The 54,978-nt window shown below is 44.0% G+C and overlaps 2 protein-coding genes across 4 annotated transcripts; both read left to right on the forward strand.

Moving 5' to 3' along the window:
* Positions 1-27,562: 27,562 nt before the first annotated feature.
* Positions 27,563-51,447, forward strand: LOC119268307. 3 transcript variants are annotated; one of them, XM_037549898.1, is made up of 5 exons: positions 27,563-27,964; positions 28,906-28,957; positions 29,376-29,448; positions 43,259-43,511; positions 47,866-51,447. In XM_037549898.1, the coding sequence occupies exon 5, from the start codon at positions 48,038-48,040 to the stop codon at positions 51,107-51,109; it is 3,072 nt and encodes a 1,023-aa protein (XP_037405795.1). In that variant the 5' UTR covers positions 27,563-27,964; positions 28,906-28,957; positions 29,376-29,448; positions 43,259-43,511; positions 47,866-48,037; the 3' UTR covers positions 51,110-51,447. The 3 variants fall into 3 exon arrangements, with proteins under 3 accessions (XP_037405795.1, XP_037405794.1, XP_037405796.1); XM_037549897.1 differs by lacking the exon at positions 43,259-43,511; XM_037549899.1 differs by lacking the exon at positions 43,259-43,511 and having other exon boundaries at positions 27,563-27,895.
* Positions 31,201-33,069, forward strand: LOC119268309. Its single transcript, XM_037549900.1, has 2 exons — positions 31,201-32,303; positions 32,630-33,069. Exons 1-2 carry the CDS (start codon positions 31,220-31,222, stop codon positions 32,671-32,673), a joined length of 1,128 nt encoding a protein of 375 aa, XP_037405797.1. The 5' UTR covers positions 31,201-31,219; the 3' UTR covers positions 32,674-33,069.
* Positions 51,448-54,978: the final 3,531 nt, after the last annotated feature.

Raw genomic sequence — 54,978 nt, forward strand, 5'->3', positions numbered from 1 at the left:
CCAACTGAGCGATGTCCGAGGCTACCAGGGGCAACTCTGGGCTGGCTTACCCGACGTCTGGCTCATCCAGTGTGCCCTGAGAATGAGATATGTGCAGCTCCTATCAGGATTTGTCGGCACATCTGGGTGGCTTTGCTGGTCTTGTTTTACCATTGTCGAAATGTCTTGTAACCGGGATTCCGAGTCTGATCGGGTCTTCCCGCTAGAAGGAATATCCTTCGTTGACCGTGAGAGCTTGTGATGGGCTAAGTTGGGACACCCCTGCAGGGATTTGAACTTTCGAAAGTCGTGCCCGTGGTTATGGGCAGATGGGAATTTGTTAATGTCCGGTTGTAGAAAAACCTGAAGTTGACCTTAATTAAAATGCTTCAACCGTGTGTGTAACCGTGATGGTCTCTTTCCGGCGGAGTCCGGGAAGGGAACACGGTGTTGGAGTAATGCTTGACGTAGGTTGTTCTAGGATCACTTCTTGATCATAGTTGTTCGACCGTGCTTTTGCCTTCTCTTCTCGCTCTCATTTGCGTATGTTAGCCACCATATATGCTAGTCGCTTGCTGCAACTCCACCTCATACCTTTTACCTTACCTATAAGCTTAAATAGTCTTGATCGCGAGGGTGTGAGATTGCTGAGTCCCCGTGACTCACAAATACTTCCAAAACCAGTTTGCAGGTGCCGATGTTACCGAGCAGGTGACGCAACCAACCTCAAGGAGGAGCTCGATGAAGATCTTGTCCTTTGTGTTGTTTCGTTCTAGTTGATCAGTAGTGGAGCCCAGTCGGGACGATCGGGGATCTATGTAGCATTTGGGGTAGTCTTCTCTTATTTTGGTTCCGAAGTCGGACCTTGATTGTATTTGGATGATGTATTGCTTTATTCATGTAATTGTGTGAAGTGGCGATTGTAAGCCAACTATGTATCTCTTTCCCTTATGTAGTACATGGGTTGTGTGAAGATTACCTCACTTGCGACATTGCTTTCAATGCGGTTATGCCTCTAAGTCGTGCTTCGACACGTGGGAGATATAGCCGCATCGAGGGTGTTACAACTAGTGAAACCTATGGCCCCCGGGTCTATCTTCATCATATTAATCTTCCAATACTTAGTTATTTCCTTTGCTTTTTTACTTTGCTTTTATTTTACTTTGCATCTTTATTACAAAAATACCAAAAATATTATTCTATCATATCTTTCAGATCTCACTCTCGTAAGTGACCATGAAGGGATTGACAACCCCTTATCGCGTTGGTTGCGAGGAGTTATTTGTTTTGTGCAGGTACGAGGGATTCACGCATAGCCTCCTACCGGATTGATACCTTGGTTCTCAAAAACTGAGGGAAATACGTACGCCACTTTGCTGCATCATCCTTTCCTCTTCAAGGAAATCCAACGTAGTGCTCAAGAGGTAGCATGGCTCCTGTTCATCCAGCCTCCACCACGCACTACTCCACCGGCTACTGTTCAACCAGCCCTCTCCACGGGCTCCTGTTCAACCACCCCTCCACGGGCTACTGTTCATCCAGCCCTCCACTATCTACTGTTCATCCATCCCTCCACGGGGTCGTCCTGTTCATCTAACCCTCCACAGGGTCGTGTTCATCCAGCCCCAACTGGCTCGATCGATCGGGGTCCTGTTCATCCAGAGGCAACACCACGGGGTCCTGTTCATCCACCCCCAACGGGAACTGTTCATCCAACCCCCCCCAGCAATGCTCACTGTTCATCCAGAGGTAGCATCGATCGGCTTCAGTTAGTAGCAGTAGCGAAGGAAATCACTCGATTGGGTTCAGTTAATAGCCATCGATCGATCGCTCGGGTTCAGTAACGCGTAGCCTGCAGTGCAATCGCTCGGGTTCAGTAGGCGAACGCCTCGCTCGGGTTTAGTTAGAGCCCAACGCCTCGCACCCACGTGCATGCGTGTATGAAAGAAACGCGCATTGCTCGGCCCCGACCACCCATCGTAACCGGGAACACCCCGATATTTTCCTCGCCCTCGCTTCTACCATGGTTTTTCCGTCATGGACGGCCCAAAGAATGTCATGCAGCTGCGTCTCCGGCCCTCCTAGAACGAAAAGCCCATTTTCTATCATGATTTTTTGTCATAGAAGTAGGAGCCCACCACATCTATGATGATACCGGGTTTTGTCACAATTATCGTCATAAAAGTGTCATGAGTATGACAAAAAAAATTCGTTCGGCCCAAAATGTCACGGATGTGTCTTTTTTTGTAGTGTGTAGATGTGACCAAGACACCTCTCTGATCAATAACCAATAGCGGAACCTGGGTTCTCATATTGGCTCCTACATATTCTACAAAGATTTTTATCGGTCGAACCGTTATGACAACATATGTAATTTCCTTTGTCATCGGTATGTTAATTGCCCGAGATTCGATCGCGGTATCTTCATACCTAGTTCAATCTCATTACTGACAAGTCTCTTTACTCGTTCCATAATAAATCATCCCGCAACTAACTTATTAGTCACTTTGCTTCCAAGGCTTCTTATGATGTGTATTACCGAGAGGGCCGAGAGATACCTCTCCGATACTCGGAGTGACAAATCCTAAACTCGATCTATGCCAACCCAACAAATACCTTCGGAGATACCTGTAGAGCATCTTTATAATCACCCAGTTACGTTGTGACGTTTGATAGCACATAAGGTATTACTCCAGTATCCGGGAGTTGCATAAGCTCATAGTCGAAGAAATATGTATTTGACATGAAGAAAGCAATAGCAACAAAACTGAATGATCAATATGCTAAGCTAACGGATGGGTCTTGTCCATCACATCATTCTCCTAATGATGTGATCCTGTTATCAAATGACAACTCACGTCCATGGTTAGGAAACCTTAACCATCTTTGATCAACGAGCTAGTCAAGTAGAGGCTCACTAGGGACACATTGTTTGTCTATGTATTCACACATACATTTAGGTTTCCGATCAATACAAATCTAGCATGAATAATAAACATTTATCATGAGTAAGGAAATATACAATAACAACTTTATTATTGCCTCTAGGGCATATTTAATTCACCAAAACCACCCGGGGATTAGTTGCACTTTCAGCGACGACCCCCCTCTCCGGAGCCCCGAACGGACTCCAGATCAGCCCTCTCGATGAAGAACAGGAGGTGGCGGTGGCTCCGTATCGTAAAACATGATGAAACTTTCTCTCTGATATTTTCTCTGCAAGACGGTACTTATGGACTTGGAGGTAGGGCAAACAAAGGCTCATGGGGCCCACAAGCCTGGGTGGCGTGTCCTAGGGGGAGCGCCAGCTGAGCTTGTGGCTCTGTGGTGGCCCCCTTTGGTAGTTTTTTTAGAAGTATTTTTTATATATTTTAGAAAAATTCTCTCTAAATTTTCAGCCCAATCTGAGAACTTTTATTTTTGCACAAAAAGAACACCATGGTAGTTTTGCTGAAAACAACGTTAGTTTGGGTTAGTTTCATTCAAATCATGCAAATTAGAGTCCAAAACAAGAGCAAAAGTGTTTGGAAAAGTAGATTCGTTTGAGACGTATCAGCCATCTCCTACAATCGTAGCACACATTGACAGTAAGTGTAACACACACTACCGGATAATCTAGCTCAACACAACACAATATGAGTAGCATACATCAACAATCATTCTACCAATCCATCACAACTAGCTACCGATCCATTGTGTTCAACACTGCGATACAACCCTAGCATGCTACAAATGCATCCCCAATAGCTACCACAACATCAAAATCTCATAGATCGGCACACGATACAACCTTAGCATGCTACAAGATGCTCACAGAAACCCTACCACATGCTTGAACATCAAACCCTACCACAAGCTCTCAAATCTAACTACACCGAGTACAAAGAAGGGGTGATTGAACTCATAGATGCTATCATTACCATTCGAGGGAGACACGAAACAGGTCGGAGAAGACGAGGACACGAGTCGCCACCGTGGACCGCCGACTAGAGAAGGAGCGCTGCTTACCTGCTCGTCGATGCCAATGCACGTCAGAGGAAAAGGTCGAAAGGGGGCAGAAGTGTGGTGGGAATGTAGGTGGTGAGACGTAGGAGGCTATATAGGGCGACCGAACCGGTAGGAGGTAACCTGAAATCCTCCCGCCGATTTTTTGGAGATGCACGTGAGCTCGTGCCATCTCCTTGGGCGCACGAGCTCAGCGCCACGTTCCCCTCCACTACTTTAGTCGATCCTGGATCACTAGAAACTGCCGGTCCGGGGGTTCCTAGCGGGCTTGGCTGGGAGGTGCTTTAAAGTTCATGCTATGCAGGCCAAACAATGCACGCGGGCAACCGAAAAATCTGATTTAAAAACTGAAAAATGAGAATGGGTGGGTTGAGGGAAGTGATAACATCAAACCCACATTTCATGGCACTTCTCAAATTTGTTTAAGCTTGATGGAGGAGAGATAGATAACAATTTACTATCATAGGTCAAATCACTTGTGACTAATGACATGAACAACTTGCTTGTCGCCCCTTACACCAGAGAGGAGGTCCGCGAGGCACTATTCCAAATTGGAGATTTAAAGGCCCCTGGCCCAGACGGTCTTCACCCAATTTTCTTTAAAAGATTCTGGCACGTCCTAGGGGATGAGTTGACTAATGCATTCCTTGATGCTATCAGTAGGAAGAAGATACCGAAGGGATGGAATTCAGCAAATATTGTCTTAATACCAAAGGTGAATAGCCCACAGATGCTGACTCAGTATAGATATATAAGTCTTTGCAATGTGGTGTATAAGATTATCTCCAAGATGATTGCAAATAGGCTTAAAACAATTCTACCTAGGGTGATTTCTCCAACACAGAGTGTTTTGTCCTAGGCAGACTTATCACATATAATGTGTTGGTAGCATATGAGTGCTTTCATGTAATAAATAAGAAACCCATGGTTCTAATGGCTATTGTGCCATGAAGCTGGATACGATGAAAGCTTATGACAGAGTAGAATGGGGATTTTTGAAGGCCACGATGATTAGCATGGGATTCCATGTGCAATGGGTGGACCTAATCATGGAGTGTGTTTCCCCAGTTAGCTATAGAGGGAGATTTAATGACATTGAGACCGAGGAATTCCTCCCTACGAGGGGATTGACAAGGAGACCCACTCTCCCCATATCTCTTCTTGTTGTGTTCGGAAGGCCTTTCCGGTATGCTTGCCCATGAGGAGGAAGTTGGGGGGGGGGGTTGAAGGTATAAAAGATTACATAAATGCTCCCTCCATTTCTCATCTTTTATTTGCAGATGACTCTTTGATATTAATGGGAGCAAACGTACAAAATGCTATTACTCTAAAGAAGGTGCCGGATAAATATTGCAGTAGCTCTGGTTAAGTAGTGAGTACACCAAAATCTAGCATTTTTTCAGCCCTAATACTAGTGTTATAGTTAGAGGGGATGTTTGTAGAGAATTGAATATTTTAACAGAAGCTCTATGATACGTCTCCAACATATCTATAATTTTCTATTGTTCCATGCTGTTATATTATCAATCTTGGATGTTTTATAATCATTTTATATCATTTTTTGGTACTAACCAATTGACATAGTGCCAACTGCCAGTTGCTGTTTTTCCATGTTTTTTACATCGCATAAAATCAATATCAAACGGAGTCCAAATGCCATGAAACTTTAGGACAAATTTTATGGTCTAGAAGGAACACAACAGGCCCTGGCTGTGTCTGGGGGGTGCCACGAGGGAGGCACAACCCACCAGGGTGCACCAGGAGGCCCAAGCGTGCCCTGGTGGGTTGTGCCCACCTCGGGTTCCCCCCAGACCGCCTCTTTGCTCTATAAATACCCCAATATTCCCAAAACCCTGGGGGAGTCGACGAAATATTGATCCAGTCGCCGCAGAGTCTAGAACCACCAAATCCAATCTAGACACCATCTCGGATGGGGTTCACCACCTCCATTGGTGCCTCTCTGATGATGCATGAGTAGTTCTTTGTAAACCTTCGGGTCCGTAGTTAGTAGCTAGATGGCTTCCTCTCTCTCTCTCGTGATTCTCAATACAATGGTCTCTTGGAGATCCATACGGTGTACCTCTTTTTGCGGTGTGTTTGTTGGGATCGATGAACTTTGAGTTTATGATCAGATCTATCTTTTTATATCCATGAAAGTATTTGAGTTTCTTTGATCTCTTTTATTCATGATCTCTTATAGCCTCGTATTTCTTCTCCGATATTTGGGTTTTGTTTGGCCAACTTGATCTATTTATCTTGCAATGGGAAGAGGTGCTTTGTAGTGGGTTCGATCTTACGGTGTTTGATCCCAGTGACAAAAAGGGAACCGACACGTATGTATCGTTGATACTAAGGATAAAATGATGGGGTCTATCTCTACATAGTTAGATCTTGTCTACATCATGTCATCGTTCTTATTGCATTACTCGGTTTCTCCATGAACTTAATACACTAGATGCATGCTAGATAGCGATCGATGTGTGGAGTAATGGTAGTAGATGCAGGCAGGAGTCGGTCTACTAATCTTGGACGTGATGCCTATATAATGATCATTTCCTGGATATCGTCATGAGTATTTGAAGTTCTATCAAATGCCCAACAGTAATTTGTTCACCCACCGCTTTGCTATTTTTCTTGAGAGAAGCCACTAGTGAAATCTACGGCCCCCGGGTCTCTTTCTTATATTATTTGCCTTTGCGATCTACTTTTATTTGCATTTATTTTCAGATCTATTAATACAAAAATCCAAAAATACTTTGTTGCACTTTATTATATTTGCGATCTATTTATCCAATCTATTACAACCTTTTTCCCGTCACGCACCAATTCCTGGCACTGTTACCCGAAAGGGATTGACAACCCCTTTAACATGTCGGGTTGCGAGGATTTGTTATCTGTGTGCAGGGGCTGTTTATGTTGTGTTGCTTGATTCTCCTACTGGTTCGATAACCTTGGTTTCATATCTGAGGGAAATACCTACCGCCGATGTGCTACATCATCCCTTCCTCTTTGGGGAAATACCAATGTAGCTTCAAGCGACATCAAAAGGAATTTTTGGCGCTGTTGCCGGGGAGGATCGTCGACATATACCAGGTTCCTAATCACAAATCTCATCTCCTTGCAATTTACATTATTCTCCATTTGCCTCTCATTTTCCTCTCCCCCACTTCACAAAAATTTGTCGTTTTATTCGCCCCTCCTTTTCCATTCACCGCTTTCTCGTCAGATCTATACTTTGCTTGCAATCATGAGTGATTTCGGTATGGCACCAACGGATGATGGCCTAACTCCTAAAATTGGACGTACGGGCAATCTGGATGCCAAAACTTTTATCCTGGGGCAAGGAAACGTTGTGGGAAAAGAACGGATCCAAGAATTTTTCAATTGTGTTGGGAATCTAAGTCTTGATGATGCTCCTATACTTAAAACTACTAGATCTTATGCGGATGCTATTTCAGCACTAGTTCTGAAACTTGAAAGTAAATTTATTCGTACTCATCCTACTTTGGAAAGATTGTTTTTTGAGCTTCCTGTTATAAAGAATCCTAGGGCTAAAAAGTTGGCCACTCTCGTTCTTATGAATGAGTTTGACTACATAATACGGGAAGCTAGGGAAATCTTTGATTTTTATGGTATGAATCGTGAAAAACCTATGATAGATGAAATTCTTTACAATAGTGACTATGCTTTAAGATATTTGCTTGGGGATAATAAAATCTTTGATGAGAATCTTAAAAAGGAAGTCCCCGTTCTAGATATAATCCAACAAGTTTTCAACAACGTTAACCAACATTACTCTTGGATTGTTGCGGGGAATCAAAGAGGTTATGATGAACATCAACTTAGGAATGTTAAGGTTTCTATGGAAAATATGTTTTATGTTGTGTTTACAAAACCCCATGATTAAAGCACCCCTAAGAAGGTTACGAAGAAAGATGACAAAACTTAGATCCTTGCTTTATGCCTAGCTAAGGGCGTAAAACTATAGCGCTTGTTGGGAGGCAACCCAATGAATAAAATTTATTTTTGTTTTTTGTTTCCTTTTTTTGCGTGTTGGCACAATTATGCTACTGTTATGATTGTGTTTTTATGTTTTAATTAGTGTTTGTGCCAAGTAAAGCCTTTAGGATCTTCTTGGGTGATAGTTGTTTGATCTTGCTGAAAAAATAGAAACTTTTGCGCTCACGGAAATAATTATCATTTTTTACTAGAGAGCGATAAAATAACTATTCCACTTGCAGTAGATCAATATACAAATTTCTCAGTCCCTCCTAATTTTTCAGAATTTTTGGAGTTACAGAAGTATTCGAAATAGTCAGATTGCTACAGACTGTTCTGTTTTGACAGATTCTATTTTCTTTGTGTTGTGTGCTTATTTTGATGGCTCTATGGTTTTCTTTGATGAGTTTTTCCATAGAAAAGTTGGAATACAATAGATATAATACAAGAACAAAATATGAATTGGTTTGATACATCACTTATAGTAGTGATTTATTATTCTTATACTAACGGAAGTGACGAAGGTTTTGTTGAGTTATGTGTGATTGGAGTTTTCAAGTTTTGGGTTATCTTATGATGGATGAAGGAATAAGGAGTAGAGGAGCCTAAGCTTGGGGATGCCACGGCATCCCAAGCTATTATCCAAAAATGAGCAACCAACTAAGCTTGGGGATGCCCCCGAATGACTTCTAACAACCATTGGTATTTTACTCGAAACTATATTTTTATTCGTCACATACTATGTGTTTTTTTGGAACATCTTGTATGATATGAGTCTTTGCTTGTTTTATTTTGTGTTTAAGTCTTGATCCCTTGATGGACACACCTATTTGAGAGAGCCAAAATTATGTCATGACTTGTTAGAATTGCTCTCTATGCTTCACTTAAATTTTTATGAGCTATGGACTTGCTCTAGTGCTTCACTTATATATTTTTTGAGCACAGTGTGCTTTAATATTTTTGAAGAAATGTTCTCTTGCTTCACTTAGATTTGTTTGAGAGTTAGTAAAATTTTCAAGAAATTCTCTCTTGCTTCACTTAAATTAATTTGAGAGAAAGAAAAATTATGCTCATGATCTTCACTTATATTTGTTTGAGCTTGTCAAAAGCAACACATGAAAATTAGTCCCAAAGTGATAGATATCCAAGAAGGATATAATAAAAACTTTCATGAAGATCATTGGACAAAATAAACTTGATTCTTAGTAATAGTTTTGAGACATGATGGTGTGATATGTGAGTCATCTTGATGAGTAATTATGCTTTAGTAAGAATATTGGCGTTAAGGTTTGTGATTCCCTATGCAAGCACGAAAGTCAATAGTCATGCAATGAAATTATATCCTACTTATGGTGCATTATTCGGTGTTAGTTATGCTTAATGCTCGCTTATGAGATTATTCGTTTCTTGGTTGGTCGCTTCCCAATCTTTTGCTAGCCTTCATTTTGCACTAAGTATGATCGCTACTTGTGCATCCAAAAACCTTTAATCCAGTTTTGCCACATGAGTCCACTATATCTACCTATACGGTATTCTTTTGCCGTTCTAAGCAAATTTGCATGTGCCATCTCTAATTTTCAAAAATAAACTTCTCTTTTGTGTGTTTGTTTCGCTCGCAGAGCGGTGAGGGTGGCTAATATTTTCCATGCTATATGTGTTATTCCCAAGATGAGTGTTTATTCACTTGTCATTGCACGAGAGTAAGGCAAAGGTATTAGGGATGCCCAGTCCCGAAATGCAAAAAAAATGAATTTACTAAAGGAAATATGCCCTAGAGGCAATAATAAAGTTGTTATTTATATTTCCTTATATCATGATAAATGTTTATTATTCATGCTAGAATTGTATTAACTGAAAACTTAGTACATGTGTGAATACATAGACAAACAAAGTGTCACTAGTATGCCTCTACCTGACTAGCTCGTTGAATCAAATATGGTTAAGTTTCCTAGCCATAGACATGAGTTGTCATTTGATTAACGGGATTACATCATTAGAGAATGATGTGATTGACTTGACCCATTCCGTTAGCTTAGCATTCGATCGTTTAGTATATTGCTATTGGTTTCTTCATGACTTATACATGTTCCTATGACTATGAGATTATGCAACTCCCGAATACCAGAGGAACACTTTGTGTGCTACCAAACATCACAACGTAATTGGGTGATTATAAAGGTGCTCTATAGGTGTCTCCGATGGTACTTGTTGAGTTGGCATAGATCGAGATTAGGATTTGTCACTCCGATTGTCGGAGAGGTATCTCTGGGCCCTCTCGGTAATGCACATCACTTTAAGCCTTGCAAGCAATGCAACTAATGAGTTAGTTGCGGGATAATGTATTACGAAACAAGTAAAGAGACTTGCCGGTAACGAGATTGAACTAGGTATTGAGATACCGACGATCGAATCTCGGGCAAGTAACATACCGATGACAAAGGGAACAGCGTATGCTGTTATGCGGTTTGACCGATGATACGTCTCCAACGTATCTATAATTTTTGATTGTTCCATGCTATATTATATCATGTTTTGGACATTATTGGGCTTTATTATACACTTTTATACTATTTTTGGGACTAACCTATTAATCGGAGGCCCAACCCAGAATTGCTGTTTTTTTTGCCTATTTTAGGGTTTCGCAGAAAAAGAATATCAAACGGAGTCCAAACAGAATGAAACCTTCGGGAACGTGATTTTCGGAACGAACATGATCCAGAGGACTTGGACCCTACGTCAAGCAACCAACGAGGAAGGCATGAGGTAGGGGGCGCGCCTACCCCCCCTCCCCCAGGCGCGCCTTCCACCCTCGTGGGGCCCATGTTGCTCCACCGACGTACTCCTTCCTCCTATAATACCTACGTAGCCCCAAACTACCAGATACGGAGCCAAAACCCTAATTCCACTGCCATAACTTTCTGTATCCACAAGATCCCATCTTGGGGCCTTTTCCGGAGCTCCACCGGAGGGGCTATCAATCACGAAGGGCTTCTACATCAACACCATAGCCTCTCTGATGAAGTGTGAGTAGTTTACTTCAGACCTAGGGTCCATAGTTATTAGCTAGATGGCTTCTTCTCTTTTTTTGGATCTCAATACAAAGTTCTCCCCCTCTCTTGTAGAGATCTATTCGATGTAATCTTCTTTTGCGGTGTGTTTGTTGAGACCGATGAATTGTGGGTTTATGATCAAGTTTATTTATGAGCAACATTTGAATCTTCTCTGAATTCTTTTATGTATGATTGGTTATCTTTGCAAGTCTCTTCGAATTATCAGTTTGATTTGGCCTGCTAGATTGATCTTTCTTGCAATGGGAGAAGTGCTTAGCTTTGGGTTCAATCTTGCGGTGCCCTTCCCAGTGACAGTAGGGGCAGCAAGGCGTGTATTGTATTGTTGCCATCGAGGATAACAAGATGGGGTTTATATCATATTGCATGAGTTTATCCCTCTACATCATGTCATCTTGCTTAAAGCGTTACTCTGTTCTCTTGAACTTAATACTCTAGATGCATGCTGGATAGTGGTCGATGTGTGGAGTAATAGTAGTAGATGCAGGCAGGAGTCGGTCTACTTGTCTTGAACGTGATGCCTATATACATGATCATACCTAGATATTCTCATAACTATGCTCAATTCTGTCAATTGCTCAACGGTAATTTGTTCACCCACCGTAAAACTTATGCTCTCGAGAGAAGCCTCTAGTGAAACCTATGCCCCCCGGGTTTATTTTCCATCATATTAATCTTCCAATACTTAGTTATTTCCTTTGCTATTTTTTTTACTTGCATCTTTATTTCTCTTTATCATAAAAATACCAAAAATATTATCTTATCATATCTATCAGATCTCACTCTCGTAGATGACCGTGAAGGGATTGACAACCCCTTTATCGCGTTGGTTGCGAGGAGTTTATTTGTTTGTGTAGGTGCGAGGAACTCGTGTGTGGCCTCCTACAGGATTGATACCTTGGTTCTAAAAACTGAGGGAAATACTTACGCCGCTCTACTGCATCACCCTTTCCTCTTCAAGGGAAAACCAACGCAGTGCTCAAGAGGTAGCAACCGATAAAGATCTTCGTAGAATACGTAGGAGCCAATATGAGCTTCCAGGTTCCGCTATAGGTTATTGACCGGAGTCGAGTCTCGGTCATGTCTACATAGTTCTCAAACCCGTAGGGTCCGCACGCTTAATGTTCGGTGATGATCGGTAATATGAGTTTATGTGTTTTGATGTATCGAAGGTAGTCCGGAGTCTCGGATGAGATCGAGGACATGACGAGGAGTCTCAAAATGGTCGAGACATAAAGATCGATATATTGGACAACTATATTCAGACATCGGAAAGGTTCCGAGTGATTCGAGTATTTTTCGAAGTACCGGAGAGTTACGGGAATTCGCCGGTGAGTATATGGGCCTTATTGGGCTTTAGGGAAAAGAGAGAGGGGAGGATGCATGCCCTCCCAAGGCTTAGTCCAAATTGGACTAGGGGGAGGGGTTGCGCCCCCTCCTTCCTTCTCTTCTATTTTCCCTTTCCTTCTCTCCTACTCCTACTACATGGAAGGGGGGGATCCTACTCCCGGTGGGAGTAGGACTCCCCAGGGCGCTCCATAGTAGAGGGCCGACCCTCCCCCTCCTCCACTCCTTTATATACGTGGGAGGGGGGCACCCCATGGACACACAAGTTGATCAGTTGATCTTTTAGCCATGTGCGGTGCCTCCCTCCACCATAATCCACCTCGGTCATATCGTAGCGGTTCTTAGGCGAAGCCCTGCGTCGGTAGCATCATCATCACCACCATCACGCCGTTGTGCTGACGGAACTCTCCCTCGAAGCTCTGCTGGATCGAAGTTCGTGGGACGTCACCAAGCTGAACGTGTGCTGAACTCGGAGGTGCCGTACGTTCGGTACTTGGATTGGTCAGATCGTGAAGACGTACAACTACATCAACCGTGTTCTCATAACGCTTCTGCTTACGGTCTATGAGGGTATGTAGACGATACTCTCCCCTCTCGTTGCTATGCATCACCGTGATCTTGCGTGTGGGTAGGAAATTTTTGAAATTACTACGTTCCCCAACATTTACTTTATGTTGTCAAATAATAAATTCCTTGGAAATTGTTTGTATGGAGGGCACCCATGGATATGGTTAGCCATGGAAAGTGAAAGTATGGTGGAAAAGGAATAAACTTTATTTTCTGTCTGGGAACCGCCTATGGTATATCTATAAGCATGGAAATTATTGGGAACTCTGAGTCGTTTTCGTTGGTGGGATGGATACACCTCCCAAAATGTTTTTATCTCTAAGTTTTTCGCTTTGAGCTTTGGCACCTCTACAAATCCCTACTTCCCTCTGCGAAGGGCCTTTCTTTTACTTTATGCAATTTTTCTTTTGAATTTGAGTCTCCATCTTCTCTTACAAAAGCACCAACTAGGAGGCAATATGATCGTACTTGAGTATTGGACATAGCTAATATGCGAGTGTGTTTCATGAATGGATCAATGGTTGAGCATGATGGGCTAGGGATAGCTTATTTTAGCGTTGATATTTTGAAAGACATGGTTGCTTGTTGATATGCTTGAGTATTTAAATTATCATGTCAAAACTAGACTATTGCTTTGAACAATATAAAAGTCCAAATGTCCATGGTATAAAAAAGAAATATGATATGACATGTTAGGCAGCATTCCACATCAAAAATTCTATTTTTATCACTTCCCTACTCGAGAACGAGTAGGAGTTAAGCTTGGGGATGTTGATACGTCTCCAACGTATCTATAATTTTTGATTGTTCCATGTTGTTATATTATCAATCTTGGATGTTTTATAATCATTTTGTAGTCATTTTATATCATTTTTTGATACTAACTTGTTGACATAGTGCCAAGTGCCAATTGCTGTTTTTTCCATGTTTTTTACATCGCAGAAAATCAATATCAAACGGAGTCCAAATGCCATGAAACTTTACGGAGAATTTATATGGGACAAAAGGAACACAACGGGCCCTGGCTGCGCTTGGGGGTGCCCCGAGGGAGGCACAACCCACCAGGGCGCGCCAGGAGGCCTAGGCGCGCCCTGGTGGGTTGTGCCCACCTCGGGTGCCCCCCGGACCGCCTCTTTGCTCTATAAATACCCCAATGTTCCTAAAACCCTAGGGGAGTCAACGGAATATTGATCCAGCCGCCGTAGAGTCCAGAACCACCAGATCCAATCTAGGCACCATCTCCGATGGGGTTCACCACCTCCATTGGTGCCTCTCCGATGATGCGTGAGTAGTTCTTTGTAGACCTTCGGGTCCATAGTTAGTAGCTAGATGGCTTCCTCTCTCTCTCTCTCTTGATTCTCAATACAATAGTCTCTTGGAGATCCATATGATGTAACTCTTTTCGCGGTGTGTTTGTTGGGATCGATGAACTTTGAGTTTATGATCAGATCTATCTTTTTATATCCATGAAAGTATTTGAGTTTCTTTGATCTCTTTTATGCATGATCTCTTATAGCCTCATATTTCTTCTCTGATATTTGTGTTTTGTTTGGCCAACTTGATCTATTTATCTTGCAATGGGAAGAGGTGCTTTGTAGTGGGTTCAATCTTACGATGCTTGATCCCAGTGACAGAAAGGGAACTGATACGTATGTATCGTTGCTACTAAGGATAAAACGATGGGGTCTATCTCTACATAGATAGATCTTGTCTACATCATGTCATCGTTCTTATTGCATTACTCCGTTTCTCCATGAACTTAATACACTAGATGCATGCTGGATAGCGGGCGATGTGTGGAGTAATAGTAGTAGATGCAGGCAGGAGTTGGTCTACTAATCTTGGAGGTGATGCATATATAATGATCATTGCCTGGATATCGTCATGAGTATTTGAAGTTCTATCAATTGCCCAACAGTAATTTGTTCACCCACCGCTTTGCTATTTTTCTCGAGAGAAGCCACTAGTGAAATCTACGGCCCCCAAGTCTCTTTCTCATATTATTTGCCTTTGCGATCTATTTTTATTTGCATTTATTTTCAGATCTATTAATCCAAAAATACAAAAATACTTTGCTGCACTTTATTTTATTTGCGATCTATTTATCCAATCTATTACAACCTTTTTCCCGTCATGCACAAATATCTGGCACCGTTACCCAAAAGGGATTGACAACCACTTTAACACGTCGGGTTGCGAGGATTTGTTATCTGTGTGCAGGGGCTGTTTACGTTGTGTTGCTTGGTTCTCATACTAGTTCATTAACCTTGGTTTCATATCTGAGGGAAATACCTACCGCCACTGTGCTGCATCATCCCTTCCTCTTTGGAGAAATATCGACGTAGCTTCAAGCGACATCAGTCTATCAGACAAATACCTGGGTCTACCCACTATGGTTAGGGTTGACCATGGTGAATGTTTCCAGCACCTCATTCATAGAGTATGCTAGAGGCTAAAAGGATGGAAGGAAAAAGTGTTATCCACGCAAGGTAAAGAAATATTGTTGAAGTCAGTAGCACAAGCTATTCCTTCATATGCCATGTCAGTATTTAAACTGGCCAAAGGAATTTGCAAATCGATAACTGATGAGATGTTAAGCTTTTGGTGGGGAGATAGTGAAGATAATAAAAAGATGCATTGGTATGGATGGTGGAAGATGTGCATCCCAAAGAAGAAAGGGGGCATGGGTTTTAGAGACTTGCACAACTTTAATCTTGCTATGTTAGCAAAGCAGTGTTGGCGTCTAATCCAGAACCTTGATTCATTGTGTGCACATGTATCAAGTGCAAAATATTATGCTAATGGAAATATATTAACGACTAGCCCCAAGAAAGATTCTTCATATACTTGGCAAAGTATAGTCTTAGGGATCCAAACTTTTAAGAGGGGATGTTTGTGGGGAGTTGGAAATGGCTCAAAGGTCAAAATTTGCAAGATCCTTGGATTTCGTCTAGTGTTTCAAGGAAAGTGATCATACCAAGAGGACAAACTTTACTATCGAAGGTGGAAGAATTAATCAACCCACATATTGGTCAATGGGACGAGGAACTCATACGTTCTGTTTTTAGCTAAGTGGGTGTTAGTAGAATTCTGCAAATCCCTCTTCGAGTTTGATATTGTAGAGGACTTTGTTGCATGGAACCACACAAGGTCAGGATACTTATGAGTGCGATCTTCATATCATGTGGAGTTTGATCACCAATATGGTCAGCGAACATTACTTACTAATGGTGCTAGAAGTGTTCAAGTAAATGAAATTTGGAAGGATATGTGTAGAATCGAGAAGAGGTGTCTAGAGGGGGGGGTGATTAGACCCTTAACTAGAAAAAGTAGCCGTTTTTAATTTCTTTAAGTTAAGGTGGAGTTTTATCACAAGTTTAAACATTCACAATACATTTCAAGCAAGCATGGCAAGAGTATATGAGCAACGGAAAGTAAAGCATGTAACTTGCAAGAAAGTAAAGGGATGGGATTGGAGTGTGCAAACGCAATTGGAGACATGGAGATTTTTGGCGTGGTTCCGATAGGTGGTGCTATCGTACATCCACGTTGATGGAGACTTCAACCCACGAAGGGTAACGGTTGCGCGAGTCCATGAAGGGCTGCACCCACGAAGGGTCCATGAAGAAGCAACCTTGTCTATCCCACCATGGTCATCGCTCACAAAGGACTTGCCTCATTTGGGTAAATCTTCACGAAGTAGGAAATCTCCTTGCCCTTACAAACTCCTTGGTTCAACTTCACAATCTTGTCGGAGGCTCCCAAGTGACACCTAACCAATCTAGGAGACACCACTCTCCAAAAGGTAATAAATGGTGTGTTGATGATGAACTCCTTGCTCTTGTGCTTCAAATGATAGTCTCCCCAACACTCAACTCGCTCTCACTGATTTGGATTTGGTGGAAAGATGATTTGAGCAAAAAGCAACTTGGGGAAGACTAGAGATCAAGATTCTTGTGGTTGGATTGGAATATCTTGGTCTCAACACATGAGTAGGTGGTTCTCTCTTAGAAAATGAATGGTAGAACTGTAGGCACGTTCTGACGGCTCTCTCCACGAATGTAAGTTGGGTGGAGGGGTATATATAGCCTCCACACAAAATCTAGTCGTTACACACAATTCTCCAAACTCGGTGGGACCAAAGCAAGAAACTCGGTCAGACCGTTTTAGTTCAAAATGTGAATGTTAGGCATTTCGGTGGGACTGATATGATCAACTCGGTGGGACCGATGTGCTAGGGTTAGGGTAAAACCTCAACTCGGTTTGGCCGATTGCACAAACTCGGCGGGACCAATTTTGGTAATAAGAAAAACAGAGAGTTGGTCAAGCAAACTCGGTGGGACCGATTGCATATCTCGGTGAGACCGAAATTATTGCAACAGGTAATAGAGAGCTTGCAAGCCCATCTCGGTGAGACCAAGATCCCATTGGTGAGACCGAACTGATTAGGGTTTCTGGCAGTGGCTATGTCAAGTGAACTCGATGGCGCCAGATATATCAAATCGGTGGGGCCGAGTTTGACTTTAGGTTTGGGACATATGTGGAAATGAGAAAGTGGTTGAGGGCTTTGGAGCATATCACTAAGCATTTTGAGCAAGCAAGTCATTAAGCAACACCTCATCCCCTTTTAATAGTATTGGCTTTTCCTATGGACTCAATGTGATCTTGGATCACTAAAATGAAAATATAGAGTCTTGAGCTTTTGAGCTTTTGCCAATCTTCTGTCCTTAACAATTTGAAGGGGTTCCACATCCTCTTGTCCAAGCCACTCCATTGTTGAACTTATCTGAAATATACTAGATAGAAGTATTTGAAGGAAATATGCCCTAGAGGCAATAATAAAGTTATTATTTATTTCCTTATATCATGATAAATGTTTATTATTCATGCTAGAATTGTATTAACCGGAAACATAATACATGTGTGAATACATAGACAAACAGAGTGTCACTAGTATGCCTCTACTTGACTAGCTCGTTAATCAAAGATGGTTATGTTTCCTGACCATGAACAATGAGTTGTTATTTGATTAACGAGGTCACATCATTAGTTGAATGATCTGATTGACATGACCCATTCCATTAGCTTAGCACCTGATCGTTTAGTATGTTGCTATTGCTTTCTTCATGACTTATACATGTTCCTATGACTATGAGATTATGCAACTCCCGTTTGCCGGAGGAACACTTTGGGTGCTACCAAACGTCACAACGTAACTGGGTGATTATAAAGGAGCATTACAGGTGTCTCCAAAGGTAGATGTTGGGTTGGCGTATTTCGAGATTAGGATTTGTCACTCCGATTGTCGGAGAGGTATCTCTGGGCCCTCTCGGTAATGCACATCACATAAAGCCTTGCAAGCACTGCAACTAATATGTTAGTTGTGAGATGATGTATTACGGAACGAGTAAAGAGACTTGCCGGTAACGAGATTGAACTAGGTATTGGATACCGACGATCAAATCTCGGGCAAGTAACATACCGATGACAAAGGGAACAACGTATGTCGTTATGCGGTCTGACCGATAAAGATCTTCGTAGAATATGTAGGAGCCAATATGGGCATCCAGGTCCCGCTATTGGTTATTGACCGGAGACGTGTCTCGGTCATGTCTACATTGTTCTCGAACCCGTAGGGTCCGCACGCTTAAGGTTACGATGACAGTTATATTATGAGTTTATGCATTTTGATGTACCGAAGGTTGTTCGGAGTCCCGGATGTGATCACGGACATGACGAGGAGTCTCGAAATGGTCGAGACGTGAAGATTGATATATTGGAAGCCTATATTTGGATATCGGAAGTGTTCCGGGTGAAATCGGGATTTTACCGGAATACCGGGAGGGTTACCGGAACCCCCCGGGAACCATATGGGCCATCATGGGCCTTAGTGGAAAGGAGAAAGGGGCAGCCCAAGGGGGCTGCGCGCCTCCCCCCTTCCCCTAGTCCTATTAGGACTAGGAGAGGTGGCCGGCCACCCCTCTCCCTCTTTCCCCCTTGGGAATCCTAGTTGGAATAGGATTGGGGGGGAGTCCTACTCCCGGTAGGAGCAGGACTCCTCCTGCGCCTCTCCCTCTTGGCCGGCGCCCCCTCCCCCCTTGGCTCCTTTATATACGGAGGCAGGGGCACCTCTAAACACACAAGTTGACACAAGTTGATCCACGTGACCGATTCCTTAGCCGTGTGCGGTGCCCCCTGCCACCATATTCCTCGATAATACTGTAGCGGAGTTTAGGCGAAGCCCTGCTGCTGTAGTTCATCAAGATCGTCACCACGCCGTCGTGCTGACGAAACTCTTCCCCGACACTTTGCTGGATCGGAGTCCGGGGATCGTCATCGAGCTGAACGTGTGCTCGAACTCGGAGGTGCCGTAGTTTCGGTGCTTGATCGGTTGGATCGAGAAGACGTACGACTACTTCCTCTACGTCGTGTCATCGCTTCCGCAGTCGGTCTGCGTTGGGTACGTAGACAATACTCTCCCCTCGTTGCTATGCATCACATGATCTTGCGTGTGCGTAGGAAAATTTTTGAAATTACTACGAAACCCAACAGTGGTATCAGAGCCTAGGTTACTTATGTTGATGTTATATGCACGAGTAGAACACAAGTGAGTTGTGGACGATACAAGTCATACTGCCTACCAGCATGTCATATTTTGGTTCGGCGGTATTGTTGGACGAGACGACCCAGACCAACCTTACGCGTACGCTTACGCGAGACCGGTTCCCTCGACGTGCTTTGCACAGAGATGGCTTGCGGGCGACTGTCTCTCCAACTTTAGTTGAACCAAGTATGGCTACGCCCGGTCCTTGCGAAGGTTAAAACGGAGTCTATTTGACAAACTATCGTTGTGGTTTTGATGCGTAGGTGAGATTGGTTCTTACTTAAGCCCGTAGCAGCCACGTAAAACAAGCAACAACAAAGTAGAGGACGTCTAACTTGTTTTTGCAGGGCATGTTGTGATGTGATATGGTCAAAGCATGATGCTGAATTTTATTGTATGAGATGATCATGTTTTGTAACCGAGTTATCGGCAACTGGCAGGAGCCATATGGTTGTCGCTTTATTGTATGCAATGCAATCGCGATGTAATGCTTTACTTTATTACTAAACGGTAGTGATAGTCATGGAAGCATAAGATTGGCGAGACGACAACGATGCTACGATGGAGATCAAGGTGTCGCGCCGGTGACGATGGTGATCATGACGATGCTTCGGAGATGGAGATCACAAGCACAAGATGATGATGACCATATCATATCACTTATATTGATTGCATGTGATGTTTATCTTTTTATGCATCTTATCTTGCTTTGATTGACGGTAGCATTATAAGATGATCTCTCACTAAATTATCAAGAAGTGTTCTCCCTGAGTATGCACCGTTGCCAAAGTTCGTCGTGCCCAGACACCACGTGATGATCGGGTGTGATAAGCTCTACGTCCATCTACAACGGGTGCAAGCCAGTTTTGCACACGCAGAATACTCAGGTTAAACTTGACGAGCCTAGCATATGCAGATATGGCCTCGGAACACGGAGACCGAAAGGTCGAGCGTGAATCATATAGTAGATATGATCAACATAACGATGTTCACCATTGAAAACTACTCCATCTCACGTGATGATCGGTCATGGTTTAGTTGATTTGGATCACGTAATCACTTAGAGGATTAGAGGGATGTCTATCTAAGTGGGAGTTCTTAAATAATATAATTAATTGAACTTAAATTTATCATGAACTTAGTCCTGGTAGTATTTTGCAAATCATGTTGTAGATCAATAGCTCGCGTTGTTGCTTCCCTGTGTTTATTTTGATATGTTCCTAGAGAAAATTGTGTTGAAAAATGTTAGTAGCAATGTTGCGGATTTGATCCGTGATCTGAGGTTAAATCCTCATTGCTGCACAGAAGAATTATGTCCTTAATGCACCGCTAGGTGACGGACCTATTGCAGGAGCAAATGCAGACGTTATGAACGTTTGGCTAGCTCAATATGATGACTACTTGATAGTTTAAGTGCACCATGCTTAACGGCTTAGAATCGGGACTTCAAAGACGTTTTGAATGTCATGGACCATATGAGATGTTCCAGGAGTTGAAGCTAATATTTCAAGCAAATACCCGAGTTGAGAGATATGAAGTCTCCAACAAGTTCTATAGCTAAAAGATGGAGGAGAATCGCTCAACTAGTGAGCATGTGCTCAGATTGTCTGAGTACTACAATCGCTTGAATCAAGTGGGAGTTAATCTTCTAGATAAGATAGTGATTGACAGAATTCTCTAGTCACCATCACCAAGTTAGTAGAACTTCGTGATGAACTATGACATGCAAGGGATAACGGAAATGATTCCCAAGCTCTTCGTAATGCGGAAATTGACGAAGGTAGAAATCGAGAAAAACATCAAGTGTTGATGGTAGACAAGACCACTAGTTTCAAGAAAAGGGGCAGAAGGAAGAAGGGGAACTTCAAGAAGAACAGCAAGCAAGTTGCTGATCAAGTGAAGAAGCCCAAGTCTGATCCTAAGCCTGAGACTAAGTGTTTCTACTGCAAAGGGACTGGTCACTGGAAGCGGATCTACCCCAAGTGATTGGCGGATAAGAAGGATGGCAAAGTGAACATAAGTATATTTGATATACATGTTATTGATGTGTACTTTACTAGTGTTTATCGCAAACCCTCAGTATTTGATACTAGTTCAGTTGCTAAGATTAGTAACTCGAAACGGGAGTTGCAGAATAAACAGAGACTAGTTAAGGGTGAAGTGACGATGTGTGTTGGAAGTGGTTCCAAGATTGATATGATCATCGTCACACACTCCCTATACTTTCGGGATTAGTGTTGAACCTAAATAAGTGTTATTTGGTGTTTGCGTTGAGCATGAATATGATTTGATCATGTTTATTGTAATACGATTATTCATTTAAGTAAGAGAATAAATTGTTGTTCTGTTTACATGAATAGAACCTTATATGGTTACACACCCAATGAAAATAGTTTGTTGGATCTCGATCGTAGTGATACACATAATCATAATATTGAAACCAAAAGATGCAAAGTTAATAATGATAAGTGCAACTTGTTTGTAGCACTGCCGTTTAGGTCATATTGGTGTGAAGCGCATGAAGAAACTCCATACTGATGGAATTTTGGAATCACTTGATTATGAATCACTTGATGCTTGCGAACTGTGCCTTTTGGGCAAGATGACTAAAACTCCGTTCTCCGGAACAATGGAACGAGCTACTGACTTATTGGAAATAATACATACCGATGTATGCGATCCAATGAGTGCTGATGCTCGTGGCAAGCATCGTTGTTTTCTGACCTTCACAAGATGATTTGAGCAGATATGGGTATATCTACTTGATGAAACATAAGTCTGAAATAGTTGAAAGGTTCAAAGAATTTCAGAGTGAAGTGGAAAAATCATCGTAACAAGAAAATAAAGTTTCTGCGATCTGATCGCGGAGACAAATATTTGAGTTACGAGTTTGGTCTTCAATTAAAACAATGTGGAATAGTTTCACAGCTCACGCCACCTGGAACACCACATCGTTATGGTGTGTCCGAACGTCATAACCGCACTTTATTTGATATGGTGCGATCTATGATATCTCTTTACCACTATCGTTTTGGGGTTATGCATTAGAGACAGTTGCATTCACGTTTTAAAATAGGGCACCATCTAAATCCGTTGAGACGACACTGTATGAACTATGGTTTAGCAGTAAACCTAAGCTGTTGTTTCTTAAAGTTTGGGGCTGCGATGCTTATGTGAAAAAGTTTCATCCTGATAAGCTCGAACCCAAATCGGAGAAGTGCGTCTTCATAGAATACCCAAAGGAAATTGTTGGGTACACCTTCTATCACAGATCCGAAGGCAAGACATTCGTTGCTAAAATGGATCCTTTCCAGAGAAGGAGTTTCTCTCGAAAGAAGTGAGTGGGAGGAGAGTAGAACTTGATGAGGTAATTATACCTTCTCCCTTATTGGAAAGTAGTTCATCACAGAAATCAGTTCCAGTGATTCCTACACCAATAAGTGAGGAAGTTAATGATGATGATCATCAAACTTCAGATCAAGTTACTACCAAACCTCGTAGGTCTTCCAGAGTAAGATCCGCACCAGAGTGGTACGGTAATCATGTTCTGGAAGTCATGTTACTAGACCATGATGAACCTACGAACTATGAGGAAGTAATGATGAGCCCAGATTCCACGAAATGGCTTGAGGCCATGAAATCTGAGATATGATCCATGTATGAGAACAAAGTGTAGACTTTGATTGACTTGCCCGATGATCGGTGAGTCATTAAGAATAAATGGATCTTCAAGAGGAAGACGGACGTTGATAGTAGTGTTACTATCTACAAAGCTAGACTTGTCGAAAAAGGTTTTTGACAAAGTTCAAGGTGTTGAATACGATGAGATTTTCTTACTCGTATCGATGCTTAAAAGTCTGTCCGAATCATGTTAGCAATTGCCGCATTTTATGATTATGAAATTTGGCAGATGGATGTCAAAACTGCATTCCTGAATGGATTTCTGGAAGAAGAGTTGTATATGATGCAACCGGAAGGTTTTGTCGATCCAAAGGGAGCTAACAAAGTGTGCAAGCTCCAGCGATCCATTTATGGACTGGTGCAAGAATCTCAGAGTTGGAATATACGCTTTGATAAGTTGATCAAAGCATATAGTTTTTGTACAGACTTACGGTGAAGCCTGTATTTACAAGAAAGTGAGTGGGAGCACTACAACATTTCTGATAAGTATATGTGAATGACATATTGTTGATCGGAAATAATGTAGAATTATTCTGCAAAGCATGAAAGGATACTTGAATAAAAGTTTTTCAAAGAAAGACCTTGGTGAAGCTGCTTACACATTGAGCATCAAGATCTATATAGATAGATGAAGACGCTTGATAAGATTTTTCAATGAATACATACCTTGATAAATTTTTGAAATAGTTCAAAATGGAACAGTCAAAGAAGGAGTTCTTGCCTGTGTTGCAAGGTGTGAAGTTGAGTAAGACTCAAAGCCCGACCACGGCAGAAAATAGAAAGAGAATGAAAGTCATTCCCTATGCCTCAGTCATAGGTTCTATAAAGTATGCCATGCTGTATACCAGATCTATTGTATGCCATACCACTGAGTTTGGCAAGGGAGTACAATAGTGATCTAGGAGTAGATCACTGGAGAGCGGTCAAAATTGTCCTTAGTGGAATAAGGATATGTTTCTCGATTATGGAAAAAGGTTCGTCGTAAAAGGTTACGCCGATGCAAGTTTGACACTAATCTAGATACATATTGAAAGTGGGAGCAATTAGCTAGAGTAGCTCCGTGCAGAGCATTGTAGACATAGAATTCGCAAAATACTTACGGATCTGTATATGACATACCCGTTGACTAAGATTCTCTCACAAGCAAAACATGATCACACCTTAGTACTCCTTGGGTGTTAATCACATAGCGATGTGAACTAGATTACTGAATCTAGTAAACCCTTTGGGTGTTGGTCACATAGCGATGTGAACTATGGGTGTTAATCACATGGTGATGTGAACTATTGCTGTTAAATCACATGGCGATGTGAACTAGATTATTGACTCTAGTGCAAGTGGGAGACTGAAGGAAATATGCCCTAGAGGCAATAATAAAGTTATTATTTATTTCCTTATATCATGATAAATGTTTATTATTCATGCTAGAATTGTATTAACCGGAAACATAATACATGTGTGAATACATAGACAAACAGAGTGTCACTAGTATGCCTCTACTTGACTAGCTCGTTAATCAAAGATGGTTATGTTTCCTGACCATGAACAATGAGTTGTTATTTGATTAACGAGGTCACATCATTAGTTGAATGATCTGATTGACATGACCCATTCCATTAGCTTAGCACCTGATCGTTTAGTATGTTGCTATTACTTTCTTCATGACTTATACATGTTCCTATGACTATGAGATTATGCAACTCCCGTTTGCCGGAGGAACACTTTGGGTGCTACCAAACGTCACAACGTAACTGAGTGATTATAAAGGAGCATTACAGGTGTCTCCAAAGGTAGATGTTGGGTTGGCGTATTTCGAGATTAGGATTTGTCACTCCGATTGTCGGAGAGGTATCTCTGGGCCCTCTCGGTAATGCACATCACATAAAGCCTTGCAAGCACTGCAACTAATATGTTAGTTGTGAGATGATGTATTACGGAACGAGTAAAGAGACTTGCCGGTAACGAGATTGAACTAGGCATTGGATACCGACGATCAAATCTCGGGCAAGTAACATACCGATGACAAAGGGAACAACGTATGTCGTTATGCGGTCTGACCGATAAAGATCTTCGTAGAATATGTAGGAGCCAATATGGGCATCCAGGTCCCGCTATTGGTTATTGACCGGAGACGTGTCTCGGTCATGTCTACATTGTTCTCGAACCCGTAGGGTCCGCACGCTTAAGGTTACGATGACAGTTATATTATGAGTTTATGCATTTTGATGTACCGAAGGTTGTTCGGAGTCCCGGATGTGATCACGGACATGACGAGGAGTCTCAAAATGGTCGAGACGTAAAGATTGATATATTGGAAGCCTATATTTGGATATCGGAAGTGTTCCGGGTGAAATCGGGATTTTACCGGAATACCGGGAGGGTTACCGGACCCCCCCGGGAACCATATGGGCCATCATGGGCCTTAGTGGAAAGGAGAAAGGGGCAGCCCAAGGGGGCTGCGCGCCTCCCCCCTTCCCCTAGTCCTATTAGGACTAGGAGAGGTGGCCGGCCACCCCTCTCCCTCTTTCCCCCTTGGGAATCCTAGTTGGAATAGGATTGGGGGGGGGGAGTCCTACTCCCGGTAGGAGTAGGACTCCTCCTGCGCCTCTCCCTCTTGGCCGGCGCCCCCTCCCCCCTTGGCTCCTTTATATACGGAGGCAGGGGCACCTCTAAACACACAAGTTGACACAAGTCGATCCACGTGATCGATTCCTTAGCCGTGTGCGGTGCCCCCTGCCACCATATTCCTCGATAATACTGTAGCGGAGTTTAGGCGAAGCCCTGCTGCTGTAGTTCATCAAGATCGTCACCATGCCGTCGTGCTGACGAAACTCTTCCCCGACACTTTGCTGGATCGGAGTCCGGGGATCGTCATTGAGCTGAACGTGTGCTCGAACTCGGAGGTGCCGTAGTTTCGGTGCTTGATCGGTTGGATCGAGAAGACGTACGACTACTTCCTCTACGTCGTGTCATCGCTTCCGCAGTCGGTCTGCGTTGGGTACGTAGACAATACTCTCCCCTCGTTGCTATGCATCACATGATCTTGCGTGTGCGTAGGAAATTTTTTGAAATTACTACGAAACCCAACAGTATTAGTCCAACAAGAGATATGTTGATATTAATTACCAAAATCACACAGGGAGAATTTGTGCTTTCAATATGTGGCGTTTAAAAGTCCTTGGTAAATTCAAACGTTTTGTAAGGAAGGTACTGCGTGGAGTACTCCCATGTTACGTCGTGCTAGCTAGTCGCCATATTCCTGTCACTGCCTGGTGCCTGATGTGCAAAATTGGGTTGAAGGATATACAACATTGCTTGCTCACTTGCACTAGAACGCTGAAAGTTTGGGCTGCTTTAGGCTTGGAGTAGGTCATTATGAAGGCAGTGGTAGAAGATCGCTCGGGATTGTTACTATGGAAATTTTAGAAAGAAACCAGGCAAACTATGGGGACCTACCAATGGCAGAGCTGATTGTTGTTGCAGCATGGTATATCTGGTGGCAACGGTGCCAGTTTGTGAGGGGTGAGACTATCCATTCGCCTGATCGTACGAGCGTTTCTATCAAAGTACTGGCCACAAACTTTGCAAGAGTAGTGACTCCGAGTCAACCAGTTTGAAAGAGTGATCACATGTGGAAGAGACCGCCTCAGGATTTAGTCAAGGTCAATGTGGACGCCACATTTCATCCTGACATGCAATGGGGTGCCACAGGGGTTGTCACACGTGATGATAAGGGGGGTTTTCTGGCTACAACTAACTGGTTTTTTTACCACATGTTAACAATGTCGATTGTGCAAAATTGAGTGCTATTTGTAATAGGCTTTATCTGGCAGCAAACATTGGAGGCACCTGAGTGATTGTTGAGTCAGATATAATACATTTGCGGTATAAACCTTGAACCAACATGAGGACTACTTTGGCCCTGAAGTTATGACGGTAAGGAAATGCCATAACCTTACTAATGAGTTTGGGGAAGTTTCGTATCATCATTGCTTCCGTGAAGCAAATGAGATACAAATTATATAGCAAAGTTTTCCTTTAGTTCTAGAGCTTCTTCACTTTGAGATTCCAACCCTCCTGACTCTATTTCTCACATGCTTGTAAATGACCTATCTATTATTTGAGAAATAAAGTTGTATTATTGTAAAAAAAAAGTCAAATTCTTTTCGCATGGGTTTGATTGGGCTCTATGCGACCAACAAAGCACGCCCCAACAGTTACAGTAAGACCTTTTCTGGGGCCTGGTTGGAGGCCCGTTTTAGGGATTGGTTTCACCCTTTCCGCATTATTTTTCCTCCGGATCGATCTAGAAACTCTTGCACCCGTCTGGCCCCAATTAAAATTCGGAGAAGGGAAGCCAGAGAGAAGCAAGAAACGCAGCGGCGGCGGCGGCGGCGCAAGGAGCACGAGCTCGACGGCGCGAGGAGCTCCAACTCGGCGGCGCGAGGGGCCCTAGCTCGACCGTCGCCACTGCCGTCCCCACCTCTCCCTTCGCTCCTTCTCAGCGCGGGCAAAATGGCGGACAGAGACGGGGATTAGGGTTTACGCCGCCGCCACCTCCACCTCCGCCCAGCCCTGCTCCGTCGCCTGCCTCCTCCGCCGGGACTGCACGCATTCTCCCTGGGCGGGCTCAAGTCTGTCACGGGTAACCTCTCCATCTCCATCTCGCCCCGACGCTCGTCTGCTTCCAGTCGCTGCCGGCCCTGTCCGATCGGTAAGAATTCTTCTATGTTGTACTACCACTGTTCACCAATGTAGGACGTTTTGGCAGTTCTGAATTAGTGAACAGAGGGTGTAGCTTTGAACTCATGTGAGTGTAAATCGAGATATTGTAATTAGGGCTTAAACTAGTGTTGGGCTGATTAGAGGACCAATAGGCAGAGTTTCTTGAGATCCAGCAGTGCTAACTGTCCACCTTACCAAGACAGCACAATGAAGGGCCTCATTCTCTAGTCAAAGTCATGTGCACATGTTGGACTAGGATCGCAAACAGTGCCTGGCCATGCTCGAGTAAACATTGAAATACCAACTTTAGTGTTTTTTTCCTGAGAAATCTGCTTTGAGTTATTCCTCATTATATATTAATTGGTTCTTTCTTGAAGTCAACTAATATTTGAATTAGCTCTTGTCAAGTTTAAATGATAAGAACATGGCCTCTCTTTTGTGTTCTGAATATGAAGAATGTAAACAGGGTAGTTAAATATCTCCTAGTGAGAGTTAAAGAATTGTCTGTTTTTTGACGAGGATACTAATTTATATATTATCTTTAAGACTTTAATTATGACATCTTACCTTCCTCAGATTTCCTTCCAGACAAGCCAGACCAAGCACTACCCCATAGGTTTAGCATTACTAGCAAATGTATGTCCCTGAAACCAATGGCATATTGAATACAAGTTGCTAGTTGACACAAGTTACCTGTGAATTTTGTATTTATGCAACCAAGTATGGTAAAAGTTTTATTCAACAAATATCTTTCAAATATCTTTCAAGTCCTGGAAACAGCCTCTTACAGAAATGTAGGGAAAGGCTGCGTACTATAGACCCAAAGTGGTCGGACCCTTCCCTGGACCCTGCGCAAGCGGGAGCTACATGCACCAGGTTGCCCTTTTAACAAATATCTTTCAAATCTGATATTTGTCTCAATGGATGCAGCTACATTGCTGATACTTGCATTGACCATTTGGAGCTGCTAGCTTGTCTGAAGGTATGCCATATTCTGGATTTCTGGCTATGTGTTCCATTCTTTTGTTGGATTGCCTGTGCACCCAAGGGAATCCCTAGCATTTGCAAACTCGATCAGCATGGCTGGCAAGGAATATATCGCTTAGTGTATAATTTTGATATGGTTTAATTCGGTTACAGTTTGATACTTGGTCATCTTCATTTACGGCACCACCATTTGTTACCAGTTCCATTTTGTCTTCCATGTGAGAATTATTATGTATGGGTAAGGCTGTCTAGAAATTCCCTTCCCCAGGCCCCACCTTGTGTGGGAGCTTTCAGCACTGGGTATGCCCCTTTTTAAGCAAATCATGCAGGCTGTGTTTACATTGTTTAATTGTAAATTAGCAATATGTACAATTTCTCCCATTGTCCTCTAATTGTCTTGTCTTGTCACTCAGGCTTCTTCCTCAAGAAGAGTTACTGTACTTGGAGTTTGTGCACCTGGTACCGACTCTGATCTACGTTTCTTTGGTGAGTGGCTTCACATAACCATTGACCCCCCTTTTTTGGATGTTCACGTTTCATATTGGCATGTCATGTGAGTTACTAAATACATAAAAATAGAGGCTAGGCTTGAGCTCAGCTATTTGAGCTCAAGCTCGTTAGCCTCATGGGCTTGAGTCTAGGCTTGAGCTCGGCTAGTTTAAGGCTTGAGCCGAACTCGTGCTTATTGAGCTTGAACTTTTTTTGAAAGCCTTAGGGTGCTGTTGTCGTAGGTTGTCCAGATATGGCGATACTGATACTGGTTTGGCGACACCATGATACGTAAATATATAGAAATTAATGATTAGATGAAAATATGACAGTTTAGAAATACTAATAAGGCAATGGGAACATGGAAAATGCACCATTAATATAATCCTAGTTTTCTTCAGCCGCTGCAACTTCAGTTTGAAGCTGCCGAAGAGTAGGATCAGTCGCATTTGGGTATTATCTGATCTCCCTCTTGGATATCTTGATCAAATGTGCTTGAACTCTTGTAGTTTCCTCTGTATTCTTGTGCACAATACTTACACCTGAATCGAACATTTCCCCCACCTTATGCATCTGCCTCTATTATGTCTACACGATTCCATAATGGCCTGTTGGCTGTTGCCTAGATCATTTGCGGCACATCCTAAAATAGTGTGAGGCGCATATATGTAGATAATGAGGACCAATTTCAACAAAGCAAGGACACTCAGGGTAAAATCTCAAACTCACCATGGCTAAGAAAAGGTCACTCAGATTTGCTGGGTGGATTAGTGGTTGCTACCTTTTCTCTTCTCAAGTGTGGTGCCAGTTTTGGGGAGGGATCAACGGAGGCCGTCCTCCTCTTTCCTCGCCGCACCGGCGTTGCCCAGGCAGGGACGGAGCCAGGATTCTTACATAGGAGGGGGTGAGGTATTTTGCCTATAATGTGGGGACTGATCAGAAAAATGCGTAGGCAATAGCCTAGGCTAATGAAACCAAATCTTCATCAAGGAAAAAAAAACAGGTGGTGGCTCTGAACAATTTAGTTTTCACTAAAAATTGCCATAAAGCAAATGCAAAAGGCAATTTTCATGTCATGAATTCTCTACTGAGGATAAACAGTGCAAAAGTTTGTCTCACAGGTCATGAATTCTCTAAGTAATTTCTTCAGTATGAAGTTTCTACAGTTCTGATTAAGTAGTTCTGAAGGCTCAGATTCATCATTTCATCTAAATATGAGATAAGCCAAGGATTAACTAACAAGAGAAAAGAGAATAACCTAGCCTTTCTTTTTGCGGGAAGAGAATAACCTAGCCTTTCTTTTTGCGGGAAGAGAATAACCTAGCCTTTTATCCTTGCCTCATTGCCACCTGCACCCGCCAGCCGCCCTCCAACAGCCTAGTATCCTGGCTGTATCCCTCTGGTATTCGAATTAATTTAATTTTATGGAAATAAAAATAATCTGATACATACGGATTATGTATCCGCTGTGTGAAGGGGGCGGCCGAGGAGGGCTGCTGCGGGCTGTGCAGGCGGCTGCGGCGGGAAGAAGAGGAGGAGGAGGAAGGCGGCGGCAGCGGATTTGGGCTGCGTGCGAGTCAGGCTGAGGCGGGGAGCTGCTGCTGTTGGTGCTGCTGAACAGAGGAGGAACTGCAGCAGCTGCTGCTGCCTTGTGCTGTTCCTGGGAGCTTGCTGAGCTGCTGGTGTTTTTCGGCTGCTTCTTGGTGCAGCGGCAGAGGAAGAAAGAGTGGTTGCCTGCTGGACTGCTCGTTCTGGAACAGGAAGAGCCATGGCTGAACCAACTGGTCTTGCCGAGGCTTTGGAGAAGCTCGCTAAGATCCTCGCGGAGTCCAACTCTGGGGCCATCGTTCCTCGACAGGAAGTGGCTCAAAAGCTTGAAATGTCGCCCCTGGACATGAAGCTAGAGGGGGCAACAAATTATTTGAGCTGGTCCAGAAGGGCTTTGTGGGCTGTGGAGCAGAAGGAGCTTGATGGATATTTGTTGGGCACCGTTGTAGAACCAAGGGACACGAGTAGTGCAGAGGGCAAGAGGTGGAAGGTCATCCACTCTGTACTTATGGTGTGGTTGTTGAACTCCGTGGTGCCCTCCATTGGACGCTCTGTGGAGGGGCTATCCTCACCTGCTGAGATATGGAAGATTCTGTCCACTCAATACTCTGGCAAGGGCAATGTCATGCTCATTGCTCAGATTGAGGACAAGATTAGGTTGCTGCGTCAAGATGATGGCATGTCAGTGATGACATACGTGGCAGAACTGCAGGCTCTGTGGGCTGACCAGGATAACTGTGATCCCTTGGAACTCTATGATGCGGCTTCAATCGAGTCAGGCCATAAGTGGATGGCACGCAGGCGTGTGCTGAAATTTTTGGCTGGCCTCAAAGGTTGCTTTGATGGCAGGAAGGCTTCCCTGTTGCACCAACCTAGTCTGCCTACCATTCCTGAGGCTATTGCAGCGATGACTCAAGAGGAGGTGCGCCTATCCCTTGAGCATGCAGACATGAAGGTTGTGCCAGCTTCGACATTTGCAGTCACTGAGCGCATGGAGTGGGGAGATCCCACCAAATGTCATATCTGTGGGGAGGTAGGTCACTGGAAGAGAGAATGTCCAACTCGTGGCAGAGGCAGGGGATATAACAGAGGGGGAGCAGCCAGAGGTAGAAGTGCTCGAGGCAGAGGTGGATACTCAGAGACCTCATGGAGCCAGGCTTCTAGAGGTAGAGGTGGCTACTCAGGACACTCAGGGGGTCAGAGGGCTCACATGGCCGTTGCAGGAGACACTGGGACGTCCAAAGGCAAAGATGTAGATGCTGTTGCCTATGGAGACTTTGCTCACTGGGCCTCCACTGATGAAGGTAATCCGGAAAGAGCATCTCTTGCTACTAATGAGAGTGCTCCAGAGTGGGTTCTTGACTCTGGAGCATCTAAGCATGTTGCTAGTAACTCATGTGTGTTCGAATCTTACACTAAGCATCCTCCCTCTCACACGGGCACTATACAAACGGCTGATGGCACAAAACAACCAGTCATAGGGGTTGGTACAGTAAAGTGTACTCCGACCATTTCCCTATCGTCAGTTTTACATGTGCCAGCCTTTCCTGTCAATTTGGTCTCTTTCAGTGCACTCATTGATCAAATGGACTGTCGTGTGATCCTTGACAAGTTCGGTTGCTTGATTCAGGAGCGACAGACGAGCCAGACGGTTGGGACTGGCACCAGGCGTAGGGGGCTCTGGTACATGGACCAGGAGGTGCAGCCGGACTTGGTGTGTGCTGCGACCATGGAGGATAAGGAGAAGCAGGCGATGATCCATCATTGTAGGATGGGGCATGTATCTTTTGATAAGATGAGTAGAATATTTCCGGATGTTATGTGTGGAATAGGCAAAGGCAAGCTGACATGCGATGCTTGTGAATATGCAAAACACACACGGGCCTCATATGTGAGTAAGGGGCTCAGGAGCATATCTCCTTTTATGCTTATTCATTCGGATGTATGGACTAGCCCAGTGGTGTCAATGAATGGGAAGAAGTATTTTGCTACCTTTATTGACTGCTATTCTCGCATGACTTGGATTTACTTGATGCGTCACAAGGATGAGGTGTTTAGCTGTTTTCAGAACTTCCATGCTCTTGTAAAGAACCAGTTTCAGGTACAGGTCAAGGTGCTCAGGACGGACAATGGAACGGAGTATGTGAACAACATTTTTGGAGCTTTCATGGCTGACCATGGGATTCTTCATCAAACTTCATGTCCGGACACCCCCCCTCAGAATGGAGTGGCCGAACGGAAGAATCGTCATGTTCTTGAGGTTGCTCGGTCGTTGATGTTTACCATGAATGTGCCTAAGTTCTTGTGGGATGATGCAGTTATGACAGCCACATACTTGATCAACCGAACACCTTCCAGGATACTTGGCATGAAATCTCCGTCTGAGTTGATCATTGGAGATAATAAGTTTGTTGTTCCCCCAAAGTTGTTTGGCAGTACCTGCTTTGTTCGTGATCACCGACCATCTGTTGGCAAGCTTGATCCTCGGGCAGTGAAGTGTGTCTTTCTGGGATACTCGTCTAGTCAGCAGGGGTATAAATGTTGGTGTCCCTCTGAAAAACGCAGGTTTGTAAGTATGGACGTTACATTCAGGGAGTCTGAGCCATTCTATGGTGAGCCGACTGATCTCAGTCTGTTGTTTGCAGAGCTTGACCACCTACACCCTGTGCATGATGGTCAAGAGGGGGAGAAGGATGTGTCTCATACTCACGGTGATCCTGTGGACATTAACACTGATAATGATGTGCAGGCTCAGGTTCAACCAATAGTGGGTACAATTCCGGTTAGTACCATCACTGATCATGATGTGCGGGCTCATGTCGAGCCAACTGTCGATACACTTAAGATTGGTGCTCTCCAGGTTCCTGTTCGGGATCGATGGCAGACGAATACCCTGGTGTACTCTCAGCGGCAACCACAAGTGCAGGGGGAGCAGCAAGGCAGGGAGGCAATAGAGCAGGGGGAGCAGCAAGGCAGGGAGGCAAGAGTGCAGGGGAAGCAGCAAGGCAGTGAGGCAAGAGTGCAGGGGGAGCAGCAAGGCAGTGAGGCAAGCTCATCTGACACAGTGGAGCTGCCCATTGCGTTGCGAAAACCTACACGTGAAGCGGCAAGGAAGGGTGAGGTAGCAAGGAAGGCTCTGCCAAAGGATGATGCTTGTGATGACCTTGATATTGGCAATTTTGTGTCTTACAAGGCTTTGTCACCTTCATATAAGGCGTTTGTTGCCTCTCTGCAAACTGTGTCTATCCCTAGGGATTGGAAGGCTGCAAAGCAAGATCCGAAGTGGCGTGAATCGATGATAGAGGAGTTAGAAGCATTGAAAAAAAACAAGACATGGGTGCTAACCACATTGCCGGCAGGAAAGAAAGCAGTGAGTTGTAAGTGGATTTTTACTGTGAAGCAGAATCCTGAGGGCAAGGTGGAACGGTATAAGGCTAGATTGGTTGCCAGAGGATATAGTCAAACTTATGGAATTGACTATGATGAGACATTTGCTCCAGTTGCAAAGATGAACACGGTACGGGTATTAGTCTCGTGTGCTGCAAACTTTGGGTGGAAATTGCACCAGTTAGATGTCAAGAATGCCTTCTTACATGGTGACTTGAAAGAAGAGGTATACATGGAGATACCGCCAGGTTTTGGCACAGAACAGACTACGGGGAAGGTATGCAGGCTGAAGAAATCCTTGTATGGTCTGAAGCAATCGCCGAGGGCATGGTTTGATAGGTTCAGACGGGCTGTTTGGAATATGGGGTATGGCCAATGTAATGGTGACCACACGGTGTTTTATAGACACACTAATAAGAAGATCACCATTGTTGCAGTGTATGTTGATGATATCATCATCACTGGAGATGATGAGGAGGAAATAAAGAGAGTGAAGGGGTGTCTGAGCAAGGAGTTTGAGGTAAAAGACTTAGGAAATCTAAAGTACTAACTTGGCATAGAAGTGGCCCGGACAGAGAAGGGAATATCTTTGTGCCAACGAAAATACACCTTGGATCTTTTGAGTGACATGGGCATGATGGGATGTCGTGCAGCCCCTACTCCAATTGAACAAAATCATCAAGTAACAGCACAATCAGGTGAGCTAGTGAATAAGGAAGATTATCAGAAGCTGGTTGGGAGGTTATTGTACTTATGTCATACTAGGCCTGACATTACGTATGCCGTGGGGGTGGTGAGCAGATACATGCATGAACCAAGGAGAGGGCATCTTGATATTGTTCACAGAATCCTGAGATACTTGAAGGGGACTCCGGGTAAAGGGTTGTGGTTTGCGAAGAGTGGACATCTTGAGGTGGATGGCTATAGTGACTCTGATTGGGCTAGCTGTCAAGATGATAGACGATCAACTTCAGGTTACTGTGTGTTTGTGGGAGGAAATTTGGTGTCATGGAGAAGCAAGAAACAGAATGTTGTGTCTAGATCAACAGCAGAAGCTGAATATAGAGCATTATCTCAAGGGTTGTGTGATATGCTCTGGGTGAAGCACCTACTATGCGAGTTGAAACTCTTGAGGAAGGGACCCTTAAGGGTGTGGTGTGACAATCAGTCAGCTATAGCCATTGCTAATAACCCAGTTCAACATGATAGGACGAAGCATGTGGAAATTGATCGCTTCTTCATTAAAGAGAAACTTGATGCTGGGATCATCAGCCTTACTCATGTCAGCTCTGGGCAGCAGTTTGCAGATTGCTTGACAAAGGGACTGGGAACAAAGGACTGTAACTTGGCGTGTGACAAGATGGGGATGATAGATATCTACCACCCATCTTGAGGGGGAGTGTTGAACCGGTATGGGCCCTAGCCCATCAAGATCTGTCTCTTGGGCCCAAGCCCATGAGAGGTGCTGACCTAGAAGAGGAGCCCCTCTTCCCCCTGCCCAAGAGTGAGCCGCCACATCCAAGATACAGACTCACGCAGGCAACAAGACAGGAGGGGTGGCGCTGTGTGAAGGTACCCATCTCCCGATTCAACACAGACGTATCCTGCCACTGATGCGCCAGTTCTCTGCAGTACCTGAGCTTCCTAGGTGTTATTTGTGTATGAAGGTGCACAAACTGGAAATCACCACCTGGAAGATCAGCGGGTGCTGTCGACTTGGTTGAGATGAGATGAAATCATATGACAAACTTTGAGGAAAGAAGATTACTGTTCTCATTGCTTAATTAGAAAAGCACAAGACCTAGCTTTAAGGGCCCCTTCTATGTGGCTTCGGCTTGTGCGTATGCCAGCCTAAACTTGATTATGCTTTGTTTAATTGATAATATCATTCTGTTTGGACTGTTTTAGCACCCAATTAAGCAAGAGAATAAATTTTATATATTCATCATTGTATATACCTATATTAAGTTTGTCATTGTCTGTATACACACATAATGTATGCATATGTTTGCTCTCACTATGTACAATAATTACCATACAGCATATTGAAAAAAATCCTAGACATAATAATACTAGAAGCAGACGTGTTCGTTGCCGCTCCGTTTCCTCTTCAGCGTATCGCTGTTGGTCCATGTTTGGCACTGGGTTCTTTCTTTCTGGGCTATATTCTTGTAGTCTGAATGCTAATCTTTGGATGTGTTTGGTTTGGGAACAAAGTGGAATGGGATGTCATGGTTCGATTCCACTGGAATGTGTCGGTTCCATTTCAGTGTTTGGTGGAGGCAATTAGGTGGAATAGAATGGTTCCATGTCAGCGTTTGGTTGAGGGAGCAGAACGTAGGAATGGCAAGACTCTCACATACGTATATTACATTGTTGGTATTATAGCTCCTGACATTTCCTCAATATCTGTCTGTACATGTCAAAAATTTGGTCAAAATACAAGTCATGCACTCAAAATAGGGAAGCAAAATCTTAGCATCGAACATTGTCGGTCGTATATCGTAAGCATCAAACATCACCGCTGCCGCTACGCTCGTAGGTTTTGGTCAGCTGCTGATGTTTAATAGCTCACCAGCTTTGGTAGAAGTCCTGCCTGCCACAACTGCTCTGCTTCTTTTCTGCTCGTCACCAGTGCGTCACCTGCTGGTTGAGGTCATAGAGGAGGAGGGCGACCTTGTTCTAGAAAGTGAAAGATAGCGCGGACAGAGGAGGCTGGCTCCATGGCCCTGGATCTCTCTCCCTCGAGATCTCCTGCTGACAGTTACGCCGACATTGTCTTGAGGCCAGCGGCAGCTGCGGTTCGCTCCGGCCACTCCGCTTGTTGCGTTGATGGGCTCTTTGTTGAGAGAGGGGGTGGTTCCGCGTGATTCCAGCGATTTGGAGGAATGAGTTGGTTTGGCATCTAGGAGGAACTAGCTGAATTCAAGCACGCGGAACATCGAGCACAGACTGAGCAGAAAAAAGGACAATATATTGTTTTAAGTTTTTTCTGCTCAGTCTTTAACACCAAACATATTCAGGCATGTGCGTCTATTTTCTAGTCCTTTCATCAACAAATGGCATGAATCTACCACTTCAAGCACAGCATAGTAGAACACTGGTGAGCCACCAAGGGGAGCAAGCTGGAATGCTTATCCATATATATGGCATAAATTTGCATTGCAAACTCTACATGTCGATGCCACAGTTTGGAGGTAAAAACACAGTTGCAGGTTGGAAGCATAGATAAAAACACACTTGCAGTTTGGAAAATGTTGCCCCCTTGTCCTGTGACTGAAAATAACTAATAAATAAATGTATGAAACATATGTGCATTGTTTATAAAGCGTCCCGCTTCAGACGCTTAAGCGTCGCTTAAGCGATAAGGCGCCCTGGCAGCGCCTTAGAAATATGCCGCTTTAGGCGCTTAGGCGTCAGAGCGGGTGGTGCTCGCTTTAGGTTGCTTTACCGCCTTATAAACCATTAACGTACTGCAGTGCTAATGATTGAAGTAGAGGAAAGTAATGCTACACTGTTAGTAAATTGCCCTGATATTTTCAATTATACACCGAGCAAAAGTTTGTAAATACCTCTTCACACATAATATTTGCGGGATGTACTCATTTACTAAAGTTTACACTGAAAATAAAATTTGTTCAATAGGAAACTGTTGTGAAACCGAAAGGTAATTCATTGAGAAGAGTATGATGGATGTTACATGCTAATTGATTTTCTGTTCATTTGCTTGCTTGACCATACTATATGTACACAAATAAGATGGAGGGAAAGCAAACAGATACATAATACTGGAACCAGAGAAGAATACTTGCATGATTTCACATTTATGTACTTTCTGCACCTTCATTCACACTGCTGTAAACTAAATATGATTTTCCTAGCAGAAATTCTTCTATGAGAACCGGAAGAAGAACATGATCAGTAACATGATCAGTAAGTTCTTTAGCTCACTCTTATGTATTGGCAGTCAACCATAACCAACAACATAAAACATAGAAAGAAGATTCTAATCTTGTAGTACCAGGAGAACACATAGGGCCCCTGTTCCTAAATATTTGTCGTTTTAGAGATTTCAAATGGACGACCACATACGGATGTATATAAACATATTTTAGAGTGTAGATTCACTCATTTTGCTCCGTATGTAGTCACTTGTTGAAATCTCTAGAAAGACAAATATTTAGGAACAGAGGAAGTATCATACAATGCGCTTGGTAAGCATCATACATATAGAGGGGAAAGTTATGACCAAAATTAAATGGAATACAAAACGGAGTACAAAGATCGTAGGAATGTATGAATATCCATTGTTAGCACCATAAACACTTGAATATCTGAAATTCTGAATCAAAATTAGAAAATCAAACTCAGAAACGGGCAACAGTAAAAAATCTGAAGAAAGTAGAGAGATCGAGATGGGGATCAAAAGGTGATGGTCTGAAAAGAAAATTAAGGCACAGTTATGGAGTTCTAAGAAAAAACACAAGTAAATGAACATATTTTGACAATTTAAAAGCACTTGAATTCAAAAGGAAATGATTTGTATGAAGCTAAGTCTAGATGTAGCCGAATCTGATGCATGTTTCGTAACCGTGATATGCAGAGTCTCTGATTTCTAAAGATGTGAGCCAATAATAATAATAATAATAATAATAATAATAATAATAATAATAATAATCTGATTAATATAATTTTTATTTTTTTGACTACTGATATCCTTGCAAATATTTAGGGGTTGTTTGGTTTCTAGCCACATCTTGCCACACCTTGCCACACCTCACCTTAGGCAAGTTTGACTAACTTAGGTGGGTGTTTGGTTCTAGCCACACCTAAGGCAAGATTTTTTTTATAAGTGAACCCCACATGTCATAAACACAAAAAGTGTGGCAAGATTCCCTTATGCAAGCCAAAGAGTGGCTAACAATTTGAGCAACTCAAGTTAGGCAAGTATGGAAAGTGTGGCAAAAATAATGTGGCAATATATGGCAAACATAGTCACAATCCAAACAGCTCCTTAAACTACATACTAGAAATGCGTTTGTGTAATTTCACCCGGAAAAGTTTCACAATAAACATAATTTCCAAATTCAAGGTTATATGACGATGACTATGCCACTATCTAAAACGGCGTACACTGAGCCTCTTTGTTTACACTTGATTTGCACTGTCAAAAAAGTACTGCTATAGAGTTTATTGATCTGTAGAATATACAAAAGGTTCTTGTCAAAAGAGAAGAAAAAGACCAATTAAATAAAAGAAAAGAGGAAAAAGGTCATACAGATCCGCACGATGACTCCACAACAGCGGCACCATCGTAGTGCCTGGCCATGGGCACGCCCGCTTTGGCCAACGACATCTTGATCAGGTCCAGCGTGGACTCGAAGAATGACCACGATCCCAACTCCAGGGCCCACCATTGCCTGCAGCCACCTCATCTAGCCGAGCACCATATCCCATCCAGGAAAAAAGCAACTGTACCTCGGGTCACGACGGACTGTGTGTGGGGGGGTCACCTCTTGCTCTTATCGGATAGTATCGGCTGGAGCAGTTGAGCGGCGACGACGTTGATGATGCCGCTGGCGAACAGACATGCCTAGGGCCGCAACTTCGTGACTATGGCTGCTTCTCTCATTGTCCACTGATGCAGTACCCTTGCGCCAAACAAAGAAGCAACTCTCCTTGGTCGCTGACCACGACCTCCTCTTTGCTGTCGTCGAACTTGAACATCACGTATGAGTGCACTTTCCTCCTCTTCAGACTTCAGCTCCATGAAGCGCTCTTGCTCTGCTTCGACAAGTCAATTGCCAACTCCCCCATCAGCCACAGAATAACATATGTTCCTGCTCGCACGGTTGCCAAGATCGATGAAAAAGAAAGGAAAAATAAACCATGAGCGTAAAGCAAGAGGGGAGGGCGTGGGGACTCACCAGGCATGGCCATGCCAAAGCCGCCAACGCCATGTGCTCTTGCTAAGATCTTGGTCTCACAACGCTGTGGTGCTGGTTGATCCGAGGGAGGTAGGCGGACCGAGGGATCGATCCCACGTGTGGTGGAGGAGATTGAGTCGTCGCCTAAGAAGCACTGATACGGCCAGAACTGCGGATTTGCCGTCCTGATATGGGGGACACGGGGATACGCGTATCCCGCAGTATCCTACTTTTTCGAATTAAAAAAAAGAAATAAAATCGGGATATGGCATGGACACGATGGGGACTCGGCAGCCAGCCTCCAGTGACCATGCTGCTGCCCAGTTCTCCTCCCGATAGCAACCATGGTTGAGCAGGTAACCTCGGTGGCTGCTAGCAAGGAAGGAGATCTTGGTAGAGGAAGATGGCAAGGCGGCCGCCAACAAGGAAGAAGCTCCGGGCAGGAAGGAAGATGGGATTGTGGTGGCCAGCGAGGAGGAAGATTTGGGCAGGGAGAAGAGGGTGATGAAAGCTGCCGATTTGGCGGCGTTGTCGTTTCTTCACTGGCGGCTGGAGAAAGGCAGTGCGAGAATGGGAAGTTGGGGATGGCTGGAGTGCTACTAGTCTAGGGTTTTCTGGAATTGGGCCTTACATGGGCTCTAAGTTGACCGAGAGCTACATGTGGGCTCTAAGTGGACGGAGAGCTACATAGGCTCTAAGTGGACTGCTGTCAGTCTTTCCTGAATAGAAAGGAGACAACATATATCCAGTACTAAAAAATTCTTGTTAAATCTTTATACATATCCATTTTCAAAATACTTTCATATTTATTTTTCTAAATACTTATATACCCCGCTGTATCCCTGAATGGCTGTTTTTGGAAAATGCTGTATCCCCGTGTCTCCGTCTCCGTATCCGTGCTTCTTAGGTCGTCGCGACCTGGTGTGTAGCCCTTTTCTCCTCTCTTCGCATTTTCACAACGGAGATCGTCCAGAAAATTAAGCACACTCCGGATTTCTTCATGCAAGTTTGGCACTACATCTTGTAAAATATCAAAGTATTGCCAGGAACATCAAATATGTACTTCTCCTAAATTCATAAAATTCAGAAACATGCCAAATCGCTATGAGATACACACAAGTCGTCTCGGAATTTGTGGATGCCAAAGCCCAATTTGCACATACCAGAAGCTAAGAAGAAGAAAAGAGTCCGAGTATGATTGGAGACTTAAAGACAGAGGGTGAAGGAAGCGTGGTTGTGGTGGCTGTGTTCCTCATCCAAGCGTCCTCAAGCAGGCTTTAGGTGCAGTATGGGGTGACCAGAGGTGGAGCTGAGCAGCAGTGTGCTAAAGGAGGAAGTTGTTGGGGTGGAGGAGGTGTGGACAACGGCTGCGGCGCTCCCCTCGCAGGCGACCATGAACTGAAGCAGAGTTCGGAACCGTTGGTGTACGCATGCAATGCTGTGTGAACTTGGCACAGAGAGCAGCGGCGCGAGCGGCGGCTTACACTCCTCCCATCGACGGTGACAGCGTGAACTCAAGGGGGAGAGATGGCGGCAGCGGCATGACAGGCACCTATGATTTGTGACCGTGGCCGAGTGGAGGTGGAGTAGATGCAGGGAGGGGGAAGGTGGGGAGGGGGATGCGTCGGCGAATTACCTTTTTATATGGGATAATGAGCGGTGAGGCAGTAGCTGCTGGTTATGTGTCCGGTAATTAGCAGTAATTAGCAGAGACATGTACGCACCATCGCTCCAGATGCAGCACGAATGATCCAGAAAACCAAAAAAACTGCACCAGCCACTCTCGAGTTGTACCGGCCCAGGTCCCCTTCACCATCAGGAAATCCCACTGAAAGCATAACAATATTCTAAGAAAAAGAGATAACAGCCACAAGCTCAAGTTCCTCCCTGGGGAATCAGTGCATTCTGTTCCAGTTTGCAACCAAACACACGACTTGTAGGTGTGGAACCAACTCATTACATTCAACTCTGTTCCTCTAACCAAACACACCCTTTGTTTGTTCATTGGCTTATGTTTCTTTGCATCGGTGGTGGTTTGGATGCAGTGCGAGTTTTGTGAGGCCTGCATGTAGCGGTACTGGTGTTGGTTGTGGACGGGTTAAGTGCTGCGCTGGTGTTACATGTAGCACGGTGTTGCTGTTTGCTGTGGTTTGTCACTGCGCTATGTCGGTTCCATATATTTTTCTATAAGTTAGGCGATGCCGTTAGGTCACTGAACTGTCTGAATCAAAATTTAAAAGCAGCATGCACGGCATAAGCAGTTCACTTATGCACTGTGAAACAACACGTGCAAGCATTTAGTTTGTGTTTTTCATGGCCGCATTTAGTGCTACAGAGCTACATTCATTTTGTTCATGGATTGAATCTGAATAACATTATGGATACTGCTATAGAATACCTAGGCTATCTACCTGCAAATTTGTTCAGAGGGCTAAGAAATGGTGACCTTGAACTCAAATGATGTAGACCAAGCTGAGCATATAACTAAATTTACTAGAAAAACATGTAACGTAATAGCATAAGGAGTGGCTAACAAGTGTGAAATCCATATCGTTGTGCATGTAGAAGCTACTCATATTCACATTGCTGTTTTGATATGATCTACCTGCATGTCTTGCCTTAGGCCTTCCCAACCTTATTTCTGTAATTTATGGTTCTTTATCAGGAACTTGTTTATAAAGTTATAAACACAAGGCATGCAAAGATCAGTAATCTGAAATAGAGCTATGTAGACGAAGCTGAGTGTAATATCAAAAGCAGTGGCTAACTACTGTGAAGTTCATATCGTTAAGAAACACCACTCAGTATTGGAGCTCTAAATATGACAATAGAAGGATGAACCGCTTTTTTATTTATTCTCCTTGAACTTCTAAGAGCAATTCTATCAGACACCCTAAAAACATAGCCTCTATACGTTTTTCTTGGGCGATGCCAACCACATGCAGGCTGAGGCGGTGGGATCTTAGGGCCCTTGCTATGCTCTGGATCGGCGGAGCAAGAGAAGAAGAATAAATGCGTGGAGAAGAATCAGGAAGCAGTTTTTTCCTTCTTCCCTTTCCGGTATGATGCCAAGTATGATTTCAATGGCCGAAGACGACGCGAGAGCAGTATGAGCTGGCTGCTGAGAGCTTGACATGTTGGAAGTAGCCGACCACCATCGCTTGCTGACAATTGGAAACACCCACTGCAAACCACCAGGTGCAGCCATAGCTCCCTATCTGTACGGAAGTTAGATGTTCTATCGATGTATCATGGCTTTGTTAACCGTGGAACTTTCTGTTACCGAAAAAGGCTTTCGCCCCGCTTTATATATAAAGCAACATCCAACATACAACCCAGCTGGACGACTCGATACCACAACACACGCACACAAGGCAAGATACAAAGGGTGCTGCAAACACGACGAGCAATGAGCTCCAAAGCGGTGCCTTCAGGAAGGGCACGACACCGGAGCGTCGCCACCGCCCGATCGAAGAATCAGGGTTTCACCCGGAGCACACCGAGGACAAGGACTACCCGTGATGACTGCCTTCAAGGAGACGACGCCAGATGCGCCGCCGTCGCCGGCCTGACCACAGCCTGATCGGGTTTTCACCCCGGCAAGAGTTCCTTGTCTCCGATACGAAGTAGGCCAATCATGAGGACCACTGCCGTACCCCGGCCACCACGCCGCCTGCACGGCCATGGCCACCAGTGAGCACCCAAGACGCGAGCTCTGCCCACGAGCCCCACGGCGCCCACCTCCAGGGCCGCTGCCCCGACATCCGAGATCGCCCCTCCACCATTGCTAAAGCCCACAAAAGCTGAAGATTGGTTAGAGGCAGCAAGGTCCCACCTTTTGCCCCAAAACGAGCCCTGATGCAGTAGCAGGGCCCAACCGTCCAGATCTGGACAAGAGGAATTTGCCGGCAGCCGCGATCCTCGCTGCAGCCCATCCGTCGCACTCGGTCTGACCCCCCAGATCTCGGCGACGCTAGGGATGGGGCCACCCTTGCCTCCATCCCCGAGACGCTCCTGCCACCATCGGCCAGCCAGAAATGCCCGAGCATTGGACCACCGCACCGGCCATCGAGATCCGCCACCAGCCGTCGCTCCAGGGGACAGCAGAAGCAGAGGAGGGCGAGACAACCACCAGTGCCGCGCCACCTCCGCCAGCTGAGCGCCACGGCAGAGGCGGCCGCCCGCGGACCGCGCTGCCCACAGCCCTAGCCGCCCGAGTCAGCCGACCGTCGTCACATCCCTAGGCGCACACCGCCGCCGTGCTGCCAGTTGCGCCGCCGCAACACCAGCATGGGGTCACCGCGCCCGTGCGACGCCTCGCCGTGGCGCCCAACACCCGTACGCCACGCCCTGGCCAGAGCCGCCGGCCCGCGCCAACCGCTCGAGCGAGAGGACTAGGAAGCCCTGCCGCTTTGCCTGACCGTGCCCGCTGGCGGCGGTGAGGGAGGATAGTGGAGGGAGGAGGGAGGCCAGGCGGCGCGATCTAGGGTTCCCTCCCCGTCGCCACGCGGGAGGTGAGGGGGTCTCTTTGCGTTCATCGAAACTTTCTGTTAGTGAAGAGGCATGCAGTAATTATCCTAACAGATGACTAAAATTGCATTTGTGCGAATCATATTTGTGATTTCATGAGTACTCTGAAAAATATTCATTTGAGCTATTCATTTGAGCTATTATATTTTTCACAAAATATATTCTGATACTAGACTGAGAAAACAGTGAAGCAAAGTGGCAATAGAATCAGCAAATGGTGACAAATAAAAGCAGCACATTGTAAAATGATGTCCGTGTTGTGAAGCAACAATGAAAATAATGATATTTGTCACTGTTAATGTTAAAAGAACATAGATTAAGCCGAGAATGATTACCCTATCACTATCTTACATGTAGGGCATGTTTGGTTGGATCCACAGTTTGCCACACTTTTCTACCACAAGTGTGACAAATGTTTGGTTAAGCCACAGTTGTGGCATGCCACACTTCTTAGTCACATACCCCACTTGTTATAGACTCAGCTGCTAGCCAACTTCTGCTACTAGTGTGGCGATCAATTTGGCCAGCACAAAAACTCTGGCATGCCACACTTGTGGCACAAAAGTGTGGCATAATGTGGAGGACGACCAAACATGCCCGCAATTCCAGGGAGCAACCCATCACTTAATGGAGTTGTTTGCACTTCAAACTTATTTGCCATTGTTTGGATAGGCATGTATATACTAAGGGCCTGTTTGGCAACAGCCTAGCTTCCCAAACTGCTCAACTTCTACTCCTCGTTCCGGTTTCCAGCTTCTCATGTGAGAACTAGTGGTGGAATAAACGTTCGGCATCGCAGCTCCAGCTTCTCGTCGCTGACATGGGTTGACAACCCATTTAGATGGGGCTGAGGCCCGTTTGAGAGGGAAGGGAGCAAAGCCCAGCTCGGTAGACATACAACGACACCTTTTTTCTATTGTGAGAGAGCGGATACGGAGGAGAGATTTTCCGAACTGGTACACAAAGGTCACTTGGCGGTGGCAGCACCTTGTAATAACGCTCAACTCCAACTCCTTCATTTTCACAGAGCCAGGGAAAGGCAGCTTCTCCAACTCCATCAAATTTGCATTAAGAGAAAAGCTAGCTTCTAGATTTGACCTCCACGGAGTTCGCGCGTTCGGCTCAGCTCCATTGTGGAGTTATTGGAGTTGAGAGCCGGGGCGTTGCCGAACGGGCCCTAACTACGTGATCATGAGCCATATACAATATCCCAACACGGTAGCTAAGATCATGCTTGTCCTTGCCTTCTCCAATTGTCCTTGCTCCTTGTATGAACTTGAGGGCTACTTATCTTGTCATGCTTGTCCTTGCCTCCTCTCATTGTGCCCAACCTACCACAAAATTTAACTGTACAAATTGTAATCAGAGTCAATAGAGAAATCTTGCTGTCTCGAAGAATAGGAGTTGTCATCAAAACAGGTGATGTATATAGAGAAAATAATTTTCTTGTCAGTTCAGAGCCAATAGTACCACATTGATGTTTCTAGGAAAGCTAACGCGGAACTAATTGTTACAAAACATTGGTTTTGTAAAAGAATCGTTGCTCCCTGGACTTGGTGCTAGGGGCTTTGGCTTCAGAGCTTCAACCTCGAAGCCGGTGAAGCCACAAATCCTGTGAAGTTGTTCTCGCTGTCCTGGGGTTCCTCTTTATTCATAGCTCTTGTGCCTTTGAATATAAGGATGCATATGGTAGATGCACTGCGATTAGTATACCATCCTTGAGAGTATTAGATGGACACGGATAACGAGAATTCACCTTTTGCATCATGATTTTGCCATGAGTTGACCAATATGTGTGACTCTTGTAGTTGAGTGTTGTAGCCGACGTTGGCTACGGAAGTTGTAGGGTGGGATACTCGGTGGGTGGATGCGAGGGTCATCGCCATGTAGGCGCTGTGGTACAGCAGAAGGGTAGTGGGGAAAGATTGGAGAATTAGAGGGGTAGAAGAGAAGCATAGGTAGAAACTAGATATTGCTTCCTTCCTTACAAGAGGGATACATCCTTATGTAGACCCTTCAAATTGATTGCTGTTCACTAAACAGTAATTCAACACACGCTGAATACTTCTAGACCAGGCTGGGTCCATCTAAGAGACGACTGGATTTTACCCACAAAGACTCTTCCTACTTAGGACACATACACCCTGGATACTTCTAGACTATCATCTACTCCCTCCGTTCCTAAATATAAGACCTTTTAGAGATTTCACTATGAACTACATACGGATGCATATAGACATACTTTAGAGGGTAGATTCACTCATTTTGCTCTGTATGTAGTCTATAGTGGAATCCCTAAAAGGTCTTATATTTAGGAACGGAGGGAGTAGGAGATAACTGGACTCTTACCGCAAACAGACATTGAGTGCCTGACATGCTGATACTTGTGGATCCCACTGTATCAAGATCCATCATACCTAGTTGCCTACCCAGTTCCATTCCAAATAATGGAATCAGTATCGTGTATCATCACAAGCCACTGAAGGCAGAAACTACACAGCCTGATTAGTGTCCCCATCTCTGTGCGCGCAGATTAATTAGTGATATTGTATCTTCGGTGACCCTATTAGCACATTAGTGGTACCAACATAGTTCAAAGTTATATAATTGTGTTCTATACAATCTGACAGGCATTTAATTTGACTTTAGATTCCATCCATGCACTAGTTTGATTGTTAACATTGTACAAATGATGCATATATGGACTTAAATGTGACTATTAGCCATAGTTAGACCCTCCAAATCCCAAATCTGTAGTGATCTTATCATTCAATTTTTTAGATCTTAGTACAAATTATCTGACAAATAGAATAGAACCTACACTGCTACACATGATAACCAGTATTACACTCAAGTGATTGCTACTGAGAAAAGGTTGTCTGTTGATCTATCCAATCTGCATTGTCTGTTATTAATTATTTACTTCACAAAGTAGCATCATCATCATGCAATCCCATGAGTGTGTATTTCGTTGGATATAAATATGGTCTTATAACTTCTGTTATTCTTTGACAAATTCCAGGACCTGACACACCAGACGATCTTGTTCGTATCTGACAGCTGGTCCCATATTTGAGATTGTTTGAACAGGGAGACTCAAATCAAATTTGGGTCTTACATAGCCTTCTTCAGCTCATAGCATTTTATGTGAAGGCGTGTGGTTGGTTTTCAGAACCAATATCAGGAGCAGTATTATGGAATCCAACAGAGAAGAGGCCGTCAAGGCTAGGGAAATTGCTTTAAAAAAGTTAGAAAGCAAAGACTTTGTTGGTGCTAAAAGGATTGCACTGAAAGCACAAAGGATTTTTCCAGAACTTGAAAACTTATCTCAACTGTTGACTGTCTGCGAAGTGCATTGTGCAGCAGAGGCAAAGATCAATGAGTTGTTGGACTTCTACGGGATTCTCCAAGTGGATGTAACGGCTGATGAGGCAACCATAAAGAAGCAGTACCGGAAGCTTGCCTTTTCACTTCACCCTGATAAAAATAGTTACCCTGGTGCAGAAGCTGCTTTTAAATTGGTAGCAGAAGCTCACTCAACATTGTCTGATCGAACAAAAAAACCTGCATATGACATCAAGTGGAGGGTTGCTTCCAGAATTGCACCAAAGCAGGGTTCAGAACTAAAGCAGGCCACAGGACCAAAGCAAGGTACCCAACCAAAGCAGGCTACCCAATCAAAGAAGGCAGCAATACCCAAGCAGGCAACAGTACCGAAGCAGGCGGCAGTACCAAAGCAGGCGGCAATACCAAAGCAGGCGGCAGTACCAAAGCAGACAGCTACAGAACAGATGAAGAAACCTGGTGCAAATAGAAGTAGTGTAGCAGGAGGTGAACCACCAGTTCCATCAAACACTGCTGGACAGGCAATATGGACCATATGCATTCACTGTAGAACAAGATATCAGTACTACAGTGGCGTACTAAATCATCGCATCCGCTGTCAGAACTGCAGTAAATATTTTGTTGCTTCTAAGCTGAATGTACAGGATGTGCCTTCTGTATTCACATCAAATTCAATCAGAGGTGTTGGACAACAGAGTGGTTTTCCCAGTCAACCAGACTGTTCTACAAAGTTCTCTCCTTCTAGGTTGAATGGTGATGCTAAGCCCTCGGTGAATGGAGCACAAACTGCTGAACATATGAAGAGTGCCAGAGCGGGTGGTGAGGAGAAGGTTAACCATGCAGGGGCAGGTGGAAAAAGCGGGGTTGAATTTTCAACAGGGAACATGTCTAAATCTTCTACACCAAGTGCAAATGACAAGGCAGGTGGAAGAATGGCATCTGACCCTGCTGGTCCAGATGTTGCTTATAGTAAAAACCCATGCAGTAGGGTAGTAGATACACCAGCAGAGCCAAGTGCTACTGGCAGCCCTAGTCCCCGGAGATCAGCTAGGAGAAAGGCAAACCATGATGCCAGTACCCCGGTTCCCCCTAGCAAAAAAAGGCGAACACTAAAAGATTGGTTTTCAAATGCTGACACTAGTTGTAAAAAAATGTTTGATAATGTTGCTCGTGCTGATGTAAAAACTGGTGAAGCTCATGTCCCTAGCAAAGCACACAATGAAGAGAAAGGAAGCACTGCCAAAGAAGGGAACCAGGAAAGTGTTAAGAAAGAATCTACATGTGATGCATCTGCTGCGAAGAATCCTTGCGATTCTGCACAATTAACCTACCCTGACCCAGAATTTTTTGACTTTGATAAAGGCAGGAATGTGAATTTGTTTGCAGTTGATCAGATTTGGGCAGTTTATGATGACCGTGATGGCATGCCACGGTATTATGCTCGAATAAAGCATGTAGATGCTACCAAATCCACTATTCGGTACACTTGGCTGGAGCATAAGGCAGTTAATGATGAAGAAGACAGATGGACGGATAAAGAACTGCCCGTTGCTTGTGGGAAGTTTAATTTAGGAAAAACAGAGGTATCAAAAGGTGCCCTCATGTTTTCTCATACTGTTGTTCCATGGGTGATGGGCAGAAGAGGGTGTGCCTATGAAATATATCCCAGGAAGGGTGAGGTATGGGCTCTTTATAAGGGTTGGAGTATGGAGTGGTGTTCAGATGCAGATAACCATAAAACATACGAGTACGACGTTGTGGAGGTTCTGTCAGACTTCACAATGGAAGCTGGAGCTGCTGTTTTTCCCTTGGTCAAGATTAAGGGGTTTGTCAGTCTATTTGGAAAAGCAATTGACAGATCATCTTCTGTTATACCATCTAGTGAACTGCTTCGGTTCTCGCACAATATCCCATTTTATAGGACAAAAGGAAATGAAAAGGTTGGTGTGGCAGGTGGGTTTCTTGAACTAGATACCGTATCACTTCCTAGTAACCTGGACGCATCGTTTCCATCAGTTGCTATCAACAAGACAATTAGCAGTGGTTTCATTGATGCCAGTGATATTAGTACACCAGGTCCTGGAAATGAACCAAGTGCTCAAAAGGAAAATCAGCCAAGTGGAGGAAAACGGATAGATGATTCCCTTGAACAAACCCCAAGACAGAAACAGAAAGGCGGCACTGCGAGTCTGCCTGGTTCTTCTTCTCAGCTATTCCGCACCTCTCCAAGTACTATTGCAACATACCCAGACTCGGAGTTTTATAACTTTGAAGAAGGGCGATCATATAACAAGTTTGAACGTGGCCAGATATGGGCTCTTTACAGCGATCTTGACAAATTTCCCAAGTATTACGGCTGGGTGACCAAAGTTGATATGGAACCGTTCAGATTGCATTTAACTTGGCTCGAAGCGTGTCCTCAACTGGAGCAAGAGAAGATGTGGTTGGAGCGTGATATACCTGTGAGCTGTGGGACATTTAAACTCCGCAACTGGAGGATCAAGTATGATTCAAATGACGCATTCTCTCATTTAGTAGAAACTAGCCAAGTTAATGGGCAACGTTTCGAAATTCACCCGCGAGTAGGTGAAATTTGGGCCATTTACAACAATAACTGGGCACCTGACTGGGTTCCTTCCAGCGATGATGCGTGTGAATATGCCATCGGTGAGATTACTGAGCGCACTGAAGCTAGCACAAAGTTCTCGTTTCTGACTCCAGTAGACGGTTACACAGCTGTGTTCAGGTTTGACAATGAAAGGGGTATTCTGGAGATTCCTGCAAATGAGAACTTGAGGTTTTCTCACCATATACCTTCTTACCGTCTGACAGAAGAAAAAAGTGGCACGCTCCGTGGCTTCTATGAGCTAGATCCAGCTTCTGTTCCTGATGCTTTCCTGGTCCGAGGCGGCACCTGCTGACCGACTGACTTGGAAGCTAACATTAAATTACTTCCAATCAAGTCAAGTAGTCATCTGGTCGCTACTGTGATCTGGTTATCAATCACACTTTGAAAGTGTTATCTGCAGGGGCGAGCAAATGATCAGTTAGGCTCTCTGTATTTCTAGATGTTTTACCGTATTTCCTAGTGCTTGGGCGTATTTTGGCCATTTCTGTTGTGGACCTTATGAAAGCTAGGTGTGGACCTTATGAAAGACTGGAAAAAAGGTAACTTGATGGTTGTTAGTTTGGATCAGGATTCTGCTTACCGTTGTGTTGTGTGCTATCTGCGTGCATGCATTGTTCTGGTTTGTGTTCAGGTTTTTGGCATTGCTGAACTATTTGGAGATGCATTTATGCCCTTTCCTAGGTAAGGAGCAGTTTAATAAATAGATAAATTGCTTAACATTGCTACCAGTACTAAGAGATCGGAGAGTAGAAGAGATCAAATTTCCCGGCACAACCACAAAGCATTAATCTAACAAATATACAAATATGTTGTTGGATTTTTTTCCTTTTATATATTCTCACATATAAGTGGTGTTTAGGGCTTCATTGGACCACATGGTTTTAAAGGATCGTGAAAACTGAAATTGCTCTCGTAGGAACTGAAAGCACATGATTCCATAATACTACAGCAGTGTTTGGGTGCACCTAAGGAATACCATTGTTTTTCGGAATTGCTTTTCATATGATGAAATTAAGTATACGATCTGATCTTGGCCCTACAACAATCACAATTCATATTGATGAAGCACATGGCATGTAATTCATCGTAGACTTATATAATTCTTGAAGCGCACATATCGTACGTACCAGAACTCCTGCTTTCCTCCGACGGAATTAGGCACATGGCATGCGTCGGCCTCGTCCGAGTAGAGCTTTTACAACTACCATGATAATAGTTACAATAACATCATTAGTGGTGCAGACCGCCTGCATGCCTAATGCAAAGCAGATCGTAAGAAACTAAAAGTGAAACTCATGTCAATGCCATCACTTCACTCCTCGAATTATGATCGAAATGGCTTCACACACGACAAAGATTGCACTATTTGCGAACGATTACACCGTGCATGCATCAGCAAATAGAAAAAAACAATTGCCTCCTGCATGTATGCGCGATGCTGGAGCTGCCACATGTGATCGTGCATGCATTGGCTGTAATTTCGTCGTGTATAGTAGCTCTCAATTATGATTGTGCCATTACTTTGGCTATCCATGCAAATGCCACTATTGTGGAACTCTACCTTTGTCATTTCTGATCAGCGGCTATTTGGGGCAAATAATCTCACCACATGCCTTCTCATTCCTTTCGGCGATTCAACATTGCCTTTAAGACCTTTCACCCTTTCCAATTCAATCAAAGAACCATCATCATGAGCTGACACAAAAAATAGCAATAATTGAAGAATAAACTAAGAAGCTTGTGGCATTTTGTATAAATGGCTTAAACGTAATGGCATAGTCACAATTTCAGAGGGAAGTAACAATATTGACATAATTTTTCCTAAAGAAAATCCTTGAGAACGTGGGGACATGTAGACAAACGAGTTTCCTCCCGAGCTAGGTTTTGGGCACCGCCCCTATTTGTACCAATGTGTAGCTAATATGGCAGCTATATTTTAGAAATCCTTTACACATGGAAGAATCATGGATACGAAGTGAGGAGATTGCCGTATAACCAATATATCCCTAATGTTATGCTCCCAACCTTATCTCGCTCAAGTTCTCGCTCATGTGGTCAGAGCAGGAGACCCTGGGATCCCAAAGGGCTCGTTAAAGAGGAAATGGTTGGGAGCAGCCATATGGTGTTCCCAATGAGTCGATATCACCGAACCCCTCCCTTCTTCTACCCCCACACACCTTAAGAAGGTAGGCATAGCTATGCACTGCTCTCCCTCTTTGGAGCATGTGAAACAATCTGAAGCTTCTTCTTGTGTCTGCACATTGGTTCTACATGCTTAAGAAACAACCTGTTTATCTTGAACAACTTCTTGCACACATTCATTTTCTTGTTCACCTTGAGGAGTAACACCAGTAGGAGCTAATGCGTGAATGACCTCTTTGCTGCTTTGAGCCCATTGCAAGGATTTTTCAACAACAACTTTTCCAACTTGAGTGACAATAAGCATTGTTGTGGGGTATCTGTGTCACAGACCGGATTTCAATTTTGGATTTCTTTGGACACAAATTCTAAATTCTAAATATTTCTTCTTTGGATTTAACTCCTACAGTTATTGCAACCCTTTCTCTCGTTCAAATGTTTTGAAGTCAAACTAGACATATCATCGCCTGCCCAAGACATTTCACATATTTTATTTCCAAGCCCTTCACCCTTGAAAATATATTTCTTTCCCTATTAAAATAAATTCTCTATTAAAACCCCTTTGTGAAGGAACCACTATTTCCGTCTCTTGAAAAATAACCAAGAATATTCTTGTGGCATCGCATGATCAAGTGTATATCAAACAAGGAAAAATATTGAGGTTCCATAGTTCAATATTTTCTCTTGAAAACTAATCAAACTTTCTGCCCTAAAGCTTCAAAAAATGGAATGCTATTTTTAGGCTCACCCCTTTTACTTGAAAGATTGTGGAGGCCTTCTATGCATAATAGGGCATCTACACAAGAGGGCATATCCATAAGGCAATCCATTTACCCCCTTTTCAATCCAATGTCCTTCATGTGCTCTCATGGACGTGGACCATGTCAATACAATGAAGTCTTTCCTTTCCCCTCCCCGTCTCTTCTGTTGAGCCTAGAATCCATCGATACACAAACATGTGAAAACTCAGCCCCAGGACTAGCCCAGAGCGGTCACCCATGTCGCCAAGAAGACATAACTACAATCATGGTGCTCACAATAGTGCCCATGCCATGCACTTTTCGCGTGCCACTCGCAACATCGTCACCACAGTAGAGCATGTCATGCACCCGCGCACACACTCCCCCTCCCGGCAAGCGTCATCTGTGCTATCACCGCCGTTGTGGATTGCTGCACGGTAATGCCGAGCTGGTCGTTCCCCTAAGACCAAATCATCAAGTGAAGCCTACCATTGAAACCGTAGGTTTACTCCCAGAGGGGGGGGGGTGAATGGGAGATTTTAAGAATTTCGTCAAACTCTGATGAATTTGACGAATATCAAAGTGAAGAAATAGAAACACAAGGCAACTAACACAGTAGTGGAAAGCATGCATACAAGATACAAATAGGTGAAGAACATGCATTCATACAAGCTTACTGTTGGGAAACGTAGTATGGAAAAACAAAAAAATTCTACGCACACGCAATGATCTATCCATGGACATGTATAGCAACGAGGGGGAGAGTGTGTCTACGTACCCTCGTAGACCGTAAGTGGAAGATTTTTAACAACGCGGTTGACGTAGTCGAACTTCTTCGCGCTCCAACCGATCAAGTACCGAACGCACGACACCTCCACGTTCTGCACAAATTCAGCTCGGTGACGTCCTCCGCCTTCTTGATCCAGCAAGACGGCGAGGTAGTAGATGAGTTCTGACAGCACGACGGTGTGGTGACGGTGATGGTGATGCGATCTCAGCAGGGCTTCGCCTAAGCACTACGAAAATATGGCCGAGGGAGTAAACGGTGGACGGGGGCGCCGCACACGGCTAAGACAATGTTCTGTCCCTTTGTGTGGCGCCCCCAGCCCCGTCCCCATATATATATATATATATATTTTATATATATATATATATATATATATATATATATATATATATATATATATATAGGGTCGCGCTATTCGTCACCCTGGATGAGAAATAGTTATTCTTCACCCCTCTCTATTTTAATGTCAATGCACCGTATTTTTAGGTTTCGTAA

This window comes from Triticum dicoccoides, chromosome 3A (assembly GCF_002162155.2).
Source record: "Triticum dicoccoides isolate Atlit2015 ecotype Zavitan chromosome 3A, WEW_v2.0, whole genome shotgun sequence".
NCBI classification, from domain to species: Eukaryota; Viridiplantae; Streptophyta; class Magnoliopsida; order Poales; family Poaceae; genus Triticum; species Triticum dicoccoides.

What these genes read in the sequence shown, in the direction of transcription:
- LOC119268309 (XM_037549900.1), top strand. Translation starts at nt 31,220, where the DNA reads ATGGCTGAACCAACTGGTCTTGCCGAGGCTTTGGAGAAGCTCGCTAAG. An exon ending in CTGGGCCTCCACTGATGAAG is followed by an intron (nt 32,304 to 32,629) that starts GTAATCCGGAAA and finishes TGCTTGATTCAG; the next exon opens with GAGCGACAGACGAGCCAGAC.
- LOC119268307 (XM_037549898.1), top strand. Translation starts at nt 48,038, where the DNA reads ATGGAATCCAACAGAGAAGAGGCCGTCAAGGCTAGGGAAATTGCTTTA.